This window comes from Podarcis pityusensis, assembly GCF_964106645.2.
Source record: "Podarcis pityusensis genome assembly, chromosome: 18".
In the NCBI taxonomy this organism is placed as follows: domain Eukaryota; kingdom Metazoa; phylum Chordata; class Lepidosauria; order Squamata; family Lacertidae; genus Podarcis; species Podarcis pityusensis.
In genome coordinates, this window is record NC_138043.1 from 11,607,315 (window position 1) to 11,677,596 (window position 70,282).

Consider the following 70,282-nt stretch of genomic DNA (forward strand, 5'->3'; position numbering starts at 1 on the left):
TACAACATTCAAAAATCATTTCATTATAAAATTAATTCAACTCAAATTGATGGCAACCATTAGGCTAAAGTTCTGTGAAGATTGCCAAAGTAGGGAGTCAGGCTGTGCCCTGACCAAAGGCCTGGTGGAACAGCTCTGTCTTGCAGGACCTGCGGAAAGATGTCAAGTCCCGCAGGGCCCTGGTCTCTTGTGACAGAGTGTTCCACCAGATTGGGGCCACGGCCGAAAAAGCCCTGGCTCTGGTCGAGGCCAGCCTAACCTCCCTGTGGCCTGGGACCTTCAGGATGTTTTTATTTGCAGACCGTAAGTTCCTCTGTGGGACATACCAGGAGAGGCGGTCCCGTAGGTACGAGGGTCCTAGGCCGTATAGGGCTTTAAAGGTTAAAACCAGCACCTTAAACCTGATCCTGTACTCCACAGGGAGCCAGTGCAGTTGGTATAGCACCGGGTGAATGTGATCTCGCAGCGAGGACCCCGTAAGGAGTCTCGCCATGGCATTCTGCACCCGCTGGAGTTTCTGGGTCAGTCTCAAGGGCAGCCCCACGTAGAGCGAGTTACAATAATCCAGACTGGAGGTGACCGTCGCGTGGATCACAGTGGCTAGGTCAGGGCGAGAGAGGTAAGGAGCCAACTGCTTAGCTTGGCGGAGATGAAAAAATGCCGCCTTTGTTGTAGCTGCAATCTGCGCCTCCATGGAAAGGGAGGTGTCGAAGATTACACCCAAACTCTTAACGGACGGTGCTGGCACTAATTGCGCCCCCGCAAGAGATGGGAGTTGCCCCCCCAATCCCCTATCGTCCTGACCCAGCCAGAGGACCCCTGTCTTCGAAGGATTTAGCTTCAACCGGCTCCCACGTAACCATCCAAGTCACCACCCAAGTGCCTCAAAGACTTGTGGGTTTGTGTAGGCCTTTCCTTGTCCTGCAAGGTAGTGGTTGAGGACCAGAGTTTTCCTCCTGGCTGATGGGTTCCCTTCCCAGGTGGATGAGCCCCACCTGCCCCTCATTTCCCTCTACAGCACATGCAGAAACCACCTTCTTGACTGTTGGGTCCCCTCTTGGTCTCCCTTTAAATAGGTTGCTTAATTCAGATCTATAAGGTCTAGAATCTTACTTTATTTTTAAGGGAGCAGCCAGACCTCCAGGGCTGACCTGAAGTCTCTAGGTTTGCCTGGCTCCCCCCAGGTGATGGTGGAATTGAATCTCCAGGTGGGTGAGAAAGTGCCTTCAAAAAAAGTTTATTATTCATCTTCGCAGGATCCAGCTGCAAATTATTTCATTGACTCTCAGGAGCCCTCCTCCCCTCTGGCCTTCAGTGGCAGAGGAAGGGGTGTGTGGTAGGGGGCTGGCCGCCCCGGGTGTCACCACTGGGGGGTGACAAAATGCCAGGCGGCACTCACCGTGGGGCCTGCAGGGCACCCGAGCCACATGTCTCTCCTGGGAGAGAGGCAGTGGCTCAGGTACGCGCAGGCTCCGAGCTGTCCAAACGGTCCCCCTGCTGCCTCCCCCTCAGCTGTAGGGCGGCTGAGGAGGAGGAGAAGGCAGGCAGACTCCTCAAAGGCCCCATGGAGTGTCCTGCCCCGGCTGGCCCTGCCCCACGGGTGGCTGGCCCTGCCCCATGGCCAGCAGGCCCCGCCCGCCGCCCCAGGCACCCAATCGCCTTCCTCTGCCGCTGCTTTCCTCCTCCCAATTAACCTCCATCTCTCGGGCTTTGTGGCAGGAGGGAGTGCAGAGGAAGAAAAAGATTTGGGCTGGGCTCAAGAGGAGGAGAGGGTTGCAAGTGCCCATCTCTGGTGGAGCACCCCTCAGTCACATCACCAGGGGCCACACCTTGGTCTCAGGTTTGGGCCCTAAAACTTCAAAGTCTGGGGTGCTCCTATCTTGGCAGCCCTAGAGCTTGAGAACATGTTATCCATGCAGAAGATCCCACGTTCAATCCCCGACAGCATCTCCTGTTGGAGCTGGCAGAGAGAACGGCCTGAAATCCCAGATACCTGCTGCCAGTCAGTGTGGGCAATACTAAGCCCGGTGGCCCAATGGCCTGGCTTGGCGCAAGGGAGCTCCTGTGTTTCTCAAGCTCTTGGTTTGGGAGGGCGCTCAGCTGTCAGAGCCGACTGAGGCCCAACTAAGCCTGGATGTGGAATGGTAGGTGGTTTTTTGCTTTAAGAAAGCACCTTGCAGAACAAAGACAAGTATGCAAAAGCATACGATGGTGAAGTTCTGCCCCGCTGGGCTCAAGGCGTTTAGAGGGCAGCACAATCCGCAGCTCCATCAGGCTCTGCCTCAACTGCTATTCCATCAGGCTGCGCAGTGGGAGAAATGAGAAGGCGGCTCATGCCACCAGATCTACCAAAAGACCAGCTCCATCAGGCACCTCCTGACCCCAAACTGTTTCTAAAACAGCTGGTTGTTGTTAGAACTATTTAGGAATTGAGGTCTGAATTTGCTTTTTTCCTCTTCCCTCCCCGTCTCCTTTTCCTTGAGTCTCTCTCTCTCTCTCTCTCTCTCTCTCTCTCTCTCTCTCTCTCTCTCAGATTGTAAGCCTGAAAGTAGGGATACAATTGACATAAACTGCTGAAGAGGAAAGTGCAAATGCTCTAAATAAAACGAAATAAAACGAGGCATCTCTCTCCAAAGAATACTCCCCATAGATATGCATGGTATCAGGATTTCCAGCTCCCAAACGTCCAGAACTGTTCTCCCAAGCTGAGTGTCCCTGCTGTGCACCTGTGAGCTGCCCCTGCCTTCTTGCTGCTTATGCCCCTTTGTAGCCACCTGAGATTCTGGTTCCCACCACACCTTGTGGCTGTCAGTTTCATATGTTAATTCAAGGTTGTGTAAAGGAGGCCATTTGGGAACGGGGCGCTGCAGTCATCGCCAGAACCAATTGCTGATTAATATCAATGGGTGAACCTCCTCCTTGGGTTCAAGGGTTGCGTAAGTACATAGAAAAAGCTCTGCTGGATCCGGCCAATGGTCCGTCTAGTCCAGCATCGTGTTCTCACAGGGGCCAGCCAGATGCTTCATTGGGAGCCCCCAAGCAGATTTGAGCCCCAGAGCAGAACTCTCCCCTCCTGCCAGCAGCCAAGAGGACCAAAGATTGAGCCAATCCTCTTTTTAGGCCATCCAAGTTGGGGGCCATCACCGTCTCCTGAGGGAGCAAATGTCATCGTTTGACTATGCACTGGGTGAAGAAGGGTTTTATTTTATCTGCCCTGAGCCTTCCAGCATTCAGGTCCTTGGATGCCTAAGAAACCCCTTTCTCTCTTCACTTTCCCCAAGTTGTGCAGAGTTTTATAAACTCCTATCATGTTGCCTCTTTCACACCATTTCCATAAAGTCCCAACCTCTGCAACCTTTCCTCCTAAGGGAGTGGCTCCACCCCATGGACCTTCCTGGTCACCCTTTTCTGACCCCTTTCCAGCACAAAAATATCCCTTTTGAGGTGAGGCCTCCAGAACTGTACGCAGCATTCCAAATGCAGCCTCACTGGAGATTTGTATAACAACATTAATGGCACTGACAGCTTTATTTTCCATTCCTTTCCTAATTGTATGGAATTTGACTTTTCCACAGCTGCCCTGAGAGAAGGGGTCAGGCTCCTCCTTCTGCACCTTTGCGGAGAATCTCGCTCTCCCACAAACCTGCACACACTCCCCGCCTGAATTCTGTAAAGGGTTCCCTCTCAGAGGCTGGATGAGGTTTGGAACAAATTAAGCAGCGCACACACTCACTTGCAAAAATTGTTTCCAGATCCGACCAGCCATCAAAGACTCTGAAGGGCCGTTTCCTTCAGAACGAAACGTATATATCAGCTTCAAACGCCACTTTCATGACAATTTTGATTAGACCAGCTGCTCAATAGCAGATTGAGTCCCAGGAGGGGTCAGATGGCGTTTTGTGTTTCTGACAATGCCAACCCCCCCTCCCCACCCCTTTATCCTTCATTGCAGTTCCTACATCAGATGATTACAGCCCCATCCCTTTGATTTGCTAACAGATCGGAATGGAAAAGTTGGGGCGGTGGAGGAGGGGTCCCTTCTCTCCCCCCCCTTCCCTTAAAAAATGAAATCTGAGCAAAAGGGGACTTTGGCTTCCCAGTTAATGAATTGCTTTCAAAGGCCCCCTGCAGAGACATTTCCTCACAGTCCCCCACAGAGGCCCCAAACAGATGCCAGTTTTTGCATGATTAATTCTTTTCGCTCTTCTCTCTCTCCAACAAATCTCTCTGCCATCCCATCCTCCTTCCCCCCACCTCCTGCTGGGCTCTGGCACCATCTTCTCCACCAAAGGAGGTGGCAGTTTTAAGACGTGCCTGAGCAGAACCCTCCGCGATGGGAATTGGCAAGCCGAGAGCAGGCTCTCACCAGCCCAGTCGGCTCACATCACATCCTTTTCTCTTTTGAAAAGCAACGAAGAAGTGTTGGAGGGGGTCTCCGCTTCCATTCCAGGGGTCCTTTGCACTGAACTCCCGAGCACGTTATGAAGAATTCAGCCTGGGATTGCTGAGGTCTGCACATCGTCAGAGGCAAGAGTGCAGAGTTCCTTCATGCCCTCACAGGCACACCCCCTTCTCAGCTTAAGCATTCAAAATACTAAACTTCTAAGATTATACGGAGTCCACAATACTGGGTGCCACAATAAAAGGATGTTGAGGTTTTTGAGCCGAGTTTGGATGGCTGTCTGCCATGGATACTTCAGTTGAGATTCCTGCATTGCAGGGGGTTGGGGTCCCTTCCAACTCTTTGATTCTACGATCCTATGATGCTAAGAATCCTAGGACCCTCGTACCTACGGGACCACCCAGAGGGATGATGGGAGTTGGAGTCCATCAGTATCTCCTGGTCCGCCCCACGGAGGACCTTAAGGTCCACAAATGACAACACTCTGGAGGTCCCAAGTCGCAAGGTTGGTCTCAACTAGGGCCAGGGCCTTTTCAGTACTGGCCCCGACTTGGTGGAACGCTCTGTCCAAAGAGACCAGGGCCCTGAGCGACTTGACATCTTTCCGCAGGGCCTGCAAGACAGAGCTGTTCCGCCTGGCCTTTGGTTTGGCTCAGTCTGACCCTTATGTTTCCCTCCCCTTATGGTTTTGATCTATGGGCCACTTTTCAAATGAGGCTGCATTTTAAACTGCGTTTTAACCTGTATTCTAAATTGCCCCCCCCCCCCGTTATGTTTTTACTGTGATTTTATTGGCGTTGGCCGCCCTGAGCCTGGCTCTGGCCGGGGAGGGCGGGGTATAAATAAATTGTTGTTGTTGTTGTTGTTGTTGTTATAGAGCTAAAATAATCAGGGGTGCATTGCAACAAGCAGTGTAGATCTCCCTGTTTTTTCCTTTTGATTTGATCTACTATTTTCTGTGTACACAGACGGGCAAATTATTTGGCAACAAATTATTTGGTCTGTTGTGAGGAGGCTGGGACCTTTGGTCTCCACAACTGCCAAAAAGAGTTCCTGGGCTCAGTAGGCCTCACACTTGTGTGCACACCATTTCTTCTAGTAAACAATTAACTTAACTTACTCTGTGTGATTTATTGCTGTCCCGCTGCTGACATCCGGCCTCTCTTTCTGTTCTTACATGCTCAGAGGCACTTTTCACTAGCAGCGCAGGACTCTCTCCAGGCTGCGTCACACCCCAAATATTTTCACCTGGGTGAAATGTGTCCTTGGGGGAGGACAGAGCTGTGGGTGGGGGCAGAAACTAGGCTGCTGCAGAAATGAAACCACACAGTCATTTTTCTGCCCCCTTTTGCTTCTGATCCTGCCCATTTGTCCCCCGGAAGACCATTCATATTTTGCTTTTAAAAAAATTACACCCCCCCCCCAAACAAACCTCTTTTTAACTTTGTCTTTTATCGCCGGTTGTAGTATTGTTTGCATTTTCTATCCCCACCACGTAAACCACTGAGAGGTTTTTAACGATCAAGCAGGATATTTAAAAATAAGAAAATGCACAGCAAAAAAAAGTTAAGATAAATCTCAGAGCTGGCCTCGTTGCAACACAGCGATTGGTTTGAACAGTAAATCTACATCTGACCATAATTGCTATTTTAAAACAACAACCAAGTGACACAGAGATCTGGCCCCGCGTGCAAAGGGATTTTAAAAAGGCCAGATGGCGTTCTTGGGTTGCTTGTTGGTTAACTTGCTTTTTGGATCAGAAATTTAGGCGCCATTGTTTTCCACCTTTCCGTTTTCATCGCTTATTATAATTGTTCCCTCTGCTTCGTATGCGATTGCTGGGTGAAATAAGCAAATAAATAAATTTGCAAAGATGAGAAGAAATTTTAGGTACCAGAATAAGAGAGAGAGAGAGCAGAGAATGTAGGTGGCGATCGGAGAGGATTCTGCGAAGGATGGGAGGAAAGGGAGGGGAGGGGGAAGAGCCCTAGGAGACCCCCCTGCAAGACTTGTGAGCCGAAAAAGGCTAATTGTTACAGACAGATGAGCCCCCCCAGCCTATCAATAATTCAGCCCAGAGAAGTGCTGGAGCATGTTGGATTAATAATGGATCAGGCAGCTGGGGCCCTCGGCCGCCTCGCAGGCAGGGTGGCGCTGGGGCCTGTGGGTGCCTTTTCAGCTCCAATTAGCCGACCCGAGGCGACCGGAGGGAGGTCAAGGGGGCACCTTGGGGTGGCTGAGGGAGGTGAGCAGGTGTGGGGGGCACAAGGGGCTAGCAGATGCCTCCTTGACGGCAGCAGGAGGAGGAGGAAGAGGTGGTGGTCGCTCTGCGGCCCCCGCTTCCCTGCCTCCTGAATTGGGCAGGGGGGAAATCTTTGTGGGAAGCCCTCCGCCCAAAGCCCACCATAATGAGGGAAGGGAAAGGATGCAGGGCACTCGCTGCGTCCCTGTCCTCAGGCTTAGATCCGAAAAGGCACAGCGCAAAAGGAAAACGGAGCAGGAGGGAGGAGGAAATAAGCAAACTCAGGGGCCGGTTCTTAGCTCAGAGTGCTGCAAGGGGCCAGCAGGGGGAGGAACTTGGGAGTCAAGCAGCCCTGGATTTAGGGCGGGGGGGGGGTCTTCTGCACAGGGCACCGAGCTGAGGGGGTGCAAAATAACACCACCACCTATATTTATACGGGTACCTACTCAAAGTTAGGTCCTGGTCAGAAAAACAGTGACTGCACCAAAAGGAATTAATATGAAAATAATAAATATTGAGGGGCGGGGGCACCAAATTTTGCCCTCACTCAGGGCACCATATTACCAAAGTCTGCCCCCCGAGTCAAAAACCTGCTGCCCAAGTGTGATTATTTTCTCCTCCCTCCTATTCTATCCTCCTTTTGTGCCATGTCTTTTTAAAGATTTAAATCGGAGGGCAAGGACCATCTTCCTTTCGCTCTCACCAAGGCTTAAAATAAATAAAAATGGCTTTTGCAACCTGCTCCTTACCGCTTGACCTTCCCCTGCCTTGCAGGGTGTTGTGAGGAATAAATGAGGCGGATGGGGGCGAACCCTGCCCCCTCCCTCCCCGGAGCTCCTTGGAGAGGAAAAGGCCGGAAAATCAATATGATTGATTGATTGATTGATTGATTGATCAGCAATATCATAGGGGAGAGTATTTGATCGCGTGGGGTTTAGCTCTCTGCAAGAAACCTGGCACAATGGGTAAAAGTAGGTTTGTGTGTCTTCAGGTCTCACCCAATTCCTGTGAGTGTTCTCTGTCTTAACTGTTTATAATTCTGAATTTTAAATCAACACAACCTGCCCTGGGCCCTGCTAGTGAAGGGCCAGTAAGTAATTATTCAATTAATCATTACTGTTATGATTACTATTTGGTGTTCTTGTTGATACTATTATTTTTATGTAAGAAATACAATACAACCGAGCATGTTCCTCTTCCTCCAGCCAGAATTTTGGGCTTTCCCTCTTTGGTTTATTATTGCTTATTTATTGTGTTTGCAGCTCATCTTTTTCTCCAGGGAGCTCAAAGGTTCTTGCTCTCTCGTAATCCTCACAGTACCAACAACCGCAATTTTATGTTGTGCACCACCCTGAGATCTACAGGTGTAGGGCGGTATACTAATTTGAGAATAATAAAAACAACAACAGCAACAGTAGTAACAATGAAAGTAACAACAGCCCTATGGTGTAGGTTTGGCTGAGCTTCACCCGCAAGCTGGAGTGGGGCTCTGAACCTCGGTCTCCCGGGTCCCAGTCCAACGCTCCAACCACTGCGCCACGCTGCCTCTCCCCTGGGTTTCCTCCCGCAGCCCCGACCTGCCCACCCACCCACCCCCAGGTCTCCCTTACAGTCCAGGCATCCAGACCAGGAAAAGGGCTGAGTCAGGCTGCCTGGACTTATGGAAAGTGTTTTTCTTGCCCTAGCAGATCAATGGGGCTGCCTCTGGCGCTGTCCCTCCCACTTAGCCGCGTCTCGGGAGAGACGTAAACTTGGCCTGGCCTTTTCTTCTGCTGACTCTCCCCGCCTCGGTCTGGTGCCTGCAGCTGGTTACCGTTTATTTCATATTTTAAGAGGCATTTTGCCTTATCCTCCGTTCTAGGGCAGAGAGCTGTGTTTAGTCCTGGGGGTGGGCAGGATGCACTCTGCACATGCCTAATGGCGCTCTCGCCAGTGTGCAGAGAGGGTCAGACTAGGACCTGGGAGGGACCAGGGTTCAAATCCTGCCCAGCTCGCAGGGTTGTTGTGGGGATTCAGTGAGGAAGGAGAATGAATGCATGTTTATTATGACGGCTAAACAGCCAGCATAGTAAAATTCAGCATAATTTTTACATAAACATTAAAACAGTGAAATTTAACAATCAATATACTAATTTAAATAGATTTAAAATATGTATCCGAGGAAATATAAAGTCCATTAAAAGTTTTTTAAAAACAGAATAATTTGACTGTGAGCTATGTCAGATTATGACTATTTGGGGAGCAGGGTCACCTTTTGCTTTCTTTGACATTTCTGGTGACCTGGGGATTCCGGTCAGACAGGAGGTCACTTAAACACCATTCCTCCCTCCTCTCTGGTCCTTTTCGTACAAGCGGCCTCATGAGAGGGGCTCTGATATCTGGTGAGGAGGGAGAAAACCCTGAACTTTTGTGAAAACCCTGAACTCCCCTTGAGCTTCGCGGAGGAAAAATTGGGATTTAAAGATATAAAATACAGTCCTAATACAGAGCCAGTGTGGGACTGACCCCTGCCTCTCAGCCTCACTGCCCTTGCAGGGCTTTTGTGAGGGTTAAATGAGAAGCAGCATATGCCACCTTGAGACAAAGATGGGGAATAAAGGCAATAAATGCAATAATAAAATAAACAATACCGCACTATTGTCAGTTGTGAGTGCTGGAACCCACGTGGAGTCCTAAAGGTTATAGCAATGTCCCTGGGATGAATTTCTGACCAGCTTTGCTTTGGGGATGAAATGAGGAAGGGGAGAACGGCGTCACATGTTACCTTGAGCTCCTCGGAGAAAAGGGTGAGGCAGAGGTTTTTAAACAGAGGTCTGCTGGCCGCCTGTCTGCGGGTTGAGCTAGATGACCCTTGGGGAACCCTTTCAACTCACAATTCTGTGATTCTCTAAATGCAATAACTAAGACTAGGCCTTGGCTCTGTCCAGTGACAGTGCCTTTCTCCCAGCCTAGAGGCTAGTAGGAAGTGGCATAATTTTGTTGCTTGCCGGGGGGGGCACACACCACATTTTGCAAAACGGGTTTTGGGGTGAAGGGTGGGGTGAGGTGAAAGGAAAGGCTGGGTGCCCAGGCAGCCCCCCCCATGACTCCCCACATAAGCAAGCAAGAAGCCGCTTTTGCAGTTGCAGCCACTGAAGGGCCATCCAGGGGGCCATAATTCTGATCTCTGCCTCTTTTCACCTTGAAGTGACAGGAAGCCTTCTTGGCGCAATGCTCTGGTTTCTATGGAGACGAGGGTCCTCCAGGCGATGGGATGGAGCCCGGCTGAATTGCAGGGGGGGGGGAGAGACGTGGAGGTGAGGCAAGCAGCTGGTCTTGGGTAAAAGTGGGGTGCGCTTGGCACAGCTGGCACATTATCCTCCTTTTTGTTTTGCCAACTGCAGTCAGGGATTTGTTCCAGTAACGCAGCACCTGTTTCAGATGCCAAAAGGGAGCTGCAGACTGCGTAGAAATTATTGTACATGCATTCACTCCCTGCCCCCCCCCCCCCCCGCTGCACCAACTGCAGTTAAATCTGTGGTTCCTGAAGCTGGGATGAACTGACTTTACAGTATTGTCGTTTTTGCTTTGCATTGGTGTACCTTTTATTTTTATAATACTGAATTTGTTCTGCATTTGCTAAATCGTTGGTTTTTGTTGTTTGTAGATTCACTGGCAGGCTCTTCATTTTGTACATTTGTATTTCCAGTGCTCTCAACTTGGATGTTTTGAATGTTTACTGTGAGCCTCTTTGGGCTCAGCTCATTCTGGGAAAGCAGAATATAAGTAAAATCAGTCAATCAACCACCCAACCTGGTTCCTCCTTAAAAAGCTGAAAGAAAGAGGTTTTCTAAACATAAAAAGCCAGAGCCAGAGACATCAAAATGACTGTTTCTTTTTAAGAATTGGCTCAGAAGTCCACTTAGCTCTGAATAGAACTTACCCAGAAGGACCGAGGCATGATGGGAATATCCCCACCTCACTCTGAAATCCCCAGCATCTGGTAGGCAGGCAGGCAGAGGATTGACGCCAAAAAACCCCACCACACATTTAAAGCACATCCAATGCACTTGTCATCTCTCCCAAATAATCTGGGGAACTGTAGTTTGTTACAGGCTCTGAGAATTAGAGCTCTGTGAGGTCTAAACTACAGCTCCTGGGATGCTTTGGGGGACGTCATGTGCTTTAAATGTGCACTGGGTCTGCCCAGGGTCACTGAGGCACCAGATATCAATGCAGCATGGAGCATGAATGTACAGTATGTCTCTGGGTTGGTTTGCTTGCTTGCTTGCTTTAATTTTACAACTGCTAGTTGCTTTGAACTGCAGTTTGTTAAAGGCACTACAATTCCCAGCGTGGTTTAACAGCCAGTCTCTCTTCCCAGGGAGCTCCGGGAAGAGGTCTCCTAACCATTCTCAAGACTCTTAGCAAACTGTGGTTCCCAGGATTCTTTGAGCGAAGCCAGGACTGTTTAAAGTGCTTTCAATGTACAGTGCAGATGTACAGTCTGAATGCACAAACACTCTGAGCTATCTATGCCTCACCCCAGGGCAACTATTTGTGCACCCCCTCAGTCCTGCCTGCTCTGACTAGCAGCAGCTCCCCAGGATCTCAAGCAGAGAGGAGGACTTCCACACCCCCTGCCAACGGATCCTTGTTAGCTGGAAAGACCATAGGCTCACCTGGGGACCCTCTGCATGGAAAGTGGCTGCCCCGACCCTGGGCTCCATTCCCCTCCTCACAGGGAAAGAGGCCTCTCAGTGAAGAAGGGACAGACAGGGCCGTGTGGGTGGAGGAGTTTAATGCAAAGGCAACACCATCGTGGTGAAGAGGAAGGGAGGAAATATATTGCACCAGAACACAGGACAAACAGAGGGAACAGACCCCCTCCCACACGAGATGCCCAAGGAAACATGGAATAAAGATGGCAAAAATAGCTTGGAAGGGAGGGAGACAACAAACGCCCCAGGCTGGGACGGGAGAAGCCTCAGTCCTGGGCCACAAATAGCTCTTGTGCTGCCTGCATGCCCAACGTCCAAAGCAGCAGCCCCCACATCTCCCCTGCACCATGAGGAAGAAGAAAGGCGTCACACACACCCTTCATTGCATTGAAAGCTTCCTTCTCTTTCCTGCTCCATTATCCTGGAGTAGCAACAATTACGAGGCAATCCAATCACCATCTTACTCTGTTTGAAGCAAAAGCGATCAAAGGGTCTTGTGGCACCTGGACGGCTAACAAATGCATCATGGCGCAAGCTTTCATGGAGTCAAGCCCACTTTGTCCAATGCCCTTCCGCCTTCTCCGTAGGCAAGACGGTTCAGTCCCGATGCAAAAGAGCAAATGAGCCCTGATCTGGCAGCAGGAATGGCAACAGCCAGTGCTTTTACTCTAGGGGAAAAGTTGGTACTGCCAGCACAAAAAGAACTGGCAAGATCCATCAAGCAGAGAGGACTCTGCAACTGCCCTCAAGGTTGCCCATTATAGAGAACAAAGGAACATCAAAGGAACCATATAGCATGCCATGACTTTGAGTTAAATAAAAATGTTGATTAGCATTTTGTGTTAATTAGCAAATGATGTCTATTAGCTTACCAATGCCACACTACCTGTGCTATCAGTGACTGTTTCTTGGGGATGTTTCCTTGCCAAGCTTACAAGGAATTAGAAACACACACACCTTGATAACAGAGCATTTTAGAGCTGGTTATGTGATCAAACTCTTGCCAGCTTCCTTGAGAAATTCTAAATGATGACCACTGCAGTCTGGGATGGCTGCTACAGCAGGTCCCATATGCAGACAGACCTGCGTTTGCGGTCAGCCCCAGGTGGAAGGCATCACTCCCCATCTGCTAGCCTGCCCCTTATATAGAGACCCAAGAGATCACTTTCTGCAGAGAAAGAAAAAAGGGCATTTTCAAGAAAGAAGGGCATTTTCGCTGGCCAGGTTTAATTCAAATCCATCAGACCTCCTTTGGGGAAGATTCTCAGGCAGGGTGGATGGAGAAAGAACTTGCCCAGGTGAAGACCACCTGGTGGAAACCCTCACACACATGGTTCTCAATTGTAAACTATATGCTGATCTCCGTCAGCAATTTCTAGATCAACTCTGCATCCCCAAATGGAAACCCGAGTCAGAGGTCATACATTTTCTATTACTGGGGAATGATCAGGAGCTCACCAAATTTAGCGGCTAAATATCTCTATTTGGTTTTTTGTCTTCGAAATACACTGCAGATGTCTGATCTCCCTGAAGACCCTGGAGATGTGACGATAGACTGCTCTGCCTCCTTTCTTTTAGCAAATGTTTTGTGCCACTGGGGAAGTGGTAATTATGTATTGATTCGTTTTGGATGTTTGGATGTGATGCCAATAAAAGGTCTGATGATGATCATGACTTTCTGAAACCTTTCTTCACAAAAGCAAGCGGACACACCTAGGCAGACATGGTCTGGTTTCTTTTGAGTGACAATCCTGGCCTCATAACACAGAGACCGCCCCTCTATGTACAGACTGGGGGGGGGGGGCGGGAATCAGGAAAAAGAGATGTAAAGGCTATAAATTATGGTGATTCAGAGGTTTAATTTGAACACAAGCTGGATTTGAGTCTGTTCGTATCTCTGGTAACCTGTCGCTTATATTATGGGCGCATGATCCGTGTTCTTTTATTGGTACTCTTGCTGTGGGTTTGTCATGGCCTTTGGCAAGAACAATAAACTTATATTGAATTGAATTGAATTTCCGCCTTTATCTGCCTGCCAAGTAAGATTCCCCTTAATGCATCTGACAAAGAGAAAGCTTTGTGCCATGATAAATTTGTCAGCCGCCTAAGGTGCCACCAGACTCTGTGTTTTGCTTTTGCTGAAAGAGCTTGTTGCAGAGAGGATGGAGCGACTCTGGTCCTTGAGGGAGATCCTGAACCAACAGGACAGAAAGAGGCTCCTTCTCAAAAAGGTTTTGAAGCAGAGGCCGACCTGCCAGGGTTGCTGCAGCCACCCATTTCCTGCCTTGCTGGGGGCTAAATGAGACAGCTTCTGATGTCCTTCCCAAATCAATCAATCAATCCATGTGATGCACTGGGAGTGCCAACAACAACTGGCCACACTAAACGTTACAGGGTAAGAGGGCATTGCTTTTTGGGTGGGACAATCGTACAAATTGGAAATATTGCAGGAGTCTGAGCCTGCTGCCAGGTGGAGGCAAATAACAAGCCCTGGGTGCAGGAACACCCCCCCCCCAAAAAAAAATTCTGGCTGCTTTGAGTAATTCAGAAAAACATGAGCTGCCGTTCCTGTGTTGCAGGGGTCCAGCTCTACAATTGTGTGAGTCTACAGCGGGGAGCCTCTGGAAAGCAAGATACATTCTGAGATCTCAGAAGGCTCATTCTCCCCTCCCCATGAAGGCAGGATCAGCAGGGCGGACTTTGCTGTGAGGCTGAAATGGGAAACAAAACGGAGAGCAGGCTCTGGGGGCAGCCTCAAAACGGGGCCTCCTGGCTCAGAACCCAGCAAATTGAGACAGAGATAAGCAAGGCCAGAGGGTACCCAGCAAGTGTGGGGAAGGGCAGGTCACCCCAGGACACCGTTCCCCACTGCTGGAGACGTCCCGGTTGTGGAAGGAGGGCAGGTGGCCAGGCGGCAGACTGTCCATTGTTCTTGCTTAGGAGCAGGAGGGCTTGAAGGGGGTCCCTCTCTTCCCGATGTTCTGCACTCCAGACATTCAACATGCCAAGTCTCTTTGGATCAAATGAAAAAGAAAGAATAAAAGAGCATCCCCTTTGCTCCCGCAGCAGCCAGCGGCCAGAGTCCTTTTCACAGAGTCTGAACGGCAACTGGATACAGCAAGGAGAGGTGCTCAGCACCTTTGACGGGCAGCTCTTGAGCCGTGTAGAAATGGATGACTTCGGGGACGCTGTCGAAGGGGGCGCTGTTCTGGCCCAAGACATACTTGTTCTCCTTCGTCCGGGTGAATTTCATGTGCATGAAGCCTTGGCTGCTCCTGCCAGAGAGAGAGAGAGAGAGAGAGAGAGAGAGAGAGAGAGAGAGAGGGGTCAGAGTCTGCACCCCACACTCACAGCGCCCAGCAGCTGAGGATCTTGGGTTTAATTTCACAGGGGGTGTTGGAGAAGGCGCTGGTCCTCATGGCTTTGGAAGCTAAGAAAGAAAACACAGCCAAGTTGTTTCCAGAGCTGTCCTGCTTTCATTCCCATAGGAAGCTGCTTTGCTCAGACCACTCCTTCCCCCCCCCCCAATGTCTACCTGAAAATACCCTCCAGGGGTCCTGATTTTCCAGAGACAGTCCTGGAACTACAGGAGCCATCCCAGTTTCTGATTTGATCCCAGAATGTCCCGCTTTTCATTTTTCCTCCCCTCCACATCTTGGAGAACAATTGAAAGTGTTTTGTGTGTGTGTGCAGAAACAAGAGTCCTGTTTACACGGAAAATAAGGCACCTACACCAAATAAAAGAAATGGTGAAGTTGGTACACAAGGCCTTTCCTATAATTCTGAAGGAAAATGTCACCAAACCACTTTAAATTCTTAAATGGCAATGCGTCAGCAACCAACCATTTATTAGGAAACATGTGGCGTGTTTATCCGTTTATTATAAATTGTCTATCAGAAGTAAGTCCCACTGCATTCAATGGAGCTTACTCCAAGGTAACAGGGTCAAGACTGGGCAGCCGTACACTGCAGTCCAAAGTATTTTTACTCATTCGCACCGAGTTCAAAAGGATATATTCTATTCTATTCTATTCTATTCTTATCCTAACTTTTTCCCTGACAGGGACTCAAGTCAGCTTACCACTAAAATTTTATTTAATTCCATTTATCTGTAGAAGCTGTTGTACACAATCCCTTCCCTCACACATTTTTCCTTTACAACAACCCTGCAAGGTTGGTTCAGCAGAGAGGCTGCCCTTGGCTCAAGGTGACCCATGTATGCGTGCATATGACGTCTATGCGCGTGGCGAGATGAAACATAGGAGCAGCTTCCTGGTGTAGAATAGGATTGTCCCTATTTTCATCTGAGAAATATTGGAGGGTAGCCACTGACAGGCAAAGGCTCGCTGGGATTTTATCCTGCCCTACTAAGAGATGTCAGGATTGAACTCCTTTACATAAAAAGCACCTGCTCAACAGACTTTCCCATAAAAGAGACCCCAGGTCTCAAGTCTTGGGCCGCAAAAGACAAAACTGGAGGAAGTGAATGTTCCCTAAGAGAAGGCAGAGGGTGCTGGTGGAAAAGAGCAGACTGCAAGAGTCTGAAAGTGAATTTCAGGAACATGGCGAATAACATTTCTGCAGCAAGCCGTCCACAGATCATGAGGTGGGGAGGGAATTGGTGCTGGAGGGAGAGAGGCCGTTTTAATGTTACGGGTTTGACAGAGCAGGGAAGGAGATGAAAGGCCGCGTCCACCGCAGTTGACATGGCTGGGTGTGATCAAAGCGCCAAAGGACTCGGGAGGAGAAGGGGGTCGGGGAACCTGGAACGCAAGCTCTGACTTTTTGCCGCAGATTATAACTCATCTGTCACTTTGCTTTTCCTCTTTCCCTTCCGTTGCAGACAAGGGATAAATCCTGATGGATTAAGACGCTGCATAATCACGTCAGAGGAAGGGGGTGGGAAGCCTGGCAGAGGGGCTGAGCAGGGTCCTGGGTCTGCCCAGAATGAAGCCCAGCTTTAGGGATGCGTCGAGATTTCAACCTTCTCGTTTACTTACTATTTTTGCATTTGTATATCCCTTCCTCTTCCTCCAAGGTGCTCACGGTCAGGTGCCTCATTTCATCTCCACAACGACCCTTGAGAGAAAACAGCGACTGGCCCCCAAAGTCGCTTGGCCAGCGTTGTGGCCAAGTGGATATTTGTACCCTGGCCTCTCCCAGGGCCTCCCTCTAACCACTACACTGCTCATCGATTTAAAAAGCAAGCATCAAAAAAGCACTTAAAGAACATGGATCTTAAGAGAAAGGGTGGCCTCTTCAGTATCAACCAACGCCACACGCATGGAAGAGCCAGGCTGGTGCGCTCCCTCTTGGCGCACGCCGAGCCCATGCGATCGCCCGTGGAGGCCCCAAGCGATGAATGCTTCATCGTGTTCATGCACAGATCAGAGGGACAGATGTTCTTTGCTCTCTGAACAGCAGGGCTGGCTATCAAATATTTATCCCGGTGCCAGGAGAGGGGAGGAAAAAGGCTCCCTCGCACTCTGCTGGGTGCCTCCAGAGCATCCCATAATAGCAGGGCAGCCCCTTTTTGCCCTCTTCACCTTGCGTGTCCCAAGATCACTGGCGGATGTAAAAGTGTCGCCTCTGGGACAGACAGCGCCTGTGGTTTTGGTATATGAATTTCAGGGATTAAATGTCTGCTGTTTAATATAATAATAATAATAATAATAATAATAGTATTTATATCCCATCTGGCTGGGTTTCCCCCGCCACTCTGCACAGCTTACAACATATAAAACACAACAAAACATCAAACATTTAAAAACAAGATATCCTTTACAAGCAACAAACAAACCAATAAATCATTTAAACCAACAACAACAGTTTGCAGTTATACCCATATTAAGGTAACCGCCACCCCCAAGTAAACATTTAACCAACACCAGCCCAACAAAAATGAAACAGAGGAATCAGAATCAGAACTGTCTAAAACATTTTACAACATTTTAGCCAGTTGCCCCAACCCAAACGCTGCTCCAGCCACGTCCCAGTGGCCTCCCAGGAGCCCCTCTGAGCTGTCCAGGGGGAGTCTGGGCCCCCCCGGCCAGGTGGAAATTGGCCTGGCAGCAGAGAGCAGGCCTTTCTTCCAGCACTCAGGCAGCAGAAAATAGATTCGTTGCTTTAGTCTTTTTGCAAACCGCTTCAAGGTTTATTATTATTATTATTATTTAGATCAAACGGCATATAATTTTTGTAAAACCAATAGCTTGTATGTTTCTAGTTTATCGCAGCTTTTAATGTTCAGGAAGTTTTAGTTGCTTTGTTTGCACACCCTTCCATTTTAGGAGGCAAAACTCCAATTTTCTTTTTTTTTTTAATCAGACAACATTTAGCTTGTTAAGTCTATGTTTGATGAAAAAGTGCATAAACTGCTTTTGAAAAACCAAAGTATCTCCATTGTGCCTTCTGCAAATGTCAGGAAATGCTAAATCATCATCACAAGAAAAATAATATTAATATATAATGTACCTGCAAGTACTTGGCAGTCATTCTTTAAGGATTTTGATGTGATTTTAAATACCTCTTACCAAGCAAAGCTAAATTATATCAATTTAACCAGCATATATTTCAGATCCCCAAGTTGTGTTGCAACTTTTTTTTGCAAACCTCGTTTTTGGAATTTGAAAGCTGGAAAAGTCAACATGCCCAACTCCTGGAATATTCCTTAAGATCCCGGTTTGGAAAGTGCAGACAGGGAAGAAGATGCTGCTTACCTGAGCGAGAGAGAGTAGTCATTGCGGCTGGTCTCGCTGTTCCGGACCAGGTAGCTGCCTTCCTTGCAGAGGGTCAGGAGGGATTCTGCGTCGGCTCGGCTGATGGTGCCGTGAAACCACCTGGGGGGGGGGGGAGCCCAGCAGGGTCACGGCTTGCAAATCCTCATCTCTTTGCCCAGACCCCCCTTCCTCTACCTTTGCTTCTCTTAGCATCCACACAGCTCACCCGTGTGGCAACGTGAGGCGACCGCCTTGGGCGGCAGGACTCCCAGGGGCAGCGAAGCCAGCCTCCAACAGATGCATTGCTTGCTGCTGCTGCTACTGCAGGGGGACCATTGGGGGCTGGATCCTTCTCAGCAACTCCCCCATAGTGATCTCCAGGCAGATAAGAGCCACTGTTGGTCTCCTCTCATCTTTAGGTAGGTGATAGCTGCCCTCTGGGGTCTCCACTCCCACGGCCTTTGATTCACACTTTAACTATCAGGTAAGGTTGACCTGATTCCCCCATGTTCCTGACGGAGATCTTCATTCACCCCGTCTTCCCTGGCGCAGGGAGCATCCTCGCCAAAATATCTTGGGCAGGCCCTGATTCCTCCATTGGGAGGGACCTTGGAGGTCAGTGGCTCCAGCCAGCGGCAGACGGTCTGTTTGGGGAAATGGGGTACCACCCCACCACCCCAAGACTGCATCCACCTCATTATTTATTATTTTATTAAACTTGTATACCACCCTTTATCCACTGTCTCGGGGCAGTTCACAACATAAAAATACAAGATGAAAACACAAAATACATAACCCACCCCACCCCAACCCATAATTCCCTCTCCCCCCACAAACAGGTTTAAAAAGATATGAGCTGTTAATCAGCCCAAGGCCTGGCTGAAGAGGAACGTTTTTGCACCTAAAGATAGGTAATGAAGGCCCCAGGCAAGCCTCCATGGGGAGAGCATCCCACAAGCAGGGAGCCACTGCAGAAAAGGCCCTCTTTCTTGTGTTGCCACCCTCTTGACCTCTCATGGAGGAGGCACACAAAGGATGACCAGAGGATGATCCAGGGTCCAGCAGAGGCAGTTTTAGAGTAGCGCGACTAGATCAGCCACACTGGGTGCTGCAACAATGCTGTAGAATAGGGCATGAAGAGTGGGGGGGGGCACATTTTAGTGTCACACAGGACAACGCTGGAACTTGAGAGCCCAAAGTCTGCCACTGGGTCTGGGTAGGCTCATATGGGGAGAGGTGGTCCTTGATGCTTCATAGGTCCAAACCAGCTCTTTGAATTGGGCCTGCCTAGAAACTAATGACCAGCAGTGCAGCCGGACACTCGATGCTCCATCCATCTTGCCCTGGAGAGCAGCCTGGCTGCTGGATTCTGTGCCGACCTCCCTGTCCTTTAATGCTTGGACTGATACTCTCGAGTTGCATCCTCTTTCCAGCTCCCTCCTCCTCACATGCCTCTCTCAGGTGTCAGTATGAGAAACCCTCCCCCCCCCACCACCTAATGCAAGAACTTGCAGACATGCAGTGAAATGGGATGGTGGAAGATTCAGGTCAGAGACAGCAGCATATTGTTTAATGATGGAGATGGGCACCACCTTGGGCAGCTCTAAATGAGGATTGGACCAAGTCATGGAGGAGGAGAAAGCCATTGCAGGGGCTGGACTGGATGACCCTTAGGGTCCCGTCTAACTCTATGATTCTAAGATGAGAGGTCGCCTTGATTCTCTCCTCTGAGGACAAAGCAGCCAGCAGCCTGACTGCCTTGTTCTTCTCTGGCACAGTTAGCTTAAAACTAGAATCCTTTTTTTATCCAAGTTGGGCACTTCCTACAATAAACAGTGTGATTGTGTTCTTACTCTATAACATGGGTAGGCAAACTAAGGCCTGGGGACCGGATCCGGACCAATCGCCTTCTAAATCCAGCCCATGGATGGTCCAGGAATCAGCGTGTTTTTACATGAATGTGTCCTTTTATTTAAAATGAATCTCTGGGTTATTTGTGGGGCAAAGGAATTTGTTCATTTTTTCATTTTTCAAAATATAATCCAGACCCCCACATGGTCTGAGGGACAGTGGACCGCCCCCCTGCTGAAAAAGTTTGCTGAACCCTGCTCTACAAGCATCTCTCTCTCTAGGTGAGATTGCAAGAGAAGCGTCACTCTATGGACAGTTAGCAAAATGAAAGAAGGGCGTCCAGGTAATTTCTAGTGGAGTTTACAGACACGAGACTCCTAACAGAATCATAGAATTGCAGAGTTGGAAGGTACCCCGAGGGTCATCTAGTCCAACCCCCTGCAATACAGGAACCCCGCCCACAACCACCCCTGGGTGGGCTCAAACCACCAACCTCCTGGCCAGATGCACTGGTCCTTTGTGCCCCTAATTAAGGCACATGGGGGGGGGATTGGAGGTTTCAGCCCCACCTTCCGTTTCCCCATGGCTGTAGGAGGACAATTTACTGGAGCAGTACATTTTCAATAATTTGGTCAATAGCGGCTAACAAGAAAAATTACCCAGACAAAAATAAATTAAAACATCAACAATATCTAAGAAACATGACAAGAAATGCAATGATGATAATTCTTTATGATTAGTCAATAGCACTCAGAGGATAATAATGTCCCATTCAGACGCTGACGGAAATTGTGCGCAAGGGAGACAGGGACTTCTTTTACGTAACACAACCTTGATCTTCAAAGCTAGTTTTGCAGTGCCTTGATTTTGCTGGGGCATTTTCCTTTTGGGAAAGCTTGTTTTATCAAACAGGCTTGGGTCAAATGAAACAGCATGAATTATGCAAATCAAGCCACTGGGCATCACTTTGCATAATCTTTGCAAGGCACAGGGGTGTCCATTGGTCCGGCTGCATTGCTGAACAACAGCAGCAAAGCAAAAGACCTCCCACCACCAGGCCTATGGGATAATCCCCTCCACATATGTAGATTTGCACTCTGATTATTCAAAGCATCCTGCTCTATGCCTTGTCTCCGACAGTAATCCTGCTGGGATAACATACTTGGGTCCATGAATTCCGATGGGTCTGCTCTGAGGAGGATTCAGTCTGAGGCAATCTTCTAACTCCCAAGGTGGAACAAGCCCTCCTGGATCAGGCCAGCCTCCTGCTCTCCCCATGGCCAGATGCCCCCAACTCTCCCTCCCTGGAGCGCAGCCCCACTGCTGCCTCTGCCTGCGGAGGAAGAGCAGAGCCTTTGTCCCCTCCAGCCATGGAGAGCCCCCTTCTCCACGAACTTCTTTTGAAGCCATTTAGGTTAAGGTTACCAGATTTTTCTCAATGAATTCGGGGACACTTTTCAACTTCCTACTAAATAGATGGATTTTGTCAGGGGACTGATTTGTAAATCCGGGGACTGTCCCTGGGAAACGGGGACGTCTGGTAACCTTACCCCAAGGGTCATAGTCCAACCCCCCTCACTGCAATGCAGGAATCTCCACCATTTTTTTATTTTTTGTTCTCTGGCAACTAACATTCTAAGGTAGACTGCTGCTGAACAGGGAGCTTTACCTATTACCTAACATTCTAAGGTAGTCTGCTGCTGATTTGTAAATCTGGGGACTGTCCCTGGGAAACGGGGATGTCTGGTAACCTTGATTTAGGTTGGTGGCCCCCATGGCATGAAGGACTTTCCTTTGTCCTGAATCTGCCCACGTGCAGCTTCACTGGATGTTTACGAGTTATGGGGGGTGGGGGGTGGGAGAGAGATACTGGGAACAGGAATTTACCTCTCCCAGGAGCTGTAATTCCCAGCCCCTTTAACAAGCCCCCGTTTCTAGGATTTTTTGGAGGGAGCCAAGAGTTTTCCATGCATATGCATGGAGTCAGACTCCCCTTGAAGCCAAGAAACCAGAGTGCTGACCCCCCCATGGGATGATTTCTGGGGGGGGGGAGGAGTTAGATGAAGACCACCTCAGGACCACCCACCGCTGAGTGAACTACCTTCGACCTGAACAACTTAGGTCAAGGGTACCTCAATCAGTAGAGCATGAGCAGGGTCGTGGGTTTGAGCCCCACGTTGGGCAAAATATTCCTGCACTGCTGGGGGTTGGGCTAGATGGTCATTGGGGTCCCTTCCAACTCTACAGTTCTCTGATTCTGTGATCATGAGTTCATCTGCAGGAGCACTGTTGGCTGTTCCCGTTCAATTGGCAAGGCTCAACTGACAACACAATGAACGGAGTCTTTATTCTCATTGGCTCAGTCCTCTGGAACTCACTGCCACTAGAGATTCAGCAGGCATCTTCCATCTCAGCTTTTAAATACCTGCTGAAAACGTTTCTGTTCCACCAGGTCTAGTTAGGAATGCATCTGTCCATCACAGTTTGTTAATTTCTGGTTTTAACATTTCTGCATGGTTTTCATTGCATAATATGAGGCACAATGATTGTAAATCACTCTATCTTTTTTGCATAGCAGTATTACACTTGCTTACTTGCATGCATACACACATGTGTATGTGTGTATGGCAATCCCCCATCTATGCGCATTTAATACATGCATGACTGCACACATGCAGACCACACCAAACCTGGAAGTGACCCGAAAACGTCACCAAAAGGGTCGTAATGGGGTGAGGTGGAACAGGGTGTTTGCAGGCTTCCCCAATGGTGCTTCAAATATACGTGCCTCAGAACATAACCCCCACTTAAATGGGGGGGGGTTTGCCTGTACACCCCCCCCCATCCTGCAGGAAGGATCCCGATGAGTTTTTGATATGTTACTATTTAAATATTTGCAATAACTAAAAATTAAACAAAAAAGCAGTATACACAGCCAAAATCTCCCTTATGTAGCATAAATGACTCATAGAATCATAGAAGTGGAGAGTTGGATGAAGCCCCCAAGGGACATCTAGCCCAACCCCCTTGCTTCCCCTTACACCTGGCACTCCCCTCCAATGCCCCACAGATCTCCCACAGTCCTTTGCTACCTGCAACTCTCCTTGCACAAAGAAGGAAAATTGGTGCTGGCCCACAAATGCATTTTTACGTGGGTGTCGTGGCTTGCTGGCACCTCCCATCACTTACGCCTGATTTTCCAAGGGCAGCGAGGGGTCAATGCGCTCTGCAGCAGGAAGGCTGTGCTCAGGGCTCTGCGACCGGACAAACTTGGAGCTCCCCGTCAGGTGTGGGCGCCAATGTTCTTTGTGTGTGGAAGAGGCAGCGGCGAGGGACGTCCATTCCCAGTCTGGAGTCTCAAACTGCACTGTGTGGGGAGTGGAAAGGACCCGTTAGACTGGGGGGTTCAGCTGCTGCCCAATGGATGGTTTTTTAAAAAAATTAAAATCCCCCCAGGTGTAAACAGAGAAATCTTCAAACTTGTTTTATTGATTTTTCACAAAGCAAAAACATAAGCATTGAATTGTTGTCCAGTATCACAACTTGCATTGCACTGCATGCATTGCACTGCCTGGAGCAGCGCATGAGTCTCTTGATCTCAGGGGTTGTGGGTTTGCGCCCCACCTTGGGCAAAAGATTCCTCCATTGCAGGAAGTTGGGCTAGACAGCCCTCATGTCCCTTCCGACTCTATAGGAATTAAGCAAATGTTATGGAGAAAGTGTGATGTGGTGGTTGAATACAGACACAGGATTTCTTTTCATCACACTGCAGACTGTTTATTAGCTTACCAATGCCAGGATACCTGTGCTATCCGTGATTCTTTCATGTGAATGATTTCCTGACGACAGTTCAAGGTCAAAAGCATGCCAACTTAACATCAGAAGAGGCTGCTGGATCAGGCCCAGGGCCCATCTAGTCCAGCTTCACAATGGCACTCTCCCCTCCTGTGGCTTTCAGTGGAGGCACAAAGAATTTGCCCGTTCCTTTTTTAAAGCCATCTAGGCTGTAATCCTCTCATTGGGCTCTGAAGCCTTTCAGGCCTCCCTGTAGTCAGTGCAGTATTTGTTCAGAAAAGGCCTTCAAATAGCCCGGCACTGTTTTCATTTTCTGTATTTTAACTGATCTCAGGGCTTTTATATTGCTCTAATTCTATTCCAGTTGAATTACTTTTCAATGACGATCTCTTAAATGTATTTAGCTGTTTGCATTTACAGTCGATGCTCGGGTTGTGAACATGATCCATGCGGGAGGCACGTTCACAACCCGCAGTGTTCGCAACCCACAGCGCTGCATCTGCGCACGTGCGGTTTGCAATTTGGCGCTTCTGCGCATGTGCAAAGCGTGATTTAGCACTTCTGCACATGCGCAAGTGCCGAAACCCAGAAGTAACCCATTCCGGTACTTCTGGGTTTCGGCGCGTCCCAAAAACACGCAACCTGAAGTGTCTAACCTGAGGTATGACTGTATTATTTATTTTTTCACAGCACTGATAACCACGCTTGACTGTAAAAACAAAACACACTGAAGTTCACAAAAGAAAACGATAAGAGGAAATTTTACAACCCTGCTTTGAAGCATACAAAAGTTAAAAAGCACTAAAACAGATTAAAATCATGTCAACTTTCTAAGCGTCTGGGAAGGCATGTTTGTTTTTAGAAGGCACCTGCCTGATCTCAATAGGCAGGGAGTTCCAAAGGGCAGGCCCTGCCCCCACCCAATGATGGAGCTCTTACAAATGCAGAACGGGATTGTGTGGCACCTGGAATGGTGCCAATTCCATTTTATCTGCGTCATTTTGTGTAAGCTGCCTTGAGTCCCAGTCTGAGGAAAAGGCGGAATAAAAATTATAATAGAAGAATAACCCTAATTTATCACTGTTTTTAATCCTTTGGTCATATTTTTTTGAATTAACACAGAGCCTGACCTTCTTCACAAGGTTAATCTTGGGGTGGGCTTGTGACAGGATGTGGAAAATGCAGGTGGGGGAGCAGTAGCACATGGGACACGCCACGCATCCATGTGCAAACCAGCTGTCATGAATGTGGCAAGCGCAGGAACAGCAGGGAAGAGGGATGGAAGAGAGACAAATCAGAAGAGGAAGAACAAGAGGAAAGTCCTGGGAGACAAGGAAACAGACACAGAATACAGAAAAGCGAGGAGGGGGGCATTCATTGGGCTTCCCCCCCTCTGGAACCATAGGGTGTGTTTGAGGACAGGTGTATTCTGTGGCATGTTGTTGTCTCATAGGAGCCAGTGTGCCCTAGTGGTTAGAATGTCAGACTAGGGCCTGGGGGAGACCAGGGGTCAAATCCCCCCTCAGCCATTAAGCTCATTGGGGGCCAATCCCTGCCTCTCAGCCTAACCCACCTCACAGGGTTGCTGTGAGGATTAAATGAGGAACAGTGGCGTAGCGTGGGGGGTGCAGGGGGTGCCGGCCGCACCGGGCGCAACATCTGGGGGGGGCGCTCGCACTCGCAGCTCTCTGCCCCTACCTGGCTCACTCACTCTCTCTCACTGCAGTGCTGGCTGTGCGAATCCGATCCGAGCCGCTGGGTCGCCGCCCACTGTGGAGGGGGTGGGTGCCAGGCGTGCGGTGCGGAGAGAGAGCGAGGGACTATCTGGGGGAGGGACAGTGCAGCAGCCGCCCAGCGCAGCGCTGAGCGCGGGAGAGAACCACACCAGACCAGCCCAGGCAGCAGCAAGAAGAAGCTGGCAGCGGCGGCAGGTTAGGGGTTAGGGGGCGCAAATTACTTGCCTTGCCCCGGGTGCTGACAACCCACGCTACGCCGCTGATGAGGAAGAGAACCATGTGCCCCACTTTGAGCTCCTTTGGGGGAAAGAAAGTGGGTCAGAAATGCAATCATATAAAATAAATAAGCCAGAAATACTGCAGGAGTGACGGGTTTATTCTGCGTCAGTTGGTGTTCTATGATGATTCCCCAGTGCAACTAAAGCAGGGCAAAAAAAGAGAAAGAAAGCAGAGGATTTGTAGTGTGAAAAGTTATGGGATTTCAGCAGGACGCACTGACTGGAGACAAAGCCGTGGGGCTGCCCCAAAACTTTGCAGGCGCAAACAGGGCTGAGAGTGGGGAGGGGAGCATCCGGAGCACAAATCATCATGAATGTGCAATAAACGCACTGGAGGGACCCAGAGAAGCAAATGCTGGAGTTTTCCAGGGGCCAAATCTCATGCAGACTTTTCGGTCCCCTTGTGAGAAGGCAGCCAGGGGCGCTGTGTCCCTGTTGCCAACACCCTTTTCACAGGTGAAGGCTCCATGCCTTTTCATACCTGAGTGGAACGCAGAAATTCAGCAGGTGCAGCTTGTCTGCTGGGGAAGCTGCACCCGTTGAACATTTGCCTGCCCTGTGGAAACTTCTGTCTATGTAACAGACAGCAACCCCAGTGCCACTCTAAGCTGGAGTCAAAAACCAGGGCCAGCCAGAGAAGGCAAGAGTGGTGTGCCTGGGTAGAGGGCAGGGGGAAAGATGTTTCCAACCCAGGGGAGAGAGGCTGAGGTGGGTAAGAGGTTAAAAAAAGACGTCACCTTCTGGATCTAGGGATTCCTCTGTGCCCGTGAGTTGTCCTACCGGAGGTGGCCAGGGCAAGACTTTATTCTCCTTAATGTCTACTGCAATGGGAGAGGGCATCATGGAGGAGAGGAGAGAGAGAGAGAGAGAGAGAGAGAGAGAGAGAGAGAGAGAGAGAGAGAGAAGGGAGGTGGTCGGGAGGAAGGCCAGGCGAAGGGAGGAGAGATGATGGGAAGAGAGAAGGAAAGGAAGGGGATAAAAAGGGAGGAGTGCAAGTGAGCAGACAGAGAGAAGAGGAAGAGGAGGAGGAGGAGGAGGAGGAGGAAGAAGAAGGAGGAGGAGGAGGAGGAGGAGGAGGAGGAAGAAGAAGAAGAAGAAGAAGAAGAAGGAGGAGGAGGAGGAGGAGGAGGAGGAGGAGGAGGAGGAGCATGGCAACAGAGAAGGGGAAGGAGAGAAGAGAAGAGAAGACCAGGAGAAGGGAGAAGAGGAAAGGAATGCAAGAAGGAAAGAAGGAGAGGGAAGAACTTATGGGGAGAGGAGCATGAGGGGGAAGAGGAGAGAGGGCAAGGAAAGATGAGAAGAAATGGAAGAACAGAATAACAGGGGGAAAGATGGAGCAGAGGAATTCATGGAGACAGGAGGAGAAATTTGGTGGAAACGGGAGAAAAGAAAGCAGGAGGAGAGGGATGAGGAGCAGAAAAACACAGTGGCGAGGGAGAGAAGAGATGAGAAAGAGGAAGGGAGGAAAGAGACAAAACAGACATGATAAAAAAGAAAAGATCTAATGAGGGACAGACAAGGGGAGACAGGCAATTGCCCCCTCAGCCCCTCCCTTCACAACAGCCATTCTCTGAGTCTTGCCCCCGCTGTTTCCTCAGCTCTTTTTAATGAAATAAGTGCTTTATTTCTGCTTGACACTGCAGAGGACTGGAGGATACATAATATTTTTAAAATATATAATAATGTTCTTTTTAAAGCTATAATATTGATGGAGTATCCTGTTTTTAGGTGTGTTTTTTTCCACCTGTTCCTCTCAAGCTGGCAAAAAAAAAAAAAGCCAAAGAAGTTCCTTACAGTTCAGCAATTTGGAGCTCCATTCATAACAAAAGTTTTAAAGCTTTTAGAATGCAAATTACGTTTGTAATAATTGACTGACTAATCTGTATTTTTATACGCCAAATGTGATAATTTAAAAGCTAAGCCCAGTTATACAGAATGCCTTTTATGTTCCAAAAGGAACAAAGTGACATTTGATTTGTAAAGCGTGCTTTAAAAAAAAGCACATTTCCCCCTTTTCTCCCAAAATTTCTGTCCCTGAAAGAAGACCCAGGAATGGGAGTCTTGGGAGTTGGGAGAAGCTGGTGGCAACAATAGAAGAGCAAGGAAGGCAAAGAACGAGGAGGAATTTCAAAGAATGGATTAAACAGAAAAGTTTGGCCCTATCTCCTGGCTCAGAGATGCTTCCAGAAGACAGGGAAAATTGGCTGAGGAGCTCCAAAAACCTGGAGTCAGAGTCTACTCTGAGGAGGACTTAGCTGGGGAGACAACTACTATTAATTATAATGGCTAAAAATAAATTAAAAAATTGTCCAGTAGCACCTTAGAGACCAACTAAGGAAGTGTGCCTGCACACGAAAGCTTATACCCAGAACAAACTTAGTTGGTCTCCAGGCTGCTACTGGACAATTTATTTAGACTGCCTCAGACCAAGGCGGCCGCCTACCTAAATCTAGAATAATGGCTAGGAATTTGCCTTTAAAAAGAGAAGAGAAATGGGATTCTCAGGAAGTTGAATTCTGCACATAGGGAGGCCCCATTTACATCCCTTCCACCAAGGGCCAGATTTAGGTTTGATGAGGCCCTCAGCTCCTGAAGGTAAGGGGGCCCTTTATATGTCCAGCTGTCCTTTGTCAACAACAAATTGTCACTGTTTTTGTGTTGAATATATGCTAGATGGTCATTGATGGACCTGATAGGTATCTCAAGCCATTTGTGCATGCTGCCCTGCAACCAGTCCATGCAGAATGTAGGCACCCTGTATATAGAAAGGAGCAAAGCAGTGATATTTGAGGGAGCAGGCGGGGCTTATGACTTACATCATAAGAACCTACACAACACAAAACACTGTTGCTGCATGTAGGTTTTATTTCATTTGTTTTTTATCTTACATTTTGGAAATGTACATTCAGTCTTTTTCCCTTTAAATTTTTTTGGGCCCCCCAAGAGAGTGGGGCGCTAAGCTAGAGCTTGTTTAGCTGGCACGTAAATCCAGCCCTGCTTCCACCCCTCTGGCTCCCCTTCTCTTAGGGAAACCTGCTGGAGGTGGATTGGGTCTGCTCAGCAATACTCTTGAGTCAGGCTCTCCAGGGGTCCTGATTTTCCAGGGACAGACCCAGAATTACAAAAGCCACCCTGGCTTCTGATCTGATCCCAGAATGTCCCTGCTTCCTGCTGCTGTTTGGGGAGGAGGATGAGCCAGTGCTTATCTCAAGTGACGGGGGGGGGGGGGCGACTGTGAGGGAGCATCCTGTTGCCTCTCCACCCCCCCCCATGGGTGCGTGACCAGCTTCCGCCTTTGGGCAGCTCGTAGGGGCTGCCGGAGAGTGGTGAGGAGGAGTAAAGGGGGAGCAGAACGGAGTGCAAGGAACCTTGATTTTTTAATAATACAGTGGTACCTCTGGATGCAAACGGGATCCGTTCCAGAGCCCCATTCTCATCATGAGCAGAATGCAACCTGTGTTTGCGTGTGCGCAGGCCACGATTCGCCGCGTCTGCGCATGCGCGTGACGTCATTCTGAGCCGCATCTGCGCATGCGCGAGCGGCGAAACCCGGAAGTAACCTGTTCTGTTACTTCTGGGTTGCCGCAGGACGCAACCTGAAAAGATTTAACCCAAAGCGACTTTAACCCGAGGTATGACTTTAATAGTAATTTTATTATTTGTACCCCACTCATCTGACTGGGTTGCCCCAGCCACTCTGAGTGACCTCTGACATATATAAAACCATAATAAAGCGTCTAATCTTGCCTCTTTCTAAAATGTATTTATTGGTATGTGTTTTTCTTTTTGTAAATCTATAAAGAATAAAAATAAAATCAGGACGAAGCACCGCCTCAGGACGGCGGAGGGTGTGTGCGCGCTGTGTCCCGTTGGTGACATGGCTCTCGCCATTCTTCTGGTAGGAAATGCTTTGCGGAGGAGGGAGACGAAAAAAGGGGGGGTCAAGGAGGGCTAGTTGTGTGGGGGGGGGGAATGCCCCTATTTCCACAGTTGGAGGGTGTGCTCTCACCTGCGAAGGCCCGAGAGATGTGGTTCTTCTTCCACTCCCATGGCTGGTCATACTCGTCGGCCGGCCTCTCGTCGTCCTGGGGCAGCCGGCTCTCTCGGGGCTTGCTGGTGGGCCTGCCCTCCGGGTCAGACTCTGGCTCCTTCTCCTCATAGGGGGTGTCGTACAGCTGCAGCCCAATCCGGGATTTCTTCACCCTTTGCTCATCCCGGTCGCTTTTCCGCTGGAAATCTGGAAGCCAAGACACACAGGATTCAACGAAAATGGAAACAGCCACAATAAAATGGCAGACAGCCAAGTCCTGCTCAGAGTAAATCGGTTGATATGCATGATTGAACATGACTAATGTGGGTCCATTCACTTCAGTGGGTTTACTCTGAGTAGAACATCACTGCCTACAACCCAATAATAGCAAGACCGGACAAAAGATTCCTGCGTTGCTTCAGGGGGTTGGACTAGATGACCCTCATGGTCCCTTCCAAATCTACAATTCTATATTTCCAACTGCATCATGCTCAGAGTAGACCCACTGAAATGAATGCACATGACCAACATGGGTCCACTGATTTTTGGTCAGGACGCACACAGCCCTAAAACTATTCCACGCAGCTACATTTCTTTTTGATCCCAGCTAAACAAGCCAAAAATGTAATTTGTGGGAGGGGTATTTCCATGTTAGGCAAAGATCAAAATATGATCAGGATTATTGCCAGATTCTGTGTACAGATCTGTAGGTGCAGACCATCTCCCGACCCAAACTAGTTCGTTAAAAAAATCCCCAAACTCGGTTCCTTGGGTGACTGGGTCATCTCTCTGCGGTAGCTTATCTTAAAGTTTTAAGTGTCTATACACTTATCGCATTTATAAATTTCAAATTTATTGTTGTACATTGTTTTAAATGTTTGCTTTCCTTCTGGGATTGTACCCCCAAGTGTGTTTTATAAGCTGGTCTCCGACCATAATAAATTTATCTATCTATCTATCTATCTATCTATCTATCTATCTATCTATCTATCATCTTCCTCTGCACTCCCTCCCACCACGAAGCCCTTGAGATGGAGGGGAAGGGGGAGGACGGCAGGTGCCCCAGATAGTCTGCAGCCGGGCTGAAGCTTGCAAGCTCCTCGCACGACCACCATGCACATCACCATCATCTTAAAGGTGCTCTTGTCCACCTGGAAATTAAACCCTCCCTCTGCAAACCTGGAGACATCAGGTCAGCCCTGAAGCTCTGGCAACCCTGGGAATGACTTCCACTGGTTCCAAGGGGGCTTCCTTCCGGGAAAGGGGCCCCAGCACTGAAGCTTAAATGACTCACCAACAACCACCTTCTGAGCATCGTAAGGTTCCATGTAGCCGTTGTTCTCAGACTCGGCCTCCTCCTCCTCCTCTTCTTTAGGCTCCCGGTGGGCGTCAAAGGGATCTGAGTATTCACTCTCTCCAGGGGCCTACGGAGAAGGAAACACGGATGGCACAAACCACCTGCTTTCTTAGACCAAAGGTTCCCAACCTTTCTTTCGTCTAGTAACCTCCTCACCAAAAAAAAAAAGTTTGCAAATGTTTTTGAAATGCTGCTGACGTGGGAGGTGGCATAGGAGGCCACTTCACAGGCACTGGCCAATCAGTGCAATCCCCTCTTCAACCCAAGGGGCAACCTCTGGTGCGAGGGAAGGTCCAGGTGCAAAACGTGGGAGGAGGAACAAATGTAAATCTTGCTTTTGTACCATAGGCTGGTTTCTACACACACTTCAAGCTTGTTTTCCACAGCTCCGGAGGGCCGGCCTCGAACCAACAGATTCAAATCACAAGAAAGGAATTTCTGACTAAACACCAGGAAGAGCCATTTGTCAGTGGAACGGATCCCTTCCTCACGGTGGATGCTCCTTCACTGGAGGCTTTTAAGCGGGGGGGGGGGGGGATTCCTGCATTCCAGGGGGTTGGACTAGATGACCCTCAGGCCCCTTCCAACTCTACACTTCTATAAGTGTAAGTTTATAAAATTAGGCATGGCATGGGAAAAGTGGATAAATAAACGTTTCTATTTATTATTTACTTAATTTATATAGTGCCCTCTACCCTCAGGTCTCAGGGCGGTTCTGTGTCTCTCATAACACGAGAACTCCTGGATATCCAACGAAGCAGAAGGAAGGAAGGTTCAGGACAGACAACAGGAAGGACTTCTTCACGCAGCACCGTTAATCTATGGAACTCACTCCCACAGGAGACAGCGGTGGCCATGATCTTTGGTGCCTTTGAAAAAGAACTGGATAAATTCATGGCAGACAGGGCCGTCACCAAGTGCTCTTGCACCCGGGTCCTGCTTGCGGGCTCCCCAAAGCCATCTAGTTGGCCACTGCAAGGACAGGATGCTGGGCTAGATGGGCCCTTCCTGTGTTCTGCTGTTGGTGGCGAGTGGTTTGCCCTACAGCCACGCTTGTGGCAAAAATGGCATTGGGCAGGATCTCCCCACAGTCACTGGGGACAGTGGCTGCTGTGCTCAGCTCCTGCTTGCGCATTGGTCACTGTGAGAGCAGAATGCTGCCACCCATTGGGCCTGATCCAGCACAGCTCTTCTCATGTCCTTGAGCGCAGCCAGTTTTGCTTTATAGATGAATAATTTCTCCCCTGCTGGGATGAGCGGTTTTTGCAGGTTCCAGCAACAGGGTTGCTCCTTCTCCTTCTCCTTCTCCTTCTCCTTCTCCTTCTCCTTCTCCTTCTCCTTCCCCCTGGAGGGCCCCCCCTCTCCCCCTCCTGCAACGATGATGCACTCTTCTCCTTTTGTCCTAATTGCTGTTGTCCCCACCACTGCATTAGATGCGCTCAAACAGCCCGCAGAGAGGTAATGTTTTGAGAAGCAGCGGGGAAGCAAATGAGACAGGCGTATGGAAATAAGCTCTCAGCCTCTCCTCAAAGCAATTACCCTGTTCCTACCCTTTCGTGCGTGCCAATTGAGTGGCGCAGAAAGGTGCTCGATTGACGGGAGAATGGTGGGGAGAGGAGAAGGGAAACATCCCCTTCATGCACGCCACAGAGCATGATGTGCAATGTTTGGACTGCGAAATGACAGGGGTTATCCTTTGCCACTCGCTTCTCCCTGTGAGAGCCCCGGAGCAAACATAGGAACATTAGATCCTGCCTGATACGGAGTCAGACCATTGGTCCGTCTTGCTCAGTCTCATCTACGCTCACCGGCAGCGACTCTCCAGGGATTCAGGCAGGGACATTCCCCGTTTGGAGATGGGGCTGGGGGTTGATGCATGGGGGTTGATGGGGGGGGGAATGTGTGCAAAACACATGCCGTGCCACTGAGCTTTGGCATTTCCCAAAGCGATATTCAAGGGGCAAGACACGTTTGGCAGGCAGGCAGGCAGGCAGGCAGGCAGGCAGGCAGGCAGGCAGGCAAGGTGTTCAAAGATTTGGTCCCGCACTGACCTTAAGGAGATTTGCCAGGAATCGTCATCATCCGATGATTGTTAAATGATTTAGTCATTGTTTAGGTCACCATGGCATAAATAAAACAATATTCTGAAGGAGACCTTTAGTTTTAGACAATGCACACCTGAGTCACAACAGACAGCATCTGGGAAGAGGACTTCCATCCCACGGGAGTGGGAAAGTGTGACGTGTGCCTTCTAAAAGAACCTAAGAATAGCGTTTCCATTTCAGAAGCATACCAGAATCTGAGATTTCAGGGCCCAAACCCGAGTCTGGTGATGTCACATGGGGAACGAATGCACACCCATAATGCTCTCTTCCTTTTGAGCCCAGCCCAGGTATTTTTCCTTCCTCTGCATGCCCTCCAACCACTAAGCCTTGGAGACGGAGGTTAATTGGGAGAGGAGAGGAGCAGGGAGGGGGAGGGGACGCCCCCAAGGGTCTATGAAATAAGCTGCAGCATCATGCACAGTCTTCTTGATACCTTTTTAAAAAAGCATTCTCATCCACCTGGAAATTCAGGCCCTGCACCTGCCACTAGGAGTGGGCCTGTCAACCCGGAGACTTCTGTCCATCCCTGGAGGTCTAGTAACCCTACCTAGGGAGAGAAGAGGAGCCTGTCTAGGGCAGCACCTCATTTCTGCCAGTGGCCTTTGAGAAACTCATAAGCAAAGCATGAGTGTCAAGTAAGGACATAGAAAGACAAGAGCCTGCTGGGTTAGGGCAATGGCCCATCTGGTCAGCAGCCTGTTCTCACAGGGGCCAGCCAGAGTCCTCATGCAGGACCGAAGCGTGAGAGCAACGCTCTCCCCTCCTGCAGTTTCCAGCCACTGGGATTCAGAACTGTTGCTGCTTCTGACTGCGGAGGGAGAGCTCAGTCACTATGGCCAGTAGCTGCTGATCCCCTTCTCCCACCCCCAGCCCCTCCCACTCATGGTCTCCATCCACTGGTCTTCAGAGATGTATGTGGCCTCTGACACTAGAGGGAAGAAGAAGAAGAAGAAGAAGAAGAAGAGGAGTTTGGATTTGATATCCCGCTTTATCACTCCCCTTCAGGAGTCTCAAAGCGGCTAACATTCTCCTTTCCCTTCCTCCCCCACAACAAACACTCTGTGGGGTGAGTGGGGCTGAGAGACTTCAGAGAAGTGTGACTGGCCCAAGGTCACCCGGCTGCCGCATGTGGAGGAGCGGAGACGCAAACCCGGTTCCCCAGATCACGAGACTACCGCTCTTAACCACTACATCACACTGGTAAAAAGGTAAAGGTAAAAGACTCCTGGACAGTTAAGTCCAGTCAAAGGTGACTATGGGGTTGCGGCGCTCATCTCGCTTCAGGCCAAGGGAGCTGCCATTTGTCCACAGACAGCTTTCTGGGTCATGTGGCCAGCATGACCAAACCGCGTCTGGCGCATGGAAGACCGTGACGAGTGCCAGAGAGCATGGAAACGCCGTTTGCCTTCCCACCGTAGTGGTACCTATTTATCTCCTTGCACTGGCGTGCTTTTAAACTGCTATGTTGGGAGGAGCTGGGGCAGAGCAAGGAGAGCTCACTCCATCGCAGGGATTCGAACCGCCCACCTTCCGATCAGCAAGCCCATGAGCCTCAGTGGTTTAGACCACAGCGTCATCCGCGTCCTGGCACTAGAGGTACTACATGTCCATCACTAGCTTTCTCCTCCAAGAATTTGTCTTAAGCCCCTTTCAAAGCCATCCAGGCTGGTGGCCACAGATCTTGCGGAAGAGAATTCTACCGGGTGAAGAAGTCATTTCGCCCTGAAACTTCACTGTGTGACCCCACTGGGTGCTAGTAGGATAAAAAAGGGAGAGTAATGCCTCTTTATTCACCTTCATGATGCCCTGAATTGTTTTACCTGCCTCTTTCTGCCCCTCCTTCCTCACCTCTTTTCCAAACCAAAAAGGCCCCAGTGTTGCCCCCTCTTCTCACTGGGGAGTCACTCCCCCCAAAAAATCATTCTGGCCGCCCTTTTCTGAACCTTTTCCAGCTCTGCAATCTCTTTTTTGAGGAGCAAATGCCAGAACTGAAGACACAGCATTCCAAATGCAGCAGCGCCACAGATTTGTATTAAGGGAATTACGATATTGGCAGTTTTATTTTCGATCCCTTTCCTAAGGAGCGAGGCATCCGACATCCCTGGATTTGTAAGGACTTAACCTTCCTGTCTCTGCTGTAGATTTTGCTCCCTCCTTTCCCCCAAAATGTACTGGGCTCTTTTATTTTCTTTTTCTTACTGTCCACATTTCATCTTATATAATGTTTGCTTTTGGGGCTGCCGGATTATGTGAATTGCCTTTGTGTTAAAATTATTTACAAATAGAAAAGACAATAAAAAGAAGTTTTAGAAAACAAACACTGCTGCCAGGTTCATTGGAGCGCCTTTTAAAAACTGATCAATAGATTTTGAACCAGTTAAATTAATCAGCTAAACGCTGCAGTCCTAATTTCCTTGCTACACCACAGCTTCTAAAATAGGAGCTGCCATTGCCATAGGGAGAAGAGCAGATCACAGCCTAAAGGTGCTAGATTGATTTTCTTCCTTAGAGGACTGGAAAAGTAAGGTCTTGTGGCACTTACCCAACTTCCTGTCTCTGGGGGGGAAGAAACAGGTTCAGCAGGCTTTTGTGTTGTTTCCCAAAACCTCCACAACCTGTTTCCCCCAAAGAATACTGGAACTGTGGCTTGTCAAGGGTGCTGGGAACCGCAGCTCTTGGAGGGGTAAACTACAGTTCCCAGGATCCACATGTGGTGTGGATGCAGACCAGGTATGGAGACTCTCCAGATGTTGGCAGACTGAGCCCCAATTCCCATCAGCCCCAACACACCTGGAAGGAAGAAGTCAGACATCCGGAAGGCCACAAGTTTCCCCATCCCTGCCTTAGAGTAAGAATTCGCAGAATACTCCATGCCTTTTTAGAAAAGGTGAAAGGCTGCGTGGACAGAGAAGGCCTTGCAAACTCACGCTTCTCTCTTTTGGACCATGTTGCAGATTTTCTTTCCTCAGTGACCACTCGAATTGCCAGGTCAGGAGCATCCAGGACCCTGAGATTTCAGGGCCAAAACCTGGGACTCTGGGGAGACTGCTGGTGGCGTCATGGAGGAAGGTCTACACACACTTTGCAACCCTCTCCTCCTCTGGAACCCTGCCCAGTTCTTTTCCTGTGCTGGCCCAACTGCGCTGGCTGCCAATTAGTTTCCGGGCCCAATTCGAAGTGCTGGTTTGAACCTCAAGGACCGCTTCTCCCCATATGAACTGACCCTGCCATCATCCTCCGAGACCCTTTTCCATGTGCCTCCTCCACAAATTGTCTGGAGAGAACAGGGCCTTTTCCACAATGGCTCCCCATTTGTGGAATGATCTCCCCAAGGAGGTTCGCCTTTGGCTGATTGACAACCGATGCCCTTTTGAATGTGATGTGGAAGGGGAAATTATTGGTTTGTTTTGCTTCATATTTTCCTTATATACTTTGTGTTTTTCATATTGTAATTTTATGTTGTGGACAATCCTGAGATCTGCAGGTACAGTGGACGCTCAGGTTGAGAACATAATCCGTGTGGGAGGCATGTTCGCAACCCGCAGTCAAGGGTCGTGATTCAGCGCTTCTGTGCATAGCGCGATTTAGTACTTCTGCGCATGCGCGCGCACCAAAACCTGGAAGTAACCTGTTCTGGTACTTCCAGGTTCAGCACGGTGCGCAACCCGAAAATGCACAACCTGAAGCGTCTGTAACCCGAGGTATGACTGTATAGGACTGTATACAAATAACGATGATAATTTGCTTGTGTGCTTCCTCCTCATGGAATCATAGACATATAGAACTGGAAGGTGCCCTGAGAGTCCTCTACTCCAACCCCCACAAGGCAGGAATGTCAACGGAAGCATCCATGACGGATGGCCACCCAACCTCTGCCTGAAAACCTCCAACAAAGGAGAGTCCACCACCTCCGAAGGCTGTCTGTTCCACTGTCAGGCGGCTGTCACCATCAGGAAGTCCTTCTGAATGGTCGCTCAGAATCTCCTGTCCTGTCCTTTGAATCTCTTAGTTCGGGTCCCAGCCTCTGGAGCAGCAGAAAATAAGCTTGCTCCATCTTCCATGTGACAGCCCTTTAGATGGGTCTACTCTGAGTCAAATTTAATTAGCTGCAGACAGTGAGGCTAATGAGGACACAAAGTCCACAGGGGAAAGGTACAAAGAGGAGCCTGTGATCTTCTTCCTAGGGTGCAAAATTATTTGTTAAACACCTGCCTCTGCCTATCTGAGAGATATAAAGAGGGGTGAAGGGAATCCCTCCAGGGCAATTAGCACCTCCTGTGAATCACTGCTGTTCAAAAAGAGAAAGAAAAAACCCACACCAGCTTAGCTGAAAATGTTCACTTGGCAGAAAAGAGAGAGAGAAACCAGAACTTTGCTTTAATTGTCTGTTTTCCCTGCCTCGCACATTGCCATGCACACAGCGCTCCTGGGATTACTGGACGTGGTCAAGAGCATCGCCTCAGACTTCACCAGGAAAAAGTGCACCTCGTTGCATTTCTGGCAAGGAAGCTCATTGCATGCCAGCAGCACCAGCAGAGTTCTGGAAGGCTCTCCCACAGAGCCAGCTGGGAGGAGTGGCTAGAGAGCTGGCTGGCTGGGAGAGACCAGGGTTCAAATCCCTAACTTGGTCATATGGCCGACTTTGGGCCACAGTCACCGTCTCCCAGTCTAGGGTTGTTATGCGGATGGGAAGAGAGCCATTTCCGCCCTCTTAAGCTCCTTGGAGGGAGGAGAGAGGGACACAAATGTGACAAATAAACAACAAAATAAATAATATATATGGATCTGAATGACTGATATGATAAAATCTGGCATATAGCCTTGCTGAGGGAACTCTCTCATCAGCCGCATGTGACAAGGGGGAAACAGAAAGAGACCATTTGTGGCCATTCAGTCTCCATTCAGTCATTCATTTATGAGAAAAGGCAAGTAAGAGGGGACTTGATAGAAGTTTAGCCATGGGGAAGAGAAAACTGAGAGGTGACATGCGAGCCATCTTCAAGTATCTGAACATGGGTCAGCAAACTAAGGCCCGGGGGCCAGATCTGGCCCAATTGCCTCCTGGATCCGGCTCGCAGACGGTCCAGGAATCGTTGCATGGATCGGCATGGAGCGGATTCTGATCATTCGGGCTGTGCCATTCCCCCCCCCCACACACACCCCGTGGCGGCGCCTCTTCCCTCCCTCCTCCTGGCTTCTCCCTGCCCTGCCTAGAGGAGGAAGGGGGCTGGGCTTTGTTGGTGCCAGCCCCTCTCCGGAGCCCTTTTGCACGCCACTCATCATCCCTCCTCTGCCATCATCCCTGCTACTCGCAAGACACAGGAGCCATGGCTGGCTGAGTGCCCCTCTTGAGCCGCCACCATTTAAAGCAGCCCCTCTCAGGAGCCCCTTCGCATGCCGCTCGTTGTCCCTCGTTCATTTCCCCCCCCCAAAAAAACAGTCCGGCCCCCCACAAGGTCTGAGGGACAGTGGACCAGCCCCCTGCTGAAAAAAAATGCCAACCCCTGGCATAGAAGATGGAGCAATTTTTCTTTGGGGGGGGGGAGGATGCAAACCCATGGATTCAAATGATGAAGAAAGAAATTCCAACTCAACATTAGGAAGAATTTCCTGCTGGTAAGAGCCATTTGACAGTTGACAGACACCATCAGAAGGTAGTGGACTTTTCTTTGCTGGAGGTTTTAAAGCAGAGTTCAGATGACCATCTGTCCAAGATGACCCTTTTCTATGATTCTAAGAGGCATCATCTGGCAGCAGTAGTGTTTTGGCTGCACTTGAACCACAGTTAGGAAGGTCTCCCAAGGAAATGGCATATTCCCTCCTGCTGAATCATTAGCACAGCAAAGATATCTTTCCTATTCCAAAAAGTAAAAACCAAAAAGGAAAATGGCCCACCTGTTTCAAACTGAGGCGACTTTTCTTCTAGATAATGGCAGGATTTTTTATCACGCACTTACGCCTCAGCCTTGAATCAGCTGCAAACCTACAGAACTTTTTATGGCTTCAAAGCCAAAAGGGATGCTAGGAATTGCAGCTTCCTGTGAAGGCCCAGAGCTTGCAGAGAACGCTTGAAGCAATGGCATAAGCCAGCTTCCTCTGCTCCTGTTTAAATCAACCCTGGGTTTAATGAGGACTAGGATCTTACTTTCAGGGGAAGGGCCATCACTCAGTGGCACACTTTGCATGCAAAAGGTTCCAGACTGGCAGAAAGTGGTCTATTCAAGGTTCACATGTCTTTGCTATAAACCGCGGATCAGCACAGCACCTGGCAGAAGCAAGATTTGAACCCAGCTCCTCCTGATTTGCAGCTGCGATGCTACGCCACCTTTTCAGTTCCAGCTTTTCTTGAGGACTAGAATCATAAACAAGTCACCAGCATAACAGCTCATCCTAAGATTGGCTGCCTCAGCTCTTGATGACCAGAGCATCTGCGTTGTTGACCTGCACGTCTAAATAACCTGCCGTGGATCAAATTTCACAGACTTAACTTTTTCCCATCTCCTAAAATACTTTTTTTTGTTGTTTAAAAAATAAGTTGACTTGTACATGTATACAAGGATCCGTCATTAATTTGCCCTGGGTCACCACTGCATATTTTATTGTCCAGTAGATTTTTACTGATGCTTTGCACACAGACAACCCAAGGATCCTGGAAACCATAGTTTAGCAGTGTTTGAAATTAGCCAGGCGCCAGCTGCATTTTGCACCTGGCTTTCAACCACTTCTGACCACGTGAAGATGCCCAGGTGCCAGGATGGCGCCTGACCCCTCCCCCATCTGGGGATCCCTGGATCGGGACTGTTTTCACACACTAGAACCCCATCCTGTAGAATTCTATCCATTATATTTTATTTGCACAATCGGAATGAATTTCAGGAACCAAAATGCTTTTTCTGTGCAGCCTGAGCAGGAGCAGGGAACAAAGTTATAGTGAATTGTTGTCACTTGTCTGCCCTGCTCAGAGCTGAGAAGCCTATTCCTGCGTTATGAATGGTCCGTGTCACCATTAAGAAAAAGAGGTCAATAGATATGTGGACTGGATAAAGTGAGTTTTCTTCTCAAAGTTCCCAAAGCTCTTATCCTACCTCAAGGTTGTCATCTGCACTAGCCAGATGTTTAACTGAGAATCAATCACAGTCAGTCCATCGTTTGAAAAATAAGATTTTAGAGTCGTCTTGCCCCCAAATGGCAACTAGACGTTCGATTTTGCTTACTGAAACCTAGCTTATATATCTGAGGTTTTTTACACTGGTTAAGGGTGCTGGGAATTGTAGCTTGCGGTAAACTATAGTTCCCAGGTTTTTATGGGGCGTGTTTTTTTTATTGACCACCACCTTGGAGAACTGCAAGGAAGGCAGTATAAAAAGGCTTCCATACCTGAAACAGTTAAGTGCCAATCATCAAATGCCTGGGAACCAAGTAAGATTACTTGTCTGTGTTTGAATGAATGCTTCAAAGCCACCCTTTGAATTGGAAAAGTTAGCTTTGTAGATTTCAGTCCACCCTTTGGCATCCCCAGAAACACACCATTTCTTACACCAAATCAGTTCCGTAGTTATGAGGACCAGAAACTTAGTATTTTGCGGGGTGGGGGAGGGGAGGGAGAGAGACTTGCAAAAATTAGGATGTGCAAGATTGCATTTAAGAACCGTGCTGCAAAACGGCACAGATCCTGGGGGTTGCTTGCAAAAGGGGCCTTGTGTTTCACATACCTGATCTGGCTGGGTTGTCACCTCCTCAGCCGCCAAGAGGGCTTTGCTCCTGTTCAGGTCAGAAGCTTCCACTTTGATGAGCCTGTGCTTGGGGGAGCCATACTTCCCTTCCAAACTGACTCCTGCAGCAGCAGCAGCAGCAGCAGCAGCAACCCCTTTGTTTGGGGACCCTTCTGAGTCCGGATCAGGCTTCCCGTTGCCATCTTCGTAGGGATCCTCAAAATCCAAGCTCTTCTGAGCTCGGTAGGCTTTCAAGATCTCACTTTCGGTGTAATCTGGTTTGGGGGGCTGTGGGGGAGACCTCCTGCTCCCAAAACTCAAGTAATCCTTAAACCACTTGGCCATTTGTCCCCCTTGCCCAACGACAAAGCCGCTGATCCCTCTTGGCAGAAGACGCCAAGCCTGGAAGGAGAAAGGAGTCTCCAACGGCACCCAGCTAATCCTTCATGGGTCAACGTGATTCATAATCCAAATCAGGAGTCGTCCGCCTTGTCTGCACCTGCCTTTAAGAGATGGGAGAGAAAAAGAGCAGCAGTTCTGGTGTTATTACAATCTGAAATATACCCAGTTGAAAAAGACATTCTGGCTTTCTGTAATCCTGTGTTCTCTGTAATCCAAGCGTGTCTGATGGTGTTGTGAGGGCGGGGAGGGGGGGGACTGAAAGCAACCTCAACCCACATGCCATCAGCTCAGGGAGGAATTACTCCTGTCCTGGGGGGAAATAAGATATCTGGAGCATAACTGAGGTTAGTGGCTTAAGAGGCTGACCTACAAATCAGGAGACTGTGTGTTCATTGCAGATTTGGGCAGGTCATTATCTCACCCCCCCCCCACTCCTAAATATGACCTACCTCACTGGGTTGTTGTGGGGATATGACTGACATAAATCACTCTGGACAACCCGGGGGGGGGTGCTCCAAAATGTGGCCCAGGTGCCAGACCTCATCTCTGCCCAGGTCTGGCCTGCCTTAAGCACACTCTCAACCTCCGGCTTGGAAATATGAGGAGCATCAGACTTGCTGTCTGTTGTTGTCAGGATCACCAAAATAAATACACAGAACCTGATGCATGCAAATCACTCTGAACTAGAAGTTTTGCGATGCACTATCCATTTCAAGTCAAGGTTTCTTGCACAGGAAAATGATTCTGATGGATCTCACCTCTGGGCTTTTAGGTATCAATGCCCAAATGGAGGCAGAGGAGACACAGTAAATGGTTATTTAGTAGGGAAATTAATCACTAGGCACCCCCCACCCCCCCTCCCCAGAGACCCACATTCTCAAGCTTTGCAAAATATAAAGTTACATCTCTATGCTGCCTGTCTCAGCCAAAGTTTTTTTTCCTCTCCTCAAAAATGTCCAAAGAATGAGTTTTATATTTGGGGAAGGGGCTTTGATGCATTCAATTCTAACTGAAAATACTGTATATCAGACCAGCCACAACACACACACAAACCAACCTTCCAAACCCCACAGTTCGTAATGGACACACCAGAAGAGAAACTCCAGTGAGCTCACTGGGGCTTACTCCTGAGTAAGCATGCAAGAGAAGCAGGCTGGTAGCAATCATCCTAGAACTGAGGGCGGCTTACTTCAGAGTAGATCTGCTAGATTGAGGAACACCCCCCCCCCAAGACGAGCACCTCCACAGACAGCCTCGTTTGGGTCAAAAGGTAGCTCCCTCCCCCAAAGAGTTTTAGGATTATAGCCAAGAAAATTTTACTCAGAGTAGACCCACTGAAAGTAATGGGCCTAAATTAGGCACGTGCCTTAATTTCAATGGGGAGACTCTGAGCAGGACCTTATTTACGAGGCAGAATTCTAGACGCGTCTACTCAGAGGTAAGCCCAGTTGAACTCAGGGCTTTTACTCTCAAGTAAACTGCAGCCTTAATCAAAATTCCTTTTTAAAAAAAAAAGCCCTAAAAGGGGTTTAGGATACTAAGGTCTTACTAAGGTCGTTCTGACCTACTCAGAATCAAGTCCCACTGATTTCAATGGGGTTTACTCCCAAGTAAGGATCTGTAGGATTGTAGCCTTAATTTTTAAGTATTTACTTTGTTCAGAATGAATGGGGGGAAAGAGAGAGAAATAAGTCATTTACCAGTTTCTTTTGATCCGAGGGGAAATTCAGCCAAAGGTGATTTTCTGGGGTAAAAACATATTTATTATTCGAAAATGAAAACAAACGCCGCACCATTTAAGGACTCATCCAAAACCCCTTCCAGGATCAGCCAGTCCTATTCCTGCGGGTCCAGGCACCTCCTTCAAGTCCATTCACACAAAGTTGAGGAGTTATTCTTATTATTTGAAAAATAAATTTGTAGAGGAGATCAAAACGACCGTCTTCTTTCCCCTTCTTTGTCCGTACCGGCTCTCCTAGTTTTATTACCACCCCCCCAAAAAAAATGCAAACAAAAACCTTCCTTTCCTGATTTATGTCCCCTGCTAGCAATATTCTTTGGGGGCGAAGATAACACAGGGAGAAAATGAAGATGGATCCAATCAGCTCCTAATCCGGGCAGACCCTCCTGCAAATCAAAAGCAACATTGTCCCACCACTCTGCGGAGAGGCAGGCGAAGGCACACGCCATCCCATAATTTTGCTAGTCTGTGGCTGGTGGCGCTTCCATTGATCTGTTGCAAAGAGAGCCCAAAACAAAACACACAAAGCGAGAGAGAGCGAGCAGGGATCTTTCTTTGGAAGGGAAGAAGAAAAGATGGGGAGGAAGGAGGGGGGAAGAAAAAGAAATTAAAAAATGCTCCTCAGCCAACCAAGCCCCTTTGCGGGCTCCCCGCTCCCCACCCCTTTTTCCGAGGGAGATCTGCAAAAGCTGGTCTGGAGAAGCAGAAACTTTCAGCTGAGTAGCTGCTCTGGGTTGCAATATTTCGAGATGCCTTTTTTTAAGGGGGGGGGGAGCCTTACTCCGCTGGGGATTATCCAGATGTGGGGGGGGGTCCTCGGCTGGGGATTATGCAGAGATGTTCCGCAGCACCCTCAACCAGCCCTAAAATAACAACAAGCAAAGACGCACACTGTATTTGGTACCTTTTTCTTAGTAAACCTTCCTGCTGTGTGTGTGTGTGTGTGGTGCATGTGTGTATCTAAATATGATGATGATGATGATGATGATGAAAACACACACAAACTTCTTTTTCACTTTTTTGGTCTTGCTGCTTTGGGTTTATATTGGAAAATATAGCTTAAAAATGAAAGATCTGGGGATGATTCAGAGATATTTCCCGCTTGTTGTGTGTGTGTAAATATATTGTTGTTGTTATTATTATTCTTAATCGAACACACACACAAGCCCAGTCAAACCTACCAGATGTAAACAGCAGCAGCTCAGATCTCAAAGCAGCAGAGAAAAAGGAATGAAGGGGAAAGAAGAAAAGGAGGAATCTTTTCTCTTTCCTCCCATTTTTCTCTCTTTCTTGGGAAATTGCAAGCTTCAAAGGGGGGGGGGGTAACAGGTTGCTGGTATTTTTTTGGTGGTTTTTTTTTGAAAACGATTTGGAAAGGGAGAGGGAGGAGAAGGGGAAAGAAAGGGGGAATCTGGGGAGGGCGATTGCTGTCTCTGCAGCTCAGGAGAGGAGCATCTTTTGCACGACGCGACATAGCAGCGCTTAACTCGAAGGAGTTTTATTTTTTCTAAGCCCCCCCCCTTGCATATTTTCATTGAAGCCTGGGTTGCGGGGGGAGGAGGAGAGTGAAGGTTAAAGAGTCCTTCAGCTTCGGTGGGTTTAGCGTAGGGGGGGGGAGAAGCCATCATCCAGCCGCCCCCCCCGGTTCCTTTGCAGTTATTTTTTATTTCGATGGTGGGTGGGTGGAAATTAGCTTTTATTTAAAAAACGTAATGAACATTTGCTTGGGGGGGGGGCTGTATTTCTGTCTTCCGGCTCCTGGTCTCAACATGGCTTGCAAAAAATAGAAGTCGGTGGGGGGGGGTCAAACTCTCAAGGAGAACAAAGGGTAAAACGTGTGAGTGGGGCAATGAAAACTTGTGCGTTAAACGTGCCTGCCTAGTTCACTGGCCTCCCTTTTCAGAGAGAGGGATCGAGGCCTCTGTGTGTAAGAGAGAGAGAGAGAGAGAGAGAGAGAGAAGGAGGGAAAAGGAAAAAGAGAATCTTTCTGTTTCTCCCTGTGTGAAAGAGTGAGAGAGAAATGTGTGCGTGGAAGAGTTTGCTGAGAGACTGTGTCTTTCTGTCTGTGATGGTGCCAGAGGGGCAGAGGGAGCTTCCCATATACCTGCAGGACCCCATTAAGAAGGGGCAGAAGAGGGCAATTAACATTTTGGCATCTTACCCTAGTCCATTTCACCAGAATAAAACTTTCCCCCTTTTTATTCTACAAGGTGAGGAGAGTGAGGGGGAAACCTTTCAGCCACTTCTCTGCCCTACAATTAATTTTGCGGAGGGGGGGGGGAGAGAAAGAGACCGGCCTCTCTCCCACCAAGAAGCCATTTCCAAATTGGGGGTGGGGGTGGGTTTGAAACTGGTGAAAATGATGGAAGGGGGGAACCATTGGAGATTAAGCAGATTTTTGAAGGATAAGGAAGACCGCACACTCCTACATTAAGTAGCTGGGTTTATGTGGTTCTGTTTAAAATAAGTGAAATAAGAAATTCTTTTAATTCTTTTGATGTACTGGAGTTCTTTTTGTGCACACAACACCCCCCAAAAAGGGACTCTAAAATATTTGAAGAAGTTGTTGTTGACAGAGAAGATCCACCTCTGTTTTGGAGTGAATGCATCTGGGTTTGTACTGCATATGAAATTTCCCAAAGAAAGAAAGAAAGGGAGACTTCATCCTAGAAGAGACGGGGAGAGAGACTAGATTAAGGCATCACAATTGTGTGTGCGACACACACATAGCTATGATGCCTCAATCCATTCTTACAACCCCACTATCCCTTTAAATAGCAAAGGAGGAGAAACATCATATTTCCCAGTAATCTGACCCAACCGTTTCTGGCTCTTGAATGTCACCCGCCTGTTCCTCTTAAGGATGGTGGGCGAAATTGATTGGGAAAGAGGAGGGGGAGGGAAGCTGGTATTGATCGGACTGCGAGGCCCATTCAGCAACCTCACCCCCCCCACTCTCCCCTTAACACTAAACCCCCAGAGAACGGCTCCCCTCTTCCCCTCCCCACTTTGCCTTTAACCATACAGTACTTAATGGGCATTTTGTAGTTTCGATTTCACTCCCCCCACTCCCTTGGGGCAGCTGGGGGGGCTGATATTGACCATCAGATGGGAAAGAGGGGGGGGGATGTCCGCACAGACAGAGGGGAGAGGGGGAAGTCAGAGCTGAGAGATTTTCCAGCCTCATCTTTCGGAGGGGACCCACACACACCACACACACACACACAGCCTGCCTGCCTCTGGTTAGACAGGGGACATTTTGCTCCAGGGATCTCTGCCTTGTAGTTTTTACAACCTTGCTAGGATTTAGAGATAGGTAGATGGATAGACAGGTGGAGAGAGAGATGAACAGATAGATAAGTAGAAAGACAGATAGAGCAGAAGATAGATGAAAGATAGATAGATAGATAGATAGATAGATAGATAGATAGATAGATATAGAAGACTGAGAAATGGATTGGAGAGAGAGAGAGAGAGATGGTTCATTGTCCAAAAAAAGCAGAGATATGGGGAAATAAAAAAGAGGGACACCTGCAGGCAAATGGAGACGGAGAGAGGTGTGTCGGATTGTTTGTTTCAGGCAAGAATTTTTTTTGGGGGGGGGATGAATGGAATTAAAAAGTCTGCACCAAGGATCCAGATACCTTCACTGGCTGTGTGTGTGTGAGAGAGAGATCATCAGAAGATAATAATTCCAAGGTAGCCCAGGGCCTTTCGCCTTGGGAGGGAGACACAGGCCCCCCCCCTGCTTCCTTCTTGGCTGTGCTCTTGCCTCCACAGCTGGAGGGGGGGCTCTTGCCCTGGGGTCCTCTTAGAGGGTTTCCCAGTGGGGCATTTCAGTGGCACTGAGAGAGGCGGATGCCAGACTGGATGAGGCCCCCCCTTATGCCTGATCCAGAAGACTCTGCTTATATTCTTAGGTGTTCTCCCTCCCTTCTCCACAAAACAGGCGGACCAGCAGTAAGAAGAAGGCTCTCTCATTACAGAGTTTGGGTTTGTTTTTTTAACCCCTTACCCATAGGGTTGACCAGATCTGACAATCTCTATTTCTCAGTTTTTTATTCCCCCTCCCCATAGATGTAGCCAGGATTTTTGTTAGGGATCAGGCCTTTGTTAGTGGGGACAGGCCTTTTGTTGGGGGGGCAGAACCTCAGTTAGCCATGTATTTTTTTTATTGGGGGGCAGCCCATGTGTCCTCCCCCCACTCTTTTAAGATCGGCTCTCCTCACTTTCACATCAGCTGGCAATTTTTAAAATAAAACTCCTCATGAAAGTTCATCAGAATCTTAGTGCCTACTACTCAGAAAACATACATTTGTGTAGGCACTTTCCCCTAATATACTCTCTCTCTCTCTCTCTCTCTCTCTCTCTCTTTATTGCAAAGTAGTTGCCCCAAAAATAACACACTTTCACCTGTTATCTGCGCTAATTCCTGGGGATGCCAGGACTGAACCAGGGACCTTTTGCTCCACCGCTGAGCTACAGCCCTGACCTGCTGTGGTCCTTCTCTGTTTCAGACCCTGAACCTGCCTCTGGCCCACAAAGACTGACAGTCTCCACCCTCCTGGTCCCCAACAGACCACGGCTTGGTAGTCTCTTGGCACTACACCATTTAAGTAAATGTTACTGGACTACAACTCCCATCATCCCTACCCGTTGGCCATGCTTTTTGGAGCAGATGCAAGATGGAGTCCCCATCCCTGATGTATAGAGATGCTTACAGACCGATCTCCATTATGGCCAGGCCTCCCGCTGGGTAGGGCAGGAGGGGGGAACCTTTGGGCCTCAGCTCCAAACAACAGCTGCCATCATTCCTGGCCAGGGGTTGGCAACCTAAGGCCAGGGGGCCAGATCCAGCCCAATCGCCTTCTCAATCCGGCCCGCAGACGCTCCAGGAATCAGCGTGTTTTTACAGGAGTAGAATGTGTCCTTTTATTTAAAATGCATCTCTGGGTTATTTGTGGGGCATAGGAATTTGTTCATCCCTCCCCAAATATAGTCTGGCCCTCCACAAGGTCTGAGGGACAGTGGACCGGCCCCCTGTTGAAAAAGTTTGCTGACCCCTGGCCCTGGCCATTGGCCATGCTTGCTTAGGCTGATGGGAGTTGGAGTCCAGTATAAAGGGAGGGCCAAAGATTCCCAGTACCTGATTTAAGAACTTAATTATGTGGTTGGTTCAGGTTTGTTGGTTTGTTTGTTTTTAAAAGATTAAAATTTCTCTCTGGGCTGCAGCTGCATGGGCTGGATGTGGTTGGTGGGAAGATGGTCAGAAAAGTCACCTGTGTCGGCATCTGTCTCTCGAGAGACAATGCAGTGCGCCTCTGCGGTTGTGCTAGCAGCACCCAAGTGCCCTCCCAGGGATGCAAGCCTGGGCAGTGCGCATGGAGGTCATGGGTCACCCAGATGACAAGATGGGGTCCAAAGGAAAACGCCACCCAACCGCCTTAGGGACTGGGGTAGAGTTGACTCCTGAGCCTTTTCCTCTCCCGAAGATGTTCTACAAGGCAGCGGAGGTAGAGGACCAGAGTTTTCCTTCTCTGAGATGGGCTCGCTTCCCAGGTGGATGAGCCCCGTCCGCCCTCTCTGGGCAGGCGAGTGAAATTGATTGTGCCCGAAATTACTTGGGAAGCTGGTTCAGTCAATTCCACAACTCTCTTCGTTGAACTGCATGGGGAAGATTTCATACAGAATTAGAAAAATGTACAGAATGTTGGGGTGGTCCTTTGCATGGGCAACAATGAGGCAAAATGCAGTGAGTTGTGTGTGGAGCAGCATTGTGGGCCGTGGCACGTGCTTCAGGTGCCCAACTTGGCCCAGGCTCCAATGGAGCCATCATCACAAACCAGGACACCTCTGGCTCCTGATGCCCAGAAGAAACCAGAGGAAGCGAGAGAGGGAGGAAAGGGCGTTGAAAGGCAGAGTCAAGAGGGTGAAATCACTCCAAAATGCCTGAGAGTTGTTTAAAAGCACAATATTAGGAAGTCAACTGGGGTGGATACCACCAAGAGGACACCAGCGTGGTTGAAAAGCAGCGTCAAATAAGCTATGGAAGGCAATAAGGCTTTCTTCAAAAAACCAAAGTCTTGCCCAAATGAAGAGAACAAAAAGGAACACAAACTTTGTTTTTGAGTTTTTTAAAGCAAGCAGACCTCCAAGAATACCTTCCAGCATACTGAGTCTATGAAATCCAGCTCTGACCTAAAGTTTTTGCATGTGTTTGTGTGTGTAATTTTGAGTGGGGCAACAAGAGCTTCTGCTGAGAAGGAAAACACACTCTCTACCACCACCACCAGACAGCAGCCTTGATTCCATGTCATCTCTTGTGACATATAGCGCAATGATGCTCATAACAGGAGAAAGTGGCAAATGGTGATTTATGAAGAGACATCAATGCCTGAAGCAAGATGTCCCCAGCCAAGCAAAGGGGGGAAAGCGAGACGGGGGGGGGGGTATCGTTAAGGCAACAACACCCCTCGTTTCCCAAGCGGATGTTTCCTATTCCATGGTGCGGCGAAAGCATCTTCTGCAAATAAAGCCTGAAAGTCTGGGTAGTTTTCCCATTTGTATAAATAGCGACCAGGCGGGAGGGCAGGCAGAGATCTATAAAATAATAATTTAATAAATGCTGCAGAGAGAAAGCAAGGAAAGAATCCACTAGTCTCTTCCCAGGATATCCTGCAAATGGGCAAAAGGAAGTGCCTTCATTGTGGTACACGGGATTAATCTATGGAACTCACTGCCACAGTGTTTTGTATTTATATATTCTTTTTAAATAAATATCAGCACAGGTAGGTTTTTTAAAACCCACTGCAATGTAATGACAGCCTTACAATTTTATGTATGTAGGAAGATAAGCATAGGGTTGGGTTTTTAAACCAGGGCTTGAGACCTGGGAATGGAATTTCCTGGCTCAGGGTCACTATCCACCACCTGGGGCACATCATCTGGAACTTCTCACTTCATCTGGAACTGTGCAAGTTTCATTTCAGTGGGGTTTTTGGCAGTCCATGGCCCCCAAAATCCTTTCCTGGAAGCAGGGAGCAATCGGGGTGCAATAGCTTTCAATTCGGGTTGAAAACCAGAACCTCATAGATAAAGAGGGGAGGAGGAAACAGCTTCTAAAACCCTTGTGTGTGTTTTGGGTAATGTGCTCTTCGACAAGGGTGAAACCTTTGACATTATGGGATGATCAAGGAATTGCTTTTAAACACACACAGTGATATTGCATTTTGGGATATTCCAGCTTTGGGCTTCCTGTATCCCTATCTGGAAGCATCCCATAATAAACTGCAATATGATGTTTCCTTTTTCCCACTGCACCCAGTGTCTTGAACTCCCTTTATTACTCCCTTTCTTTGTCAAGGATGTACTTTTATTTTATTTTTTTACTAATCAAATAAAGCCTCGCTCGTTTAGCATCCACAAAACAAAACCTTTCACCAGGCACATTTTCCACCAAAAATAAACTATTAAATTGAAACAAGAGATGCTGGCTTCTTTCAGTGTTTCCAAACTGAATAAATCTTGATTTCCCCGTCCTTCTGGGGCCTTCTCCTCTTCTAAAGCAGAGGTTTCATCTTCTTAAAAAACCTTTTGTTGTTATTCTTAATCCAGAATATTCCCCAACCCCCTCCAGATTCCCCCTGAGCTGTCTCCGATGCTGTTTGCCTCAGCCACGACCCCGATGTCGGTCGCCTTTGTACTTCGCGTTCATAAAAGAATCCTGTTGCCTGTCATACAGACGCCCCCAGGAACGTAATATATTCCTTTCCCCCCTTCTTTTTTTAGAAGCTGTGAACAAAGAATTGCACAGCCTCTTCTCACCCAGCGCCACAGCCCCAGCCACCTTTCTGAAGGGAATAACCATAAAAGCAGCTAATTGTTCTATTTATGAGCGCTGCTGGAAAGACATGAAGTGGGGTTTGGGGACAGAGAGAGAACAGAAGGAGGATGGGGAGGGAAAGGACCATCCGTACCCTTCTTGACAGTTCTCATCGAATAGAAATGCCAGGTCTCTCTGCAAATACCCACCAACTTCCAACGCAATAATTTTTGAAGAGGGCTCTAATTACAATTTGTACGCCGAGAATGTTAATCGCTCGGCTAACAAGAAAATCAAGAAGCATCTTTTCATCTCCCTTAAACGTGAGAGGTTAACATCTCCGCAGTTGCATCCCTGCCGCCTCTGTTCCTCTTAAGTTGACAAGAGCCCCTGTTTACAGAGGGTTTTTTTTTAAAAAAAGAAAACACTGTGAAGGTTAATTAGTTTGGAGTTTTTTATTATTATTTCTGTGTTTAGGAGAAAACTCAGCTTATTAATTAGAGGTCTGGTGCCTCGCCTTGGGAGAGCAGGACCCGATTCCTCATAAATACCTCCTGCTGTGTCGATGCGCCACAGCTCAATAGCATTGACTCTGGGTCGATGCAGCTGCAAATCCAGCCCAGCTATTGAGCAGGTGGGAGATGATATCGGAGGTCGCCAGCAAAGTGCCTTCCATCGCAAGGGCAGAGGGCCAGAGGCTCCTGGCAGCCTGGCAAGGGGAAGCTGGCTGCTTTTCTCGACAAGGAGGTTGCCGCCTGTGCCTGGGCCCCTCCGCAGACCCTCCAAGTGCCCCCATTTTCCAGGGACAGTCCTGGAATTACAGAAGCCATCCCGGTTTCTGATTTGATCCCAGAATGTCCTCCTTTTCCTTTTCCTTCCACATCTTGAAGAACAATTAAAAGTAGGGTGTATAGGTGCAAAAACAGAGTCTTGTTTGTACTGAAAATAAAATAACTCCAGGGTTTGGGGCAGGGGGCAGCTTGAGAGGCCAGGATTGAACCTGCAACATCAATCATTGGTTTGTTTGTTTGTTTGCCTCCCACCTTTCTCCCAGAACCAGGACTCAAGGCAGCTCACAAAAATTATAAACCAACATAGATAAAACACAGAAAGCAGAAAACCTATTTAGGATAATAGCTTAAAAAGTGATCAAACTACAATACAATCAAAATGATATGAAAGCCACTCTATTAGATGCAGAGAGTAAAACCGGCACAGCGCTGTTGAAAGGCCTTTCCTTAAAATACGGCCAGGTCCCAAAAGCCTGTCGGAAGACGCCTTGGGTCCCTTCCAGTTCTACCATTCTTTGATTCTAGGATTTCATGCAGAGCACCACAAACCATCTGCCAGAGGAGGCACAGAACCGTCCCCTCCGCACCCTTGAGGGCAGCGAACGTGGGGCTGGCGTAACCTGCAGATCCTATACGGCTGGTGTGGGGTCCCCAGGTGTGCCTGAGCCCCTTCAGCCACAGGGAGAGGTCCTGAATCTCCGGGTGAGTGAGAGTCTGCTTTTGTTTTCAGGGCACCGGTGACTTCCACAGACACCTGGTTGGCCACTGTAAGAACAGGATGTTGGGCAAAAGATTCCTGCATTGCAGGGGGTTGGACTAGATGACCCTTGTGGCGGAGCTGGGATTTTGCCCTGGGTGAAGCCTGTGTGTGTGTGTACACAAATGCACATGGAGGGGTGTGCCACACTGGGTATTTGACCCGGGTGAAAATGAGCCTAGTTTTGTCCCTCCTTGTGGTCCCTTCCAATGCTACAGTTCTTTGATTCTATAACAACAACAACAACAATAATAGTTTTTATTTATACCCCGCCCTCCCTGGCCAGAGCCCGGCTCAAGGCAGCTATCACCAATAAAATCACAGTAAAAACATAATAGGGGAGGAACCAATTTAAAATACAGGTTAAAACGCAGTTTAAAATGCAGCCTCATTTGAAAAGTGGCCCATAGATCAAAACCGTAAGGGAAGGGAAACATAAGGGCCAGACTGAGTCCAGACCAAAGGCCAGGCGGAACAGCTCTGTCTTGCAGTCCCTGCGGAAAGATGTCAAGTCCTGCAGGGCCCTGGTCTCTTGGGACAGAGCGTTCCACCAAGTCGGGGCCAGTACTGAAAAGGCCCTGGCCCTAGTTGAGACCAGTCTAACCACCTTGTGACTTGGGACCTCCAGAGTGTTGTCATTTGTGGACCTTAAGGTCCTCCGCGGGGCAGACCAGGAGAGGCACGTAGGTACGTGGGTCCTAGGCTGCAGATGGGCCTTTGGCCTGATTCCGGAGACTCTTCATACGTCCTTCTTCTACCTCAGAATCCCAGGGGACAGGAGGAGGAGGAGGGGGATTCACAGAATTCCAGAATGGTAGAGTTGGAAGGGACTACGAGGGTCATCTTGTCCACCCCCTGCAATGCAGGCATCTTTTGCCCAGTGTGGGGCTTGAGCCCACAAGCCTGAGAGTAAGATTCTCATACGCTGCTAACTGAGCTATCCCACAGGCTTCTCAAAAGGCATCAGGAAGTAAGTACCCCATAGCAAGGCACTGGATGAGACAGGCCTCTGGCCATTTCCAGAGGTAAAACGAGGACCACCGTATGAAACTGAGAAAGGAAGGTTGATTTTGGGAAGAACGGGCAAAGCAGCGTAGAAAATCTGTGCCGTGCCCGAGAAAAATGCATTAATTTAGAAAGCAGAAAATACCTTTAAACAGGAACAATGGAAATCTGTCGTGGCTGATGCGAGTATTATCTTAATTGCATCCTTCATCTTGCCAGCGCCCACGCCCCCTGCTGTTTTAATTTTGCTTTTGCAACTGAAGACAAAATATTTAATAAAAGCGTATTACAACTATTACCCACAGGGCAACCTGAGGACGAGGATCACCAGGGCTTGTGACTTAACAACACTGAACTGCAGACACAGAAAGAAATATATTTTCAAAATGGTGGAAGCAGGCACTTAAAATTTTGGGATGTTGCTGCTGGAGAAAAGGTGGGATATGAATGCAATAAGGAAATAAAATGAATGAGTGAGTGAATCCCTGGTAATAGAGAAGTAAGCTTTCCATCGCATTCCTAACTCCTGTCTATTTAGACTTTAAGTCCTGCTGGATCCCCGGTTGAGTAGTGACAGAGTGACGGCTTCAGTCAAGGTCTCCTTGACCCCCAGTGGAAGCTGAGCAAAATGCCTTTTGCAAGCTTAAAATTCTGCAAGTGATTTTTTTGTTAATGCCAAGTCCTAATGTGCCAAGTGGAATATTCCCTCCTCTTGATTTCTGGCCCTGTTTTAAAAGGAGACCCAAATCAAACAGTGTCTGTAACAGGGAATAGAAAGAGAAACTAATGAGAATAATATGCATTTGAATATTCTTGGAAACAAAATCCACCTGGGGTTCTGATTTCAAATGCACACCTGTCAGTGATCCTTGGCTGCCCGTTTCCTTTGCTCCACTTGGCCCCCATCTCAAGCCCCCCCCCCCCCCATCCCTGAAAGCATCACAGGCCCTCCTGCTCGCCGCTCTCCTTCCCACCGATGGTGACTGGGGAGAGATAAATTACCGCTCAAGGTAATGAAAGGAGATGAAGAAGCAAAAAGGCCTGACACATCCAATTTATTACCCCGCCACCAGCCGTTTTTAACAGGGACTAATGCAATTCCACCAGCCGCCACGACTGGGGGAAGAGAAGCAAGAGAAAAGAAAGGGAGAGAAAAATCTCCAGAACATACAGGTTTATTACATTGCGCACTAAGTTGCCGGAAGCCCTGGCGCAGAGGGATTGAACGTTTAGCACAGCGGCAGCCGAGAGCGCCAGGGTGACAGAGAGGAGCACGTGCTGGGGAACAGCCATCAGCCTCCGGCAAGACTCGGGGATGGAGGGGGACGCAAGGCCCAGCCACTGCTTTGAAGAATCCCTGGGATGCAGACAGCTTAATTTCTATTAAAATGAAGCGAATCCCTATGCCGCTGCCTCTAGGTATATGGTCCAAAATGCGCCTGGCTGGCTAGGCAGCTGGTCATGGCTTTGTTTTTGTGGGGAAAGGTTACTGGTGGCTACTATATACCCTCCAACATTCCTGAGCTGAAAACTGGGACATTTCTCACTTCCCCCAACTGACCCTCAAGCCCCCCCCCCCGTGCAGAGCATTTCCTATCAGAAGGAAGGCAAGAGCCACCATCACTGCGCCAACGGGACACAGCACACACGCCTCCCACCGTCCTGAGAAAACCCCTCATTCCTGATTTGACTTTATTCTTTGGTAGATTTACAAAAATAAACACACACACCAATAAATAACTTTTAGAAAGGGGCAAGATTTGAGGCAGATGCACAAAGCATTTTGAAAAGAATCAAGACTCCTTGCGCTCCCCCTTTCTTCCCACCCACCCACCCACCCAGACCGGCCCTGCCCTCTGCCTGCCCCCCAGAGTCAGCATGACACCCAGGGCTCAGGGGTGCCTCAGGGGTGGCAGCCCCTTCTCCTCACCTGCTCCTCCACTACAAGCTGCCAAGAGAGGAGCTTGAAAATCAGAAGCCGGGATGGTTTTCGTAATTCTGGGACTGGCCACTTGGAGGGGGGGCAGAAAGGCGATGGGCCTGGGAGCCGCTTGGTGCCCATGCCAGCCAAACCTTCCTCTTGCCAGTTTGTGTGAGAGAGCTTTGTCAAAAGGCACCAGAACATCAGGAGAGCCTGGTGGCTGGATCAGACCAAAGGGGGCACATCCAGCCCAGCGCCCTCTCCGAAAGGAGGCCTGCTTGCTTGTCCCAGCATCCCACACGCAGGACCTCCCAGCCAGACGAAACTCTGCAGGGGAGACTCCCTCTCCAAACGCAGCTGGAACGAAGTAACTTAATAAGCCCGTGTCTCCTCTTATTCCTCATCACATAAATCTTTTGCACACGACAGCTCCCCGGATGCTCTCTCCCGGCAGAACCATGGAAGCCACTTCCACGTGGCGAGAAATGGTTCTCCTTCTGAGGGAGACGGTGGCTCCTTTGGGGCGGTGCTTTGAGTCCTCAGTCACCTCAAGGCTCTCACGGGATGAAGGCCTTAGACAGGGGTTACGTTTTTCTGCTAGAAGCCTAAGGGCAAGCCTACTGGATCAGGCCAGTGACCCATTCAGTCCAGCATCCTGTTCCCACAGTGGCCCCCAAGAACCTTGGACAGATAGACTGCCTCTGGACCTGGAGGGTCCATATGAACATAAGCCGAGTCTGCAGAGTCAGGCCATGGGCCCCCGTGGGAAACCCGCAAGCAATGCTCTCCCCTCTGCCTGGAAGCAGAGTGTGGCCCTGGCGGTGAGCAGCCATCGATAGCCTTCTCTTCCATGAATCTGTCTAGTCCAAGTTGGTGGCCATCACTGCCTCTCGGGGGAGCAAATCCGATACAGCCTAACTATGCGCTGCGTGAAGATCTGTCCTGAATCTTCCAACATTGATATAAGAACGTCCGAAGAGCCTGGCTGCAGGATTAGGCCAACGGCCCCCAGACCGGCCTCCTGTTCCCACAGGGGCGCCCAGATGCCTGGGGGGAAACAGCAAGCAGGAACTGAACACAAAAGCAACACTCTCCCCTCCTGTGTCTTCTGGAACAGGGACTTGGTTGCATTACTGCCTCTGACGGTGGAAGCAAAGCCATTGTGGATGGAGCTGTTAAACCCAACTGTAATGCTCAAATCAGTATGTTACCTACGCAAGGTGAGGACTGCAGGCATGGCAGATGCAAGCTCTCCGTGGGGCTACCTTTAAAGGTGATTCGGAAACTACAACTAACCCAGAATGCAGCTGCCAGACTGGTGACTGGTGGCAGCTGCTGAGACCATATAACACCGGTCCTGAAAGACCTCCATTGGCTCACATTATGTTTCTGAGCACAATCCAAAGTGTTGGTGCTGACCTTGAAAGCCCTAAATGGCCTCAGCCCAGTATACCTGAAGGAGCGTCTCCACCGCCATCGCCTTCTGGCACTGTGACAGGTGAAGCTACAAGGAAGCAGCAGAGGGCCTTCTCAGTGGTGGCGCCCTCCCTGTGGAACAGCCTCCTTTCAGATGTCAAGGACATAAGTAACTATATAACCTTTAGAAGACATCTGAAGGCCACCTTGTGTAGTGCTGATTCAACAAGCAACATGCCCTCTGGGCTCCTGCTGGGGCCAGTAATCTTCCCTGAAAGGAGGGACTGGCTGTTAAACCACTCTGGGAATTTTAGCTCTGGGAGAAGAAATACAATAGGTCATCTGCTAACAACTCTCAGTACCTTTAACAAACTACAGTTCCCAGAATCAATCCTTTGCGGGAAGCCATGCCTGTTTAAAGAGGCATCGTAGCGGTTTAAATACATGGTGAATGTGGCCGACCCATTTTCTTCACGCCTGTGAATCTCCATCATACACCTCTCCCTTTGCCGTTTCCCCTGCCCACCACCAAACTAAAACCCCCCCAACATTCAGATTTAAGAAATGTGCCCCAGAATTCAAACCTGAGAACCCTCCTCCACCAGACATAACGAAGGGGAGTGCAATTGTTATGGCAGAAGGAATCCCAGATAAAGTTTGACAAAGCTCAGCGGAAGAAGAGGATAAGAATCATGAGTGACAGCGGGTGACGGATGGAGCTGTCGGGGAGCCAGCCAGGCAGAGAGAGGGATGCGGGGGAGGGGGCAGGATAAGGGCTAAGCGAGGGGGCAATACAAGGGAGTAAGGCAACCTCCGTGGCGGGAGAGGAAGACACGGCCGTCACGTCAAGAGAGGATAAGGGAAAAACAGAGTCTTAATTTCAGCCCAGACTGATGGCATGTTGCAGGGAGTAGCTTTGCCGACTGCTGATCTGACAGGCAGGCGCTCCTTGTGGACTCAGGCAGGCAGCCTTCACACCACCCGTCTCCTGATCTTCTTTTAACTGGAATGAACCTGGGACAAAAGCTAAGAACTGAAGCAGAGCCCTGCTGGATGAGGCCCACAGCCCACCGATGTCCCAATGGGAAGCCTGGAAGCAGGACCCGAGCACAGCAGCATCGCTCTCCCCACCACTTGTGGTTCACAGCCACCGGGATTCAGAAGTGGTGGGTCTTCGACAGCGGAGGGAGAACGTAGCCATTGTGGCTAGGAGTAGCCATTGATCAATGGCCTCCTGCTCCTCAATGAATAAGTTGAATCCTCTCTTGAAGCAGTCCAATGTGGTGGCCGCCACTGTCTCCCACAGGAGCAGGTGCAAAGCCTTCAAGGCCTTCAAAGCCCCTCTGGCTCTTGGGGAGGAGGCTGAGCAACTCTATAGGCTCCAGATCAGCCCTGGGGGTCTGGCGGGGGACACAGGGCCACCAAGCCCAGAGTCTTAAATTATCTAAGTGCCGCGTGGGGAAATGTGCAGAAGACCAGCTCTTGTCTCTGGAAAAGAGTCTTATTGTCTCTCTTTTGCAAATCAGGCTCCTGGAACCATCCTTGCGACAGCCCAACGGTTGCTGCTTAATATGCGTGAGAGGGAGGAGTCCCCCATCATCATTAGGGAGCAGCATGAAAGGAATCGCATTTAACAGAGGCTGAGCAATTACATTGATCACCGGCGGGCAGGGAGGCGGGAGAGAGAGAGAACGCCAAGCACCAACAGATGGATGGGTGGGTGCTTGCGGAGAGTGGTCCTCTGTGCTCTGGGGATCCAGGGAGAGGGTTGGGGGCCTTCAAGCCATTGCACCTTGTACACATAAACGGGGGGGGGGGGTGTGTGTGTGGCAGGAGCAGTGTGGTGGGAAACTAAGAAGTGGATGTCCCTCCATGGGAGTCACAGCTACACACCAGCTTCCGAGCTTACACAATAATCCTATGCAATGGGTAATAATAAAGGATGCATTGCAATGATCAGGGCAGATGTCTCTGTGTCACCTTTCAGCTAGATCTACTGTTTTCTGTGCAAATGATTTGGAGTGCTCCATGCTCCAATACCTCAACATCATCACCATTATTATTCTTATTCAAATAATGTACTACTAATAAAAAAGGCTTAAGAGATTCTGCAAACTACAACATTATCAAACATGATCTAGTGACAAAATACACAGTGCATATACAATTACAGATCACCGTCAAACCAACACAGACACAAAATAAAAGCAAAATATATTAAACCCAAGGCATGTGAATGCGCAGAAGGTTGCAGCTTGAACTATTTATAACAGAGACATAGTGGCTAAACAAGGCAAGACTGCAAAGCGTGAGCCCTATTACACCAAGGGAAAGTAATTAAAGTATTATTAAATATTATATTGTTATTACTTATGTAAGTATTATATAAGCAATATGGGTGGCTTCTAGAAGCTGCCAGCAGGCAACAGCAGCCCCACCAGGTGAGGGAAGCCGAGGGGTCTCAAACCCTCAGGGAGTTGGGGGCTGGCCTTGCATGCGGACGGAGCGGACGGCTGGGTCCAACTGGCAAGAAGGCAGTTTCTGCCTGTGCTGTAGAGGGAAGTGGGGGGGGGGGCAAATGGGGCTCATCATCAACCTGGGAAGAGAGCCTGTCTAGGAGAAGGAAAGCTAAGATCCTTAACCTCTGCTGCCTTGCGGGAGATCTTTGGGGGAAGAAAAGGCTCAGGAGTAAACTCTACAGAAATCTGGAGAGGAGTTGGGATGGCGCCTTGTCCACCTCCTTCTGGCAACTCCTGCAGTCTAGTTGGTGCCAATCGTCTTGCTCTGCTTTCCTTTGGACCCCTCAGTGAAGCCAAGAGGGGGGTCTTGTTCTCTGGGTAGCCCAGGACCCCCAGACACAGTGCCCAGGCTTGCACCCCCGGGAGGTCACACCAGTGCAGCTAATGCAGCAAAGACAACGCAGGAGGTATAGTGGGGGAGGGGAGCTGGAACGAAATCACGTCTGGCAACCAAGACACCTCATTGGTTTCAGGTAGATGAGTCTAAAAAGCCTGGGCCACAAATTTTCTCCGTCGTCTAGCTGCTATCGTGGCTCATTTACCAGAAAGTAAAGTATTTAGCATTAACTTTGAAAGTATTGACTCGATTCTGACCAAACTAAGACTCCTGATCTCTAGTTAATGCTACTTCTGGTAAATGAGCCGCCATAGCTGCTAAAGGGCCATGGAAAATTGTGTCCTGGCCTTTTTAGATTCGCCTTCCCATGTGCTATCTGAAACCAAAGGGAAGCGTTGGTTGCCAGGTGTGAAATATCTTGGCATTATTCTCAGCTGTCCTACCTAAATCCCAGTCTCTGCAGCCACAGCAGGTGCTGTGATTCTTCAGTGGTTTGATTCACCCCTGAAGATACACTCTGCTGTTCCTCAGGACAGATGGCTGCCCTCACTAGGGACCGAGGCTCTGGAGCAGCAGGCCCCACCTACTCTGTGGAACTCCCTGCCAATTGAGGTTCACCAGGAACTGCCCCTGCCTTCTTTCAGATGTCTTTCATAAAATCATAGAATTGTACAGTTGGAAGGTACCTCAAGGGCCATCTAGTCCAACCCCCTGCAAGGCAGGAATCACAGCTAAAGAACCCCGGAGACCTTGGGGTCAGAACAGATGGGTCAACAAAGACATCAACCTAGTGTGCGGCCGCTGCGAAAGAGGCAAATGCCATGCTAGGGATTGTTAGGAAAGGAATTAAGAATAAAACTGCCAGTTTCAAAAACTAGCCTGTTCAGACAGGCCTTTGCAACATGAATTTCCTTCCCCTTTCCCCTTTTTAATCAGGGAAAATCGATACCAGTCAAATATCAATCAGTATTTTATCAATGTTTTAGATGGATAATTCTGCTGGATTTTATTCTTGTCCATTGCATTTCACCTTTAAATGCTTGGCTTTTTAAAAAAGATAAAAGTGCAGATAGGAAAGAAAGAAAGAAAGAAAGAAAGAAAGAAAGAAAGAAAGAAAGAAAGAAAAAAAGAAAGAAAGAAAGAAAGAAAGAAAGAAAGAAAGAAAGAAAGAAAGAAAGAAATGCTTTAAAAATGTGAATTTCCTCTGATGGCTAAGGTGGGATAAAGGTGCTTTGAATGTGCACTATGGATGTGATTTAAGCCAACCTAACAGCTCAGTTGGATCAGAAGAGATAAATTATTTTCAAAAACAAATTCTGAGCAGCACTATAATAAGGCTCTTGTTCCAGACTGGCTGAAGTCCCAGAGAGAGGAAGCACGTCGGGGCTGGAAACCTGCTGCAACATTTCGCTGCAGCGCCCTACTCTTATTTCTTGTCATGCTTTAAGCTGCCCTCTTGAAGGCAGTTAGTGCTTTCGACTGGATTCAAATCGTAATTTTTTGGAGCGGGGGTGGGGGCAAGGGGGGGGGGGAGAGAAAAAGCAGTTCATTACCCGACTGATGGGGAGGCTTTCAAGAAACGGTGCATGATAAATCTCTGCGTCACCCAGCGACCTCCAACTCTGCCAAGAGACCAAGCTGGTTGGCACTGCTGGCGCCCTTGCCAGCTCCTGCAGGCAGAGGGCTGGAGGAAAGCCCAGGGAAAAGTCTGTCTCCTCTAATGGAGATTCATCTCCCAGCGCAACGGTTTGCTGCCTCTCGCCATAACTCATCACTGAGGCAGGGAGAAAAAGACCCTGTGCCTGTGGTTCATTAGCAGAGAGGGGAGCAGCGGACAGGATACAAAGGAGGCCATAACCAGGAACAGGGCTTGGTTTCAGCTGGGGTTTAATCCTGGGATCCGTTTCCTTTTCCTTCTCCCCCTGGAACAGGACACGGTTCAGCTCACAGCTGCAACACACGGTGACTGCGCATTTACATGCAGGTCCTGCTCATGCCGCAGAAGACAGAATCAGGATTCAAAATTACCTTAACAGATTGGAACAAAATTACCTTAACTGGGCCCAGGCTAACAAAATGAATTTCAATAGGAACAAATGTCAGGTTCTGCACTTAAGGCAGGAATAACCAGACGCACAAATATAAGAAGGGTGACACCTGCTTACGGGCAGTACATGTGAAAAGGATTGAGGGGTCTTGGTGGGTCACAAGTTGAACATGAGTCCACAGTGTGATGCAGCAGCAAAAAAAGCTAATGCTATTCTAGGCTGCATCCACAGAAATACAGTGTCCTGGTCAAGGGAAGTAAAAGTTCTGCTCTATTCTGTGTTGGTCAGACCACACCTGGAATACTGTGTCCTGTTCTGAGCACCACAATTTAAGAAAGATGTTGACAATCTGGAAGGTGTGCAGAGGTAGGTGAACAAGATGATCTGGGGTCTGGCGAGCCTTATGAGGAACGGTTGAAGGAGCTGCATCTGTTTAGCCTGCAAAAGAGGAGACTGAGAGCAGACAGAAGAGCCATCTTCGAATATCTCAAGGTCTGTCACGGGGAAGAGGGAACAAACTTGCTTTCTCCTGCTCCAGAGGGTAGGACTCGAACCCATGGCTTCAAATTACAAGAAAGACGTTTCCTACTAAATATCAGAAGGAACTTTCTGACGGCAAAAGCTGCTTGACAGTGGAACTTGACCCTTGGAAGACGGCGGCCTCTCCCTCCTTGAGGCTTTTAAGCAGAGGTTGGATGGGCACCTGGCAGATTCCTGCATTGCAGGGGCTGGACTAGATGACACTTGGAATGCCTGCCAGCTCTACGATTCTATTATTCTATCCGAACACAAATAGCCATACCTACTGCAAATAAATAAGCAGCCTTAAATAAGCCTTACTTTTTGTGTTTTGCTGGTCTCTGGCAGCTGTTTCCCCAGAGACTGGAGAAATAAGAGAGCATTTCTTCCTTGCTTGCCTGCCTTTTACAGAGGGTTTTCCCAGATTTTTTTCACCATTTTGGGGTCAAAATTCCCTGTCCAGAAATGCATTAGAAAATTTCCCACAGGAATCAAAGTAAATTTATAATTATAATACCCTGCCCATGAAACTGGGTTGCTTCCGCCACTATAAAAACATAATAAATCATCAAACATTAAAAACTTCCCAATACAGGGCTGCTTTCAGATGTCTTCTAAAAGTTCTTTATCTCCTTGACATCTGCTGGGAGGGCGTTCCACAGGGCGGGTGCCACTACTGAGAAGGCCCTCTGCCTGGTTCCCTGTAACTTGGCTTCTCGCAGGGAGGGAACCACCAGAAGGCTCTTGGAGCTGGACCTCAGTGTCTGGGCAGAATGATGGGGGTGGAGACACTCCTTCATGTCTGCAGGGCCAAGGCTGTTTAGGGCTTTAAAGGTCAGCACCAACACTTTGAATTGAGCCCGGAAACGTACTAGGGGCCAGTGTAGATCCTTTAGGACCAGGGTTATATGGTCCTGGCAGCCTCTCCCAGTCACCCATCTGGCAGCTGCGCTCTGGACTAGTTGTAATTTCTGAGTCACCTTCCAACGTAGCCCCACTGAGAGCGCATGGCAGTAGTCCAAGTTCAACGAATGATTTCCTGAGAATGCTTGGTGTTTGGATGATGAGATACGCATGTAGACTTTTTTTTTAAAGTGAGTTTGCTCCCTTTGCGAATGACTATTCAGATGGGAGTAAGGTACTTGACCCGAAAGAGATTTAGCCGGAGGTCTTAAGGAGATCAGAAGAGGTTGCTGGACGAGGGAAATGGAGGCCTGCCTGGTTCAGCATCCGGTTCTCACAATGGCCAACAAGATGCCCAGGTGTTAAGAGCCGTCTCCACTTCCTAGCAAGTGGTATTCAGAGGCACTGTTGCCTCCGCCTGTAATTGCTTCTCTTTTTTCTGACTCCATCAGGTGCCTCCAATCCTTGAAGTCTTTCAATGTCTTCAGGGCTGGTCTGAAGTACCTAGTTTGCCTGATGCCCTCCAGGGGGCAGGGCAGGTCTTGAATCTCACAGTGGGCGAGAGTGCCGTCAACAACAACATTAAAAAGACTGTGCATGCAGCTTGCACTCTTCAGTCCAGGAGCTGGGTAACAAATATTGCATCATTATCTGGGGAGGGGGGTCTGCCCTCCTCTGCTCCCTCCACCCCTCCCAATTAACCTCCATCTCTGGGGCTCAGTAGTGGGAGAGTGCACAGCATCACCTGAGACTGCCCCGTGGCATCACCAGCCCCCCATTACATCACCAGGAGGCGACCCTCAGTCTCAACTTTGGGTCCTGAAATCTCAAGGTCTGAGGGCTTGTTTCAAAGCAACTGCATGCAAGACACACTGGGAGGCTTTTTGGCTGAAGAGCGAGGCAAGAATGCTCCAAAATAAAGAAAGCCATCTCCACCCTGGAGCAGAGAAGGCAGCCTTCGCCAACCCAGCGCCCCTGCAGGTGTTTCTGGGCCACAACAGCTCTCACCAGAACCTTTTCCTTCTGCACTCCGTGTAAGAGCAGACTTCCCACTCCCGTCCTCTTTATCCATGCGCCATTCACACCAGAGCATCTCTGAGGAGGCGGAACAGCTACAGACTATGGAGGGACCAAGAAGTCTGCCAGCTGTCCTACTAGGATCCGCTCATCAGGGGAAGATGCAGTTCAGAACTACAGACCATTCGCCTTGTTCCAGCTGCCATTTAAAAATAAATAACTCTCACTGCAAGATGCCCCCTGCAGGCTGCAAGAGGAACTGAGAGTGATGTCTGTTTGCAGCAAAGGTACATTATGAGGTCAGCAGAAAAGGCACCTGTGATTTCATTGGTGTGAGGAAGAGGCAACAAGATAAGAGTGTATAAAATTATGCATGGCACGGAGAAAGTGATTTGGTCCCTCTGGTAACACTAGACCTCATGGACGTTCATTGAAGGTTGGCAGAATTGGACAGGCAGCTCCTTCCAGCCCCGGAAAGGGGAGCTCTTTCTGGCTAAGCCAGAACTGGGACTTCTTCTGCCAAAGAGACTTCTGCCAAAGAGACTTTACCCGGATATTTGTTGGATGTCAAACTCAGCCAAGAGGATAAGGTCAAACAGATTCCTCACTGGCCTTGCAGACAACTTCATTGTCCAGAAAGTGGGAGAAGCAACAAGAGGAACAGCCATTTTAGATCTGGTCCTAACCAATGTTGATGACCTGGTTAGTGGGGTAGAAGTGGAAGGATCATTAGGCGCGAGTGATCATGCTCTTCTGAAGTTTACTATACAGCGGAAAGGAGCAGCCAAGCATACTAGGACTCAATTTCTTGACTTTAAGAAAGCCGACTTCATAAAACTTAGGGAAGTGCTGGGTGAGATCCCATGGACAGTAATACTAAAAGGAAAGGGAGTTCATGATGGCTGGGAGTTTGTTAAGAGGGAGATAGTAAAAGCACAACGTCAGGCAATACCAATGAGACGGAAACATTGAAGGTGCCTAAAGAAGCCAGGGTGGCTATCTAAAGAACTTTTAACTGAGTTAAGATTAAAAAAGGATGTGTACAAAAAATGGAAAAGGGGGGAAACCACCAAAGAGGAATTCAAACAAATAGCCAGCACGTGTAGACACAAAGTCAGAAAAGCTAAAGCACAGAATGAACTCAGGCTTGCTAGAGAGGTTAAAAGCAACAAAAAAGGCTTTTATGGGTATGTTCGTAGCAAAAGGAAGAACAAAGAAACAGTGGGGTTTGTTGAAATGCTCAGAAGAATCTGATTGGTTCTTATGAACGCTCTGTAAAAAGCTCTTTTGTGAATAAAACACCTGGGGCAGGGGCTGGACAGGCACAGAGAGACTGTCAGCATGGATTTCTGAAAAATAAGTCATGTCAGACTAACCTGATCTCGTTTTTTGACAGAATTACAAGCCTGGTAGATGAAGGGAACGCAGTGGATGTAGCCTACCTTGATTTCGGCAAGGCATTTGACAAGGTGCCCCATGATATTCTTGTAAAGAAGCTGGTAAAATGCGGTCTTGACTATGCTACCACTCAGTGGATTTGTAACTGGCTGACTGACCGAACCCAAAGGGTGCTCATCAATGGTTCCTCTTCATCCTGGAGAAGAGTGACTAGTGGGGTGCCACAGGGTTCTGTCTTGGACCCGGTCTTATTCAACATCTTTATCAACGACTTGGACGATGGACTCAAGGGCATCCTGATCAAATTTGCAGATGACACCAAACTGGGAGGGGTGGCTAACACCCCAGAGGACAGGATCACACTTCAAAACGACCTTGACAGATTAGAGAACTGGGCCAAAACAAACAAGATGAATTTTAACAGGGAGAAATGTAAAGTATTGCACTTGGGCAAAAAAAATGAGAGGCACAAATACAAGATGGGTGACACCTGGCTTGAGAGCAGTACATGTGAAAAGGATCTAGGAGTCTTGGTTGGCCACAAACTTGACATGAGCCAACAGTGTGACGCGGCAGCTAAAAAAGCCAATGCAATTCTGGGCTGCATCAATAGGAGTATAGCATCTAGATCAAGGGAAGTAATAGTGCCACTGTATTCTGCTCTGGTCAGACCTCACCTGGAGTACTGTGTCCACTTCTGGGCACCACAGTTCAAGAAGGACACTGACAAACTGGAACGTGTCCAGAGGAGGGCAACCAAAATGGTCAAAGGCCTGGAAACGATGCCTTATGAGGAACGGCTAAGGGAGCTGGGCATGTTTAGCCTGGAGAAGAGGAGGTTGAGGGGTGATATGATAGCCATGTTCAAATATATAAAAGGATGTCACATAGAGGAGGGAGAAAGGTTGTTTTCTGCTGCTCCAGAGAAGCGGACACGGAGCAATGGATCCAAACTACAAGAAAGATGATTCCACCTAAACATTAGGAAGAACTTCCTGACAGTAAGAGCTGTTCGACAGTGGAATTTGCTGCCAAGGAGTGTGGTGGAGTCTCCTTCTTTGGAGGTCTTTAAGCAGAGGCTTGACAACCATATGTCAGGAGTGCTCTGATGGTGTTTCCTGCTTGGCAGGGGGTTGGACTCGATGGCCCTTGTGGTCTCTTCCAACTCTATGATTCATCTTATTGTACAAGGCGGAAGGTGTGATGCGTTAAGGGCATCCTGGCCAAGATCACGGTCTTCCTCTCCCCTCTGCCATGCAATGGGATCCCCTTTAAGGAAAAGCTGCAGCGCTTGGGACTTTTCGTTTTGGAGAAAAGGCAAGTAAGAGGAGACAGGATAGAAGGGGAGGGAAGGCAGGGCATGGAGGAAGCGGGTCGGGAAAGGCGTCCGTCTCTCTTTCATAACACTGGAGCCCACAGGCATTCAATGAAGATCAATGCTGGAAGATTCAGGACAGATATAGGAAAGTCCTTCTACTCTGGAACTCCCTCCCACAGGAGGCCACCAACTTGGATGGGCTTACAAGAGGGTTGGACAAATTCATGGAAGAGAGTGGCTACTAGCCAGGATGGCTCTGCTCTGCCCCTGATTGGAGGCAGCGATGCTTCTGAATACCCAATGCAGGAAACCACAGGAGGGGAGAGTTGCTCTTGTGCTCAGGTCCTTCCAACAATGATTGGGTTGGTCCAATTCAAGCAGGCAGACCCCCCCCCCACTTGCTTTCCTTTTAGGTCCAGTTGTGACTGACTCTGGGGATGTGGCGCTTTACTGGTTGAGGGAGCCGGCGTACAGCTGGTCATGTGGCCAGCATGACTAAGCCGCTTCTGGCGAACCAGAGCAGCGCACGGAAACGCAGTTTACCTTCCCGCCGGAGCGGTACCTATTTATCTACTTGCACTTTGAGGTGCTTTCAAACTGCTAGGTTGGCAGGAGCAGGGACCGAGCAACGGGAGCTCACCCCGTCGTGGGGATTCGAACCGCCAACCTTCTGATCGGCAAGTCCTAGGCTCTGTGGTTTAACCCACAGCACCACCCGCATCCTTTTACCTTCTGCCAAATGACCATGGACCCTGAAGTCGCCTCCCCGCCACCCGCCTGGCACTCAGGATCTTTCGCATTTCGTTGTGTAATATGTGTCTGTCTTGCCTGGGTCATCAAAGACATCCTGGGTCACCAAAGACAGTGGGCAGTTTCTTTGATGTAGCTTTTCTGATATGTTAATCTTAGGGCCAGGAAACAGATCTCACCTGAAGGTGATAATGATTGCTGTCTTCCTGGCCATCCTTGTTATCATGTATATTGCTTGTTTATCACCTCCTGGGGTTGCCAAATGCACTCCTTTGTAGTTCTGTTTTATTTACCCCATGCTTAATTAGTATTGGTAGTTTAACTTTGTCCCCAGTGGGGTTTGTTGAAATGCTCAGAAGAAATCTGATTGGTTCTTAGAACACTCTGTAAAAAGTTATTTTGTGAATAAAACGACTTGGGCCAGGGGATAGAGACTGAGATTATTATACGCACCCTTCCCAGCGTCTTGCTGGTTCAAGCTTCTGTGTGTATTCTTATTAATCAGAGTTCAATCCTTCCTTTACTTTGAGAACGCCTCACCACCACACAAGCAGAAAGGCGCAGCAGAAGTGTGTGGGCGGTAACCTCTAATAAGGGGGGAAGAGAACACACTTTGACCTGTATCTTTTATTAAGTTACACTGATGGCAGCTTGACTGATGCAGGCAGACAAGGGCGGATATTCTACTAAACAAGCCCCAGGAATTTGGGAGATGAGGACAAAACAATCCAGCTGAGGTTAAGCACATAACTTGGTTTTCAGGAAGGGGGGGGGGAGAGAAGGCTTAACCTTTGCCTCCCGCAGCCCAGTCTGGACTGCCTCGAACCCTTGAGTAGCTGCTACTTAAGATGAATAAAACCTGAGCACGCAAGGTGTGCTTAATCTCATGTCCCGTCTGACCACATGCAAACAGATTAGCATGAACAAACATGGTAAGCCCCTCCCCCCCATTTCCTTCCAAGTCGTTATCAAAATGGCAGACATCTATCTGTGTTTGTGGGGATGACAACAGGCTGTTCTTCTTTCATTGTCAAATTCAAAATGGTGGATGGCTGACACCCACACACTGTGCTAGGCTTCTGGTTTTTGGAAACGTCCATTAGAGAGCAGGGGACGGAACGTGGCTCTGTCAACTTGGAGGATCTTCAACTCGAAAACAGAGCAATGCCCCCCCCCTTCTTGGGGTGGGTGGGGTCGTGAAGGTCCTATTTCCCCCCATGTTGGCTGTTCACTAGCCAGCCCCCTTGCATTCGGGGTCCTGCTCCTCTGGAAGGAACCAGCTGCACCGAGTAGTCTGGTAAGGGAGGGCTGCAGAGAAGACCAGAGAGGGAACTTCCCTGGCCTGGCCTGGGGCTTCAGCACTCTCCGGGGGCTGGCTCTGCAGAGGGCCCTTCAAGCTTTGCTTTCTCTGTACCAAACCACCACAGGAGTCCAGGAGGAGGCTGGCCTGTCTGCCTCACAGTCTGGAGGTGGCAGAAAGGAGACCCGTTAGTGGATGCCCAAGTCACATCCGGAGGAGCAAATGTTGCAGCTGGTGGAGAAAGATTCCACAGAGGAAAAAACATCTGCAGGTGGTTTGGTGTGCGGGTGGACGAGGCACCCCCGTGTAGGGAGACCTACTACCAGGGAAGTATCGTGTGAAGCTTGGGGGCTGTCACTCTCCTGTGGCGCTCAGTCGCTCTTGCTGTCCTCGCTGTCAGAATAGGCTCCCAGAAGGCTGAGGGAGGAAGCTCCTGCTCTGGGGGCAGAAGCCAGAGGGGCCCCCCCAGAGGGGCTGCTTGTACTCCCAGCACCTGGAAACAGCCAAAACAGAAGCAAAGGTTTGACGCTTTGCACAAGCTGGGGAGGCAGAGACCTCAAAGTATATTCTAGATCAGGGATGGGGATGCTCCAGATGCTGCTGGACTCAACTCCCAGCAGCTCCAACAGCCAGCATGCTCAGCACTCAGGGAGGGTGGGAGCTGCAGTTCAGCAACGGGAAACAAGAACTGCCAGCATCATGAGGCCATTATCAAATCTATGGTGCAACCACCTTGGGAATTCTGTGTACAGTTCCGGTATCCTCAGAAAGGAGGTTGTAGAATTTGAAAAGCTTCTGAAAAGGGCCACCAAATATATAAAGGAGATGGAGTAACTCTCCTGGAAGGAAAGGCTGCAGCGTCTGGGACTTGGTAGGTTCACAAAAAAGGTAGAGACACATTTCCCCCCTCTCTCGTAATATTGGAACATTCAATGGACATCCAAGGAAGCTGAAGACTGGAAGATTCAGGACAGCTGAAGGAAGAGCTTCTTGGCACAGCGCAGAGCTAGATGGCACAAGACGGCAGTGAGGGCTACCAAGTTGGGTGGCTCTAAAAGAGGCTTAGACTAATTTATGACTCTCAACGGCTACCAGCCGCACAGACTCTCCTCCCAGAGTCAGAGGCAGCAATACTTCTGAATACCAGTTGCTGGAAACCACAGCTGGGGACACGACACTGGAGCTCAAATCCTACTTGCGGATTTCCCTTTGGGAATCTGGGGGGCCACTGGGAGAACATGAGGCTGGACTAATGGGCTACTGGCCTGATCTAGCGGGCTCTGGCATTCTTACCTGGAAAGCCATGTAAGACTACTGCCACGCGCTCTACGTGGGGCTACCTTGGAAGGCAACTCGGAAACTCCAACTAATCCAGAAAGCAGCTGCTAGAC

General features: G+C 49.0%; 2 protein-coding genes and 2 long non-coding RNA genes across 6 annotated transcripts in view; 2 read left to right on the forward strand and 2 right to left on the reverse strand.

The window, feature by feature from the left end:
* The window catches only part of LOC308467182, a 4,683-nt gene extending 2,080 nt beyond the window's left edge, over positions 1–2,603 (forward strand). The window contains exons 2-3 of the long non-coding RNA XR_013981145.1: positions 1,126–1,208; positions 2,534–2,603. This is a non-coding gene — a long non-coding RNA (uncharacterized lncRNA). The remainder of the gene's footprint in view (positions 1–1,125; positions 1,209–2,533) is intronic.
* Positions 2,604–11,405: 8,802 nt separating this feature from the next.
* SHD (Src homology 2 domain containing transforming protein D) lies at positions 11,406–43,713 on the reverse strand. 3 transcript variants are annotated; one of them, XM_080988614.1, is made up of 8 exons: positions 43,030–43,708; positions 40,928–41,430; positions 31,048–31,177; positions 29,733–29,960; positions 26,461–26,544; positions 23,104–23,281; positions 18,064–18,183; positions 11,406–14,619 (listed from the first exon to the last, which is right to left on the reverse strand). In XM_080988614.1, the coding sequence occupies exons 2-8, from the start codon at positions 41,270–41,272 to the stop codon at positions 14,433–14,435; spliced, it is 1,272 nt and encodes a 423-aa protein (XP_080844740.1). In that variant the 5' UTR covers positions 41,273–41,430; positions 43,030–43,708; the 3' UTR covers positions 11,406–14,432. The 3 variants fall into 3 exon arrangements, with proteins under 3 accessions (XP_080844740.1, XP_080844742.1, XP_080844741.1); XM_080988616.1 differs by lacking the exon at positions 18,064–18,183 and having other exon boundaries at positions 43,030–43,713; XM_080988615.1 differs by lacking the exon at positions 26,461–26,544 and having other exon boundaries at positions 43,030–43,704.
* Positions 43,714–52,311: 8,598 nt separating this feature from the next.
* On the forward strand, positions 52,312–53,927 carry LOC308467134. The gene is made up of 2 exons (XR_013981141.1): positions 52,312–52,385; positions 53,751–53,927. It is a non-coding gene; the product is annotated as an uncharacterized lncRNA (long non-coding RNA).
* A 14,273-nt stretch (positions 53,928–68,200) lies between these two features.
* The window catches only part of YJU2 (YJU2 splicing factor homolog), an 11,257-nt gene continuing 9,175 nt past the window's right edge, over positions 68,201–70,282 (reverse strand). Inside the window, exon 8 of the mRNA XM_080988687.1 lies at positions 68,201–69,384. Within this exon, the coding sequence (XP_080844813.1) occupies positions 69,263–69,384 (122 nt within the window). The 3' untranslated portion in view covers positions 68,201–69,262. The remainder of the gene's footprint in view (positions 69,385–70,282) is intronic.

Bases quoted from the DNA above. Each gene is read 5' to 3' on its own strand.
- SHD (XM_080988614.1), bottom strand. From the start codon at position 41,272: ATGGCCAAGTGGTTTAAGGATTACTTGAGTTTTGGGAGCAGGAGGTCT. The intron at 29,961-31,047 runs GTGAGTCATTTA...CTTGGCTTCCAG, and splicing joins TGCTCAGAAGGTGGTTGTTG to ATTTCCAGCGGAAAAGCGAC. The intron at 18,184-23,103 runs GTAAGTGATGGG...CCCCCCCCCCAG, and splicing joins CTGCCCTTGGAAAATCAGGC to GTGGTTTCACGGCACCATCA.